Genomic DNA, 65,089 nt, shown 5'->3' with positions numbered 1-65,089 from the left:
TAGGAAAGTTCAGTTTTAACATCTGGGATATCGAAACCTCCTACTATAGTAGAAATTTTTATATACTGTGGAAAAATTCACAGTGTTCTGGAAGAGGATTGTATAGAATTAAATGATGTTAATAGTATCATTCTTGTTCCTTTATGAAAGCTGAAACTGGAAGCCAGGCGTTGCTGGGTTGGAGCACCATCCCCAGGGTTCCAAGTCCCAACCTGTGTCCTCACATCACTGTGCCCTCTTTGAATGCCTGCTGGGTGCCCAGGTAACCAGTGCTGTCATAACAGCTGCTTAGCCCCACAAACATGTTTCTTTCTCCAGGTTTTACCAGCAGTGTATCACTGCTCCTGTCCCGGTTGAAAATGCCAAAGGAAAAATGGCCTGTCTGCCATGCACATTTACACTTCCCCCAGAAGAACAGGGACCACTGGACACTGAGTGGCTGCAGCTGCTGTCATTACCTGATAATCAGAAGGAGGATAAAGTGGTATTTGCCAGGGGTGTAAGCTCTTGCAGATGCTGTCATTTGTCCCTTGCTGTGCTGCTCCTGATGCTGGTGCAGGGAGCCGGGAGCAGAGTGCAACACTGCTCAGGCTGTCTGTAGGGTGCGTGGAGGGAAGTGAGGCCAGGTATATAAAGGAGCAAAATGGATAACAAGTGACCTAAGATTACAGAAGAGGAAGGGGTTACTGTACTTCTTGGAGAAAGCTTCAGGGGAGAAGAGCATCTTGTGGAAGTTCTGAAAATCTGGATTTGAAACTATAGGTAAGGAATCATGGAGGTGTGTGTGGAGCAGGCTGGTAGCGAGAAGGGAGTGTAGTATGTTAGCGTGCAGCAAGTAACTAGACCTTGTTTAAAAAGTTATAATTCCTTCTTTCCTTTCTTTCTCCTGTCCTGCATTCCTCTCTCCCAAAGGGTCTCACTTAGTTGCCCAAGCTGGCCTCAAACACCAGAGCTCAAATAATCAGCCTCCCAAGAATCCACTTCTAGTGGGTACCACCACACTCCGTTCACATAGAATCAAATTTTTAACTTGTGAGGATTCTGTAACAAGTAAAAGGATCATTAGATATAACATGGTAAAAGTGCAAGTACATATTGTTACAGTCTGTTTTCCTTATTTCTTCAGGTTAGATATCCCCTACAATGAAATTCTTAAAAAAGCAAAACGAAATCTTTATAGCATTAAAAAAAAAATCTATAAAGGGGATGTGGTGGAGCACACCTATAATCCCAGCACTGTGGGAGGCAGGAGGATCACAAGCTTGGGCCCAGTCTGGGCAGGTTAGTGAGGTCCTGTCTTCAAAATAAAAGCAAAAACATGAAGGAGAAGGAGGATGAAGAGGAGGAGGAGGAGGAGGAAGAAAAAGAGGAGGCGGGCTGGGGATGTAGCTGTGTTCAATCCCTAGTGCCAAAAATACATGTATGTAAAATATTTGATCTTAAATTTGAAAAATGGTATAAAAATGTTGCCATGTAATTTTTTCTTACCAAAGTAATACGAGCCTAATATAGAAGACTTAAAAAGCCAAAAATAGCACAAAGGAGAAAATTTGACCAATAATATCATCTCCAAATAAATATATCACACTTTGCCTTTTAAATGGTTCTAGAATATTTTACTTTATTTAGGATGTTGCATATTGTATTCATCTGAAACATTTAATTTTAAAAAATCAGTGTTAATTATCTTAGATCAAAGAGAGGAAAACAAGTCTAAACATTTAAGTAAATAGGGTAATTATATACTGTATACATATTTGGAAGAAAAGTTTTATTTTTACATATTATCTTTATAAAAGGAGTTATTTTACAATGGATTTTTTAAAGTAGTGTCAATGTAGTTCAGTAATTCATATTTTTGGCAAGTCTGGTAAGTTTGCCCACGATGCCTTTGCGAAAGAGATAATGACAGTGTTCCCCAGGTTGTGCGTGACTCAGGCCACCTTTCCGAGGATACACTTCCTCCATAATTCTGCTACCAGAACTTCCCACTGTCTCCCAAAGCAAGGTGAATTGAGCTCAACTCATCCTGTCTACTGGGCCCATGAGGCTGTTGCTTCCTATCCCACTCTTTCCCCATTCTCACCTTCCTCTCTCTTTGTGCCATGCTCTCACCCTCGGTATAGGTCCTCCCACCATACCCTTCAGTTCCCTGCTCTCCCTGTCAGGGCAGTTCCCATCCCATCACCATCCAGGACTCTGATCCTGGGGATGAGGTGAGTGAAGTCTCGGGTGGATGTGGACACCTTGGGTCTTTGGTGTTTCGGCCCAAGATGCATGAGATGAGCAAAGCCTGTGACCAGGACACATAGAGACTAAGACCTCAGTGTGCTGAGCCTGCAGTGTGTTGGATAAAGGCAGCAAGATGCCAGTTTTCTGCATTGGGAGGCACAGCTTTGCTGACAATGGAGCTATCAAAATACGAAATGGGACTTGGTTTTGAATTCCCATTTCTGGGTTAAAAACCTAGCCGCTAATCTAAAGTAATAAATCATCCCAAAACAAAGGTAGAAGTGTTGGGGAAAGATTGATGCAGAAGGAGGCTGGCATAGAATTTTAGCTATATTATTTGTTTACTGGGCTCCTATTTTACTATGTTTAAGCTAACAGTATGGATAAGGTCTAAAAATCAGAGAATGGGGCTAGAGACATTTCCATCCTTATTCTTTGTGTGATCTTTTTAGTCAGTAGTTACAATGTGGTATGCACTCACTATATGCTTGGCAGTGTTTATGCACTTTATTTGTATATATTCATTAGAACCTTAAAATAATACCCTAAAGTAGGAGTTATACTTATGAAAAGGAGGAAGCCAAGGCCCAAAGATTTGAGAGAACATGCCCAAGATCATACAACTGGCAGCAGATATGTTTGAGATTTGAATCTAGGTCTCTTGAACTGTCGCACCTGCTCTTCTGTTATCCTTTGCACTATCCTCTACTACCTCCCATGTTTCATAAACCTTTATTTCCTTGTGAGTAAAATGGAAATAAATCTACCTACCCTTACAGGATTATTATGAGAATTCAGTGAAATATTGTATGTGCCAGCATTTTGTCAGCTTATACAAATGAATATTAAATATTCATAGATAGAAATATAGAAATGTTCATCATGTGCTGTGCCAAATGAAATGGGTCTGGTTTGCATCCTAGATGCGTGACTTTGCAGAACTCAATCACTGAGAGCCTCTGTGTCTTAGTTACTTTTCTTGTTGCTAAGACAAAATACCCAATACCCACAAGTTAAAGGAAGGAAGATTTATTTTGGCTCACGGTTTATAGAGATTTCAGTCCATTGTCAGCTGGTTCCAAGCCAGGGAGGCATGGCAGAGGGATATCACAGAGGAGAAACAGTTCATAGTGTGGCAAGCAGAAAGCAGGAAGCAGCAGACAGCAGAAGCAGCAGCAGCAGCAGCAGCAGCAGCCTGCCTTCCATTTTCCCTTTTATATTCCATCCAGACCACAAGCCTATTGATTGGTACCACCCATACCCAGGTTGGGGCTTCCATTATTCACACTCTTAATCCCAGTATCATAACCTTAATCTATATTCATATATCTTTAATTTAGCTACCTTTGGAACTCTCCACCTATGACCACATGAGGCTTTGTGGGGACATGTAGATACAAGCCATAATACTCTGCTTTTCTCTGTGTTAAATGTGGACAATGCCATCATCCATTCAGGGTTATGAGGAAGAACAAATGAAAACATGTAAAATTGAATGTTCATATTCTGGTGAATGTTCATATTCATTCTCTCTCTCTCTCTCTCTCATATTGGGGATTGAACCCATGGCCTTTGCACTGAGCTGTATCCCTAGACATTTTCTTTTCTTTTTTTCAAACAAGGTCTCACTAAGTTGCCCAAAGAGGGCTTGAACTTGTGGTCTTCCTACCTCAGCCTCCCAGAGTGCTAGCATTATAGGCATTTGCCATCACTCATTCATTCTCCATTTCTTAACTACTGTTTATAACATTGTTTTCATGGGAAAATACTAAAAGAGTTTTGAAGATAACTAACAGTGAGGATACATCTATTTCTAGGCCTTCAAAATTAGTAAAGTATATATGTGGTGAAAGGAGCTGTTGAAAGTACAATAGATTGAACTTACAACCTTTCACAACAAGGATGATATAGTTGGCCCTCTCACTTTTTTGCACTGGTGCATCCAACCAGTTACAAATAAAAATATTTGGGAACAATGTTTGGGATCAATTATTCTCCAAACAATACAGTAAAACAATGGTTTACATAGTATTTATTTATTTGTGTAAAGGTTGGGTCTTACTAGGTTGCCCAGGTTGGCCTCCAGCTCCTGGGCTCCAGTGATCCTCCTGCCTCAGCTTCCCAAGTATCTTGGACTACAGAAATGCTCCACTGTGCCCAGATCAGTAGCATTTATAGTGCATGAGTTATTATCAGTAATCTGGAGATGATTTAAAGTATATAGGAAGGAGGGGCTAGGGATGTAGCTCAGTGGTAGAGCATCTACCTAGCATACACGAAACCCTGAGTTCAATCCGAAGTACTAAATAAATAAATAATAAAATTAAGGCAGCTGGGTGTGGTGGGGCACACCAGTAATCCCAGCACTCAGCACTTGGGAGGCTGAGGTAGGATTGCTTTGACTTTGAGGCCAGCCTGCACTACATAGTGAGTTCAAGTCCAGCCTGAACTAATAGACCCTGTCTCAAAAAAAAAAAAAATTAAACCAGGCATGGTGGCACAGACTTGTAATCCCAGCACTCTGGGAAGCTGAGGCAGGAGGACTGTCAGTTCAACCTCAGGCTGAGCAACCTAATGAGCCCATGTCTCAAAACAAAAAAAGGGATGGCGAAATAGCTCAATGCAAAAGTCCCAGACTGAACCCCCAGTATAGAAAAAAACAAAAATAAAATATATAGGAAGAAGACAAGGGGTATAGCTTGGTGGTAGAGCACTTGCCTAACACATGTGGCCCTAGGCTTGATCCCCAGCGCTGCAAAAAAATAGAATAAAGCATGCAGGAAGGTGCATAGGTTATATGTGAATATTATTCCATTTTACGTAAGAGACTTGAGCATCCACAGATTTTGGTGTTCTAATGGAACCTGGAACCAATTCCCCAAGTACAAATACAAAGTTAAATACAAAGTAAGCTGGAGTAGCCCCTTCTGTGGAGTTCTCAGTGTCACTGTTGACAAATGGGTACGGCAAGAAGATGGAACAAATAAAGCAGCGGTTTGTGTTTTCAGAGTCAGCCAGCTGTGGACCTTTCCACTGCTTCTTTTATTTACCTAGGTAACAGATATTGGGTGCATCCTGACTCAGACACAGTGCATAAAAAAGAGATCTTCAGTGGGTGGGGGTGAGGTCATTATGGTCAGGAGACGATAATACAGAAGATAACTTAGGTCCTTCTCAACAAGCTTGTACAATATAATCTCAGAAAAAAGTATCCTTGGATGACATTTATCCTGATTATATGCCAATGATTAGCATCTCAATAAAAATTATTTGAAGGATATTAATGATAATGGTGTTTTGATTATTATATGGCATTACAGCTCTTTTGCTCTTGAGTCTTACATCACCAGAATGATGAGTTTTGTTAACAAATGTGAAAATTTCATTAAATATACTAAATTAATTTTGGAGGTTATAAAAGATAACTGCTACCATTCTCTTCCAAGTCAGATTTAATGCAGATTTTATTTACTCTAAATCTGTCATTCAGTGATTGCCATTAAAACTTATAACTATGGCTCAGAAAACTTAGCGGAATTAGAAAGGAAGGGATCTTTGTGTTAGTTACAGAAGATTCATAGGACAGTCTTGTTAACTTGGTATGCTTATCTTACAAGATTGTTTTATTATTCTTTGTTTTTTTGAGTTAGGGTCTCACTATGTAGTTCAGGTTGTCCTTAAACTCACTGTGCAGCCCTGGCTGGCCTCAAACTTGCAGTGATCCTCCTGCCTCACCCTCCCAAATGCTGTGATTATAGGTATGGGTCACTATACCCAGCCTATTATTTTTTCTGTTGAGTTTTAGAACCCACAAGTGCCTCCAACTTAGCATCAAGATAAAAATATGTTATTTTGTTGGATTTCATAGGTAAAGTACAATAAGTCTTTTGCAGGGGCAGAAGAAGTGGCATGTCTTGATTTTATATACTTGACTGGTATAATGGAGCCTAGGTGCTTGAAAATGGGATGCATCTGAATGAATAATCTGTATTCTTTTTTTTCTTGAAATAGGGTCATGCTATGTAGCTCAGGCTGGCCTTGAACACACTATGTAGTCCAGGCTGGCCAAAAACTCATAGTGATCCTCCTCCCTCAGCCTCCTGAGTGCTGGGACTACAGGTGCACACCACAATGCCTGGCAATAATCTGTATTCTTATCCAATCTCATTAAATCACTCTCTAGTGTTGGGCGGTAATATTTAATCATGTTAGGCTGTAATTTCCCCACTTAAAATGGGAGTATGAGACTATACTTTCCATTTTATCATCCTATAGTTTGAATAATAGGTTTCCTCATAATGCTGCATTTTCCCCCCACCCCCACCCCGCCCCATTCTATAGCAGCATGATGTATCTGGAGCTTCTTAATGAGACAAGTTGGTTGGGATTTTTCCTCCTTTTTGTCTCATTTTTGTTTTTTTTAAATTATTTTATATGTTGGAGGCACAATTTATGATAGCTACTATCAAGATCTGAAAGCATAAGTACATTTTGCAAGTAGGGATCTCAAGTCTGGTCATACATCAATTAATATATACATCAATTAATATAAATGTATGGTTATCAGATATTAGTACCTATCAGTGCAAAGTGAAGAAAGTGTCTGGTGTTTCGAGGAAGAACATTCAGCTTACAGTCACTGATAAGTTATTTTATTTGTATTAATGAGTTAGTAACAATGTGAGAGGTCACAGTACTGTGGAAGCAGCATTTATGTAAGATAATGCTTAATTTTTAGAGTATTTATTTAGTTGGTGCTAGAGATTGAATCCAGGGCATGCTAGGCAAGTACTTTACCACTGAGCTACATCCTCATAATAATTTTAAAAATCTGCAGTACTTCTAATATCCTCAGATAATATCCTCAGATAAACAATGACTGCCTTTTAGAACTTTCAGTGATACAAACAGGCCACTGCAGCACGTGTGCTATAGGTTTGCCACCACTGACTTAAAACATAAAGCTAGCACATTTTGGGAGGTGAGGGGCTAGGAAAAATAACAGTGACTAACTTCTTTGTGAAATTCATAAAGAATTTGAAAATAAATGAAGGAATATTGTTGTGTGGAAAAAGGACTCTAAGCTAGGAGCTGGGAGATTTAAGGGTTTTTTGTTGTTGTTGTTTGCCCTTTCTTCAGAATTTTCCTCAAGTTCCTTGAGATTCTTTGAACCTCAGCCTGCCTTTTTGAAACATAAAAAGGTTTAATTAGCATTAAACCTATCAGATTTCATTCAGTTCAAAACTGTTTATGTGTACTTTAAGCTTTTACTTTTATTGCCCAAAGAATAAATGTGGCTTCTATGGTGAATAATTGGAGTGTTTAGATTTAGAATATGGTGTCAAAAAATATTGAATTGGAGGCCATGAGACATCAGTTGATTATTTAACTTTCCTAGAGTCATTACTTTTCTTCCATAAAATAAAAAGATTAGGGGGTGAGGATGTGACTTCATGGTAAAGTGCTTACTTACCATTCTTGAAACCTTGGGTACTATTCTCAGCATCAAAAACAAATGAACAAGGTCCTACCACTCTCGGCCCAGAGGAAGGGGCTTCTGGTCTGCTGTCCCACCGCTCTCAGCTCAAAGGGGGTGAGCCTTGCAGGCACCAACAGCATCCCCACCCCAAAATGAGAAGATACATAAACAAGTCTCAAAATCAGACTTTCAGATCACCTACAGCAACCCCAAAGGGAAATGAGATAGAACATTCTGATACTCCACCACCTGGCCTCCCTGAACTGGCAACAAAAGAGGATCTGGAAAAAATGAAATCAGAAATAATTTCTCAGATAACAGCAGAGATTGTGCTCATAGTGTAAGACATGATTAATAAATCTAGAGAGGAGCTGAGAAACATGATGGAATCCCAACATAGGAAACAAATGCAATCCATAAAACAGATGCAAATAGATTTCCAGGACATGAAAAACTCCATTGAAAGTCTACACAGCAGAAGGAGCCAATGTGAGGACAGAATTTCAGATATAGAAGATAAGATTGAAATTAATGACCAGGAAAAGAAAACTTGCATCAAAATTATAAGGGAACATGAGAAATCAATCCAGCAGCTGCTAGATGATGCAAAGAAGAATAACATAAGATTGATTGGACTCAATGAAGAAACAAGAGAGACTGCAGATGACATTAAAAATCTCTTCACAGAAATAATGGCAGGAAACTTCCCAAGCAGGGGAAAAGAGCTTGACATACAGATAAGTGAGGCATATAGGACTCCAAATAGCCTGGATCAAAAAAAACCTACACATAGGCATATAATTGTTAAGATTCCAGAAACACAACAGAAGAACAAAGTTCTCCAAGCAGTTAGAGAAAAGAAACAAATCACATACAAAGGAAAGCCCATCAGAATCATGGCAGACTTCTCAACACAAACCATCAAGGCAAGAAGAGCTTGGAGTGACATATTCCAAGCCCTAAAAGAAAACAGCCTCCAATCCAGATTGATGTACGCTGCAAAACTATCTTTCAAAATGGATGGAGAAATAAGATACTATCATGACAAAGAGCACCTTAGGAACTTTGTGAATACCAAACCAGCACTCCAAAATATTTTAGACAATATCCTATGAACAGACGATGAGGATCAAAACCCCAGGAAGCACAGCAGAATGAACCCATCAGGCATGACAAGAAATTAAAAGCAAAGGGGGAGAATCCAACAAAAAGAAAAAGTCATGACAATGATAAGTCAATATGTATCAGTTATAACCATCAATGTTAATGGTCTCAATTCACCAATCGAAAGAAATAGACTGGCAGAATGGGTCAAGAAGCAAAATCCAGCAATATGCTGCATACAAGAAACACAATTCAAAATGAAACTCATAGACTGAAAGTTAAAGGGTGGAAAACAATACTCCATGTGACAGGAACCAAAAAAAAAAGCAGGAGTAGCTATCCTCTTTGCAGATCAAGTGGATTTCAAACCAACACTGATTAAGAGAGACAAAGAAGGACACTATATCCTTGTAAAGGGAATACTCCAATAGGAAGAGATGACAATCATAAATATCTATGCACCAAATACTAGTGTGCCCAACTATATAAAACAAATACTAATGGACATGAAAAGTCATATATGCACTAATACAATAGTGGTGGGGGACCTCAATACCCCACTGTCACAAATAGGTAGATGAACTAGATAAAAAATAAGTAATGAAATACTAGAACTCAATCGAACTCTTGAACAAATTAACAGATGTTTACATCATTAACAGTGTTCCACCCCACAAAGTCAGAATACATTCTTCTCAGCTGCACATGGGTCATTCTCCAAAATACACCACATGCTCATGCATAGAAAATGTTTAAGTGCGAAGGAATTGAAGTTATCCCCTGTATATTATCAGATCATAGCAGGATGAAATTGGAGATCCATAGCAAAAGAAACGAAAAATTTCATAAACACGTGGAAATTGAACAACACGCTTCTGAATAACCAATGGGTCACAGAGGAAATTAAAGAAGAAATCAGACAGTTCCAACAATTAAATGACAATGACAATACAACATATCGGAATCTATGGGACACAATGAAAGCAGTCTTATGAGGGAAATTCATAGCAGTGAATACACATATGAGGAAAACAGAGCGAGCCCAATTAAACAACCTGATGCTGAAGCTCAAGCTTTTAGAAAAAGAAGAACAAGACAAACCCAAAGCTCATACAAGGGAGGAAATTATAAAGATCAGAGCAGAAATCAATGCAATGGAGACTAAGAGAACGATAGAAAAAAATCAATGAAGCCAGTTTTATCCCTCTCTTAAATAACAGAAAAGTGGGCAGCTTCTGAGTTATTCCTACCTAAGATGTGTAACTAAGACTTTGTGGATCTCATGATTCCTCTTCACTTTTAACAAAGCCTGAGTTACTGGGTATGGTGGTGGCACATGTCTGTAATCCCAGCATTTGAAAGGCAGAGATAGGAAGACCTCTGTGAGTTCAAGGCCAGCCTGAGCAAGACCTTGCCTGAAAAAACCAAAAAACAAACAAAAAAGCCTGAGTTAACTCAGAAAATTTGATTGCTCACACCCTCCTTATCTTTCTCTTTTTTACCTTTTCTTTATTGTGAAAAACAGTAAATGGAGCAAAGTGCATAAACCACTACCAACATGAGTGACGTGAACATGATATAGTGTAAACTCCATGTAATCATTACTTAAGCGAGAACAGTGCCAACACTTCAGGAACTCTAGAATTCCCTTTCCAGGTGTGGACCTCCCCCTCTGCCAAGGTAATCCGTATCCCTTGTTTTATGGCAATTATTTATTTTCTTAGAGTTATGCAGCCTACTGTTGGGTCAGGCTTCTTTCATTCAACATTATGTATTCTAGATTCAGCTATATAGTGGCCGGTAGCTGTAGTTCATTTGTTTTAATTGTGTAGTATTCCATTCTATGGATATCCCATAATTTATATGTTTCATGTTTGAGGGTAAATAAGTAATGCTGCTATGACAATTATTATTTAACTCCTGGTTCACATATGTAAATATTTCTTTGTATGTTATTATGGCTTATATATAGATGTCCCCCCAAAGCCTCAGGTGGTCATGGGAAGGGCTTCTCAGAGATAACTGAATCTAGGGTGTGTGCTGCTGGGATCAAGGATGTGACACTGGGATTGATTCATGGTGTGATGTTAGGATTAAAGATGTAAGTGCTACCTGTCCTAAAGGTAAGTTTGGATAAGATATAAGGGACAGAAAGAGTGTCATTGCTTCTTGCTTGTCATTTGGTGCTTGCTACCTTGTGTGTGCCATGAACTGTTTCTCCATTGCAATGCCCCTCTGCCATGAGATCCTGCCTGGAGCCAACCAACCATGATCTGAAACCTCTACAAACTATAAGCCAAATAAATCTTTCCTCCTCTAACTTGAATGCCGGGTATTTTGTCTCAGTGATGAGAAAAGTAACCAAGACTGATGTATATACTCTTTTTTTTCTTCAAAAACATTTTTCGTAATTGAGATTTTATTAGTTGTATTTGGGATCAGTATACAGACATTTCACTTTGTACACATTTTTTAAAAAAATTAATTTTATTGGTACACTTTTGATAAACATGATGATTATATTCATCACAGGGAATTTGTATGTGTACATAATATATCTTGATTCTTCTTTGTATTTTCCCATTCCCCTCCCCTCTCTTCAACTCTTTCTTCCTCTTCCCATTTACAAAAGCTTTGTTTCCTTTTTTCCTTCTATTCTCTTTTTTTCCTTTTCCCTTCCTTCCTTTACCTCTCCCCCTCCCTTGTTCCCCTTCCCATTTGAACATTTTCTTCCTACTTCCCAATATCTATCATAGATTTTTGTACTTATTTACTCTTTGGGTTTCTCACACAAGACAAACAATGCAATATTTGAACATATGCATACAATTTATTTCACTTAAAATTATGTTCTCAAGGTGCATTCATTTACCTAAAAGTGTCTCAAGTTTATCCTTCTTTATGGCAGAGTAGTACTCCATTATATATAAAAACCACATTTTCTTTAGCCATTCATCCATTGATGAGCATAAGGACTGTTTCCAAGATTTAGCTATTACAAACTGTACTGCTATAAACATGGGTGTGCATATATTGCTATGGTAAGATACTTTTAACTCTTTCACAAAGACACTACGAAGGAGGATAGCGGGGTCAAATGGAACCTCTAGTTGTAGTTTTTTGAGGAGACTCCATACTGATTTCCATATTGGTTGTACCAATTTACACTCCCACCAACAGTGGAAAAGGGTTGCTTTTGCCCCACAGCCTTGCAAGCATTTATTATTGGTTGATTTCTTGATGATAGCCATTCTTTCTAGAGATGGGATATCAGTGTTGTTTTAATTTGCATTTCTCAAATGACCAGTGATGTTGAACATTTTTTCACATATTTACTTGCTTATATACTTCTTCTGAGATGTATCTACTCATTTCAGATGCCCATTTTTTGATTGGGTCTTTAAATTTGGAGAGTCTGATTTTTAAAAATTCTTTATATATTTTAGATATTAGTCCTTTGTCTGAGGACTAGGTTGTAAATTTTTTTCCCCATGTTTCTGGTTGTCTCTTCACTCAGTGGTTTCTTTTGCTGTGCAAAAGCTTTTTAATATGATGTGATCCCAGTTGTTGATTCTTTGTAATATTTTCTGTGCAATCAAGGTTTTGTTCTTAAAGTCTCTGCCTACACCTGTACCTTCAAGAGTTCTACCTCTTCTATCTTCCAGCCAATTAAGGGTTTCTGTTTTAATATTTAGATTTTTTTATTCATTTTAATTTTAATTTAGTGCATAGTGAGAGTATGGGTCTAGTTTTAATCTTCAGTATGTGGAAAGCCAGTTTTTCCAGCACCATTTATTATTAAAGAGGCTATCTTTCTTCCAGTGAAGGTGTTTGGCTCCTTTGTAAAAGATCAGGTGGCTGAGTTTGTTTAGAATTATTTCTGCATCTTCTATTCTGTTCAAATGATGCTTGGGTATTTTTTTTTTTTTGGTCAGACCATTTTGGTTTTTTTTTTGGTACTGGGGATCGAACTCAGGACCTTGCACTTGTGAGGCAGGCAACAGAACCACTGAGCTAAATCCCTGGCCCTATTTTTTTTAATCACAATAGCTTTGTAGTATAATTACAAGTTCAGGATGCTGCCTTGCCTTTGTTGCCCAGAATTCCTTTTGCTATTCTAGGGCTCTTCTGGTTCCATATGAATTTTAGGATGGTTTTCTCTAATTCTATGAGGTATTCTATTGGTATTTTGATTGAGAGTGCATTAAACCTGTATAAGTTTTTAAAGTATGGCCATTTTCATTATATTCGTTCTTCCTACCCAAGAACAAGGGATATCTTTCCATTTTCTGACATCCTTTTCCATCTCCTTTTTCAGAGTACAGTAGTTTTTAATGTAAAGGTATTTTACTTCCTTTGTTAGATCGATTACTAAGTATTTCATTTTTTTATGCAGTTGTGCAAGGCATGGCTTCCTTAATTTCTCTCTCAGTGAGTGTGTTGTTTTTGTACAGGAATGCTATTGATTTTAGAGTGTTGACTTTGTATCCTCCTATGCAACTGAATTTGGTTATTAATTCTAGAAGTCATTTAGTGGGGTTTTGGGGTCTTCTATGTAGAGTATCATGTTATCTTCAAATAATAATAATTTAACTTTTTATTTTATCTTATTCTTTTACTTCTTTCTCTTGTCTAATTGCTCTAGCTAATATTTCCAGAACTATATTGAATAGGAGTGGTGATAGTGGACAACCTTGTCTTGTTCCTGATTTTAGAGCTTTCAGTTTTTGACCATTTATTATGATGTTGGCTATTGGTTTGTCATAGATGCTTTTTATCAGAGTGAAATAAAGACCTACTCCAATTTTCTGTAGGGTTTTTGTGTGTGTGAGTTTGTGTGTGTGTTTTTTGGTTTTTTTTGGTACTGGGGATCAAACTTGGGACCTTGCGCTTGCTAAGCAGGTGGTGGAACCACTGAGCTAAATCCCCCACCCTTCTGTAGGGTTTTTATCATGAATGGGTTTTGGACTTTGTCAGATGTTTTTTCTGCATATATTGAGGTGATCATGTGGTTTTTGTCCTTGGTTCCATTAATGTGGTTTATTACATTTATTGACTTGCATATGTTGAACTATCCCTGCATCCCTGGGATGAATCCTACTTGGTCATGATGTATAACCTTTTTTTTGTTGGGTTCTTCTTTGGTTTTGGTATCAGGGTAATGCTTGCCTCTAGGAATGAGTTTGAGAGTATTGCTTCCCTTTCAATTTCATTAAAAAGTTTGAGAAATAGTAGCATTGGATCTTCTCTAAATTTCTGGTAGAATCCATCAGTGGATTGGTCAGGACCTGGGCATTTCTTTGCTGGTAGTTTTAAAATTACTTCTTCAATTTCATTAACTGATATTGGGGTGTTTAGAATTTTTATATCTTCTTGATTTAGCTTTTGTAATTCATATGTTTCTAGGAATCTGTCCATTTCTTCTGCATTTCACATCTTAGGAGAGTACAGGTTCTTTTTTTTTTTAAGTTATAGAAATAAACTTTATTTTTAATTTTCAGAACTATAAAAGTTGTAACACTTTGTATAAATTTTAACAATTTAGTTGATACCTAGTTAATCTCACACAGCATTATTTTTTCCTTCTCTTGAAAACTTATACTTGCAGCCTTTAAAAGACAGACTAACATATATTAGCATTTAGTAAGTTATTTGAAGAACAAAATTCTAGAATATCCATGTTTGTCATGACACTTGAAATATGTTTAATATATTAAATAATGTATCTCAGAAGTAACAATTATAATCATTAGTTCTCGAACCTTTAGGTCTGAATAAAACCTATCACTTTTCACAATGAGAAAGCAGAAAATAATATAATAATCAAATGGAGCTACCCTGAAATCATTTAATTCTCTCAGGCCTTTAAGAGACAGGGCCTGGTGGGATGTCATTATCGAAACCTTCCATTTTCTGGCTTCCTATCTTGCCATGTGATCTTTCCTTCTCTTGTGCCCTCCCACCACTGTGATAACCACGCACCATGACGTGTAGCGGCAAGAGGAGGCCTCACCAGAGCCAGCACTGTGCTGTCTAGACATTCAGCCTCCAAAACCATGAGCTAAATAAACTTTTCTTTATAAGTTATCCAGCCTCTGGTATTTTGTTATAGTAATGAAAAATAGAATATATCTTCAATTTTAGCAACTTAATATAAATGAACTCAACTTTCATTTTTAAATAAAAATTACAATACCATATTTGAAACTGCAAATGTGATTCACATTATGAGAGAGAATGAGTTAAACAGCAAATACTAGATAATTATTTCTCATGAGTAATGAATGTGACTTGAAGTTCTCATATTACTTATTTTCAACTCAAGTAAGGACAATTAGGACACAGGAGTCATTTCTTCATCTGAGTCACCTGATTTGCCTTTTAGTTCCAGTTGCCCTAAATCTTTGTCTATAGTTAAATTCTGAGTTTTCTTCTTGTGCTGCTTAGCAACTGCATCATTCACACAAAGTTTTCTCATTTTAATGTTTGGCAATTTCTTCAGATCCAAATCCCATTCCCGAAAGGTTTTCAGACTACTTGCATGTAAAATGTCAAGGCCGTAGCCTTTGTAGTGCTGTCGTTCAAGCTTCATCGTCTGCTTGATGACCGTCTCCCGGGCTTGGTGGCTCCTTCCCTGCCTGTCCTTGATGCTGTTGTGTAACTCAATCTGCTCCAGCTCACTGCTGAATCAATTTACATACCTTTCAATTAATTCACAAGCATCTTTCTTTGAATATCTCACTTTTGGGGGATCCAGCTCATTTTGAAACCACTGCAGTTTTTCACCAATAAGGTTGAGACATAAAGCCTTTTCATTCTTCAATTTTTCCTTCTTGTCTTGTTTGTGGGCCTCTCTTGTAATTTGAGCAGCTTTTCCACTATATGGATGGATGATGTTTTTTCTGTGCTTTTTCCCTTTGGTGCTTTAGGCATGGTGACATCCTAGAGGCCACAGGGGACCTCCGCACTCCAGACCCCACAGGCTCACAGCCCAGAGCAGTGGCTCTCACGCCTGCTTTCTGGCCCTGACCTAGTACAGGTTTTTGTTTGTTTGTTTGTTTTTTCAGGTTCTGGAAGTAGGTATTGATGATCTTCTGGGTTTCTTCAGGATACATTGTGATTTCTCCTTTTTCATTCCTAATTGCATGGATTTGCGTCTTTTCTTTTTCTTTAATTTTTTTATAAGGTTGGTTCAGGACTTGTCTATTTTATTTAACCATCAATTCATTGATTCTTTGTATTGTTTTCTTAGTCTTAATTGCATTAATTTCTGCTCTGATCTTTATAATTTCCTCCATTGTACATCCTTTGGGTTTAAATTTCTCTTCTTTTTCTAGAAGCTTGTGGTTCAAAATTAGGTTACTTATGTGAGCTTCCTGTTTTTCTAATGTAGGAATTCACCACTCTATATTTCCCTTTTAGGACTGCTTTCATTGCACCCCATGAATTCCAGTATGTTGTATTGGAATTATTGTTTAATTGTGGAAACTGTCTAATTTCCTCTTTAATTTCATCTGTGACCCATTGGTTGCTCAGGAGGGTGTGAATTAATTTTCATTATTTATGCAGCTTTTGTTGTTTTTGTCATTGATTTCAAATTTCATAGCACTATGATCTGATAAGATGTGTGAGATAATTTTAATTCCTTTGCCTTTACTTAAGAAAGTCCTATGAGCTAGTGTGTGGTCTATTTTGGAGAAAGTCCCATGTGCAGCTGAGAAGAATGTGTGTTCTGTTGTTGTGGGGTAGAACACTCTGTATATATCTACTAGGTCCATTTGTTCAAAGGTTTGGTTCAGCTCTGATATTTCTTTGTTGATTTTTTGTCTAGTTTATCTGTCTATTTGTAACAGTGGGGTATTAAGGTCCCCCATTACAGTTTTGTTAGTGCTTATCTGATCTTTCATATCCATTAATGTTTGTTTTATATAGTTGGGTGTGCTGGTATTGGGTGCATATATATTTATGACTGTTATCTCTTCCTCTTGGATTGTTCCTTTAACAAGTATGTAGTCACTTTCTTTGTGTCTTCTGATCAGTCTTGGCTTGAAATCCAATTTGTCTGCAAATAGAATAGCTACCTCTGCTTTTATCCAGGTTCCGGTTGCATGAAGTATCCTTTCACTTTTGGTCTATGAATCTCTTTTTGAGTTAAACATGTTTCTTGTATGCAACATATTGTTGGATCCTGTTTCTTGATCCATTCTGTCAATCTGTTTCTTTTGATTGGTGAATTGAGACCATTAACATTGATGGTTATGACTGACATGTATTGACTTCTCCTTGTTATGTTATTTTCCTGTTGTTTCTCTTTTTTTCTCCTCTATTTCATTGCTTGCCTTGTCTGGTAGATTCATGCTATTGTGATTCATGGAATTGTTTTCATTGTCTTTTTCTAGAACATCCTTCAGAACTTTTTGGAGTGCTTGTTTGGTGGTCATGAATTTCTTCAGGTGTTCTTTGTCATGGAAGTATCTTCTTTCTCAATCAATTTTGGAAGATAATTTTGTGGGGTACATCAATTTAGGTTGGGGTTGTTTTCTTTTAGGGCCTGAAATACTTCACTCCATACTTTCTTTGACTTAAGTGTTTAGGTTGAGAAGTCTGTGTTGATTCCAATGGGTTTTCCTTTATAGGTGGTTTATTTCTTTACCAGCTTTTAATATTTTCTTCTGATGTTGAATTTCTGGAATACTGACTATTTTATGCATTAGTGTAGTTTTTTCTGATCATAGCTAATTGGTGTTCTATTTGCCTCATATTTCTGTATGTTAGATTCTTTTTCCATGCTTGGAAGTTTCCTGCTATTACTTCTGGGAACAAGTTTTTTATGTCCTTTGTACTATCTTCTGATTTTTTATTGATTCCAATTAATCTTATTCTTCTTTGCATCATCTACCAGCTTTGGATTGATTTCCATGGTCCCTTGCTATTTTTAAGAAGTCATTTATTTGATGATGACTATCTGAAAACCTGTCTTCTAGATCTGTTATTCTTTCTTCACATTGATTGATTCTGCTACATATACTTTCAATAGAATTTTTAAATCTCCTGGATAGCTGCTTGAAACTGTTTTAGGGAATCCACTACTTTCCTGTGTTGGGCATTCATACTTTCCATCACTCTCCTAAGCTCCTCTATTGTTTTAATCTGTACCTACTCTAGATTCACTAACCATGTCCTTCATTGTGGTCATCATCTCTTTAGTTAACTGTGCACTTATTTTTGATTTGTTTTTTCCTAGAGACTCATTTATCTGCTTTGTTACTCACTCTGCTACCATTTCAGAAAGTTCAGCTGAGTGGCTTTTGATTTGTCCCACCTCAATGGCCCCTGGATTTGCTTTGAGCAAGCTGGAGGGAGGTCTAGGGTTGTATCTTGCCTCTGTGTTTCCTCATTTTCAATTTTAAAAATTTGTTTCTGCATTGATGGTTGTAAATTATTTATGGTAGGTGCCTTCATTAATAGTATTGAAACCTCATTAGCAAATGTTTACTTTTCAAAGATGTCTTCTAGGTGTAGCTAGCTTTTGGCTTTTAAATGTGTCCCAGAATCTTGCCCCTTTAATTTATTAGGGATGAAGGGTTGCTGACTGTTTGGCTTAGAACCTAGTCCTTTAGTACTGGACTGTAGTATTGTTTATATCCTCCAGACAATCTCAGTATTGGCATACAAGGAAGAAAAATTAATCACAACAACTATGTCACCTTGGCTAAAGTAGTACAATCAGTAATAACAATAGCATCAAGCACAGTCTAGGAAATAACATATGGAGATAACTACCAATGTGCCACCTTGAACCATGGGTACCTTTTTTATAATTATATAACAAAATAAAAAACAAATCAGAAAATTATATACAGTAAATATCCCCTCAATAGAGTGATTTTACCCTCAGGGGAGAAAATTTAAAAGGGATAAGAGGAAAAAATGAGAAATAAAAGAAGAGACAGAGATTAGAATCAAGGCTAAAGGATAAAGGAAAATTACCCAAGCTTTAGAAAATTAGTGAAAAGAACAGGAGGGAATGAAAAAAGAAAAAGAAGAACAGAAGAACAGAACAGGAAAAAAAAATAAAAACATGGACACAGTCATGAAAAAAAAAAAAAAAGGAAAAAAACCCAAAAGCAAAGAAAAAAGAAATTTCTCTGTAAATTCAAGCCTGTGGTTCTCTTTTGGGGTCTATAGTTTTGTGATAGTATCCAGTTCATGGCATGTCTCTCCTGTCACTGGTCAACAAAGGAGGCAGAGCCCAGACCTGTGCTGTATGTTCCCAGCAAGCCTGCAGTAGGATGAGGGCAGGTGCTGATTCTGGTGCTTTCCAGTTCCCAGAAGTTACGGCTGATCCTGGCCCCTGGTTGTGAGCTTAGGTCCTGAGTTGTTCAGCCTACCACACTCTGGGAGTCTTGCCAGCCTAACCCTGACTCCCTGATCCTGGACATCTCCTGAAGTTGTTCATCACCCCATCACTGGAAGCCCTGAGATAAAGCCAATGTCTGGCTGCTCTGAGTCCTGAGTTCATTTGGCCTCTCCCTAAAATGGCATCTGACCAGCCTCCCTTACCAGAGAATATGGAAGTCACTTGGACTACAGTCACTCACCTGCTGTTGTAGTTTATATGCATCTACTGCTCCGTTCCACTTGTGGGTTTCTTCCTGCAGGCTTCTGGAGTCACCTGCCCTCACTGTGTCTCTGTAGATTTGACCCTCCTCTCTCATTCTTTGACTCAGGAGCGGGGAAAAAAGTGCAGTTTGCCGTCTCCTTTTTTTGCATTGAGGTTCGTCTCTTCACTTCTCTGTGGGCTCCAATTTTCCCTTCAGATCCTTCCTGGGTCCTTGGGATCCACCTCCCTCCTTCTTTTCTTCTCCAAATTGTTATTTTTCAGTGTCTGGATTCAGAATCTCAGAGAGGTTGATTTGTTGTTGATTACTGCTCCACCATCTTCCTGGAACTGTACACAATTCTTTTTTTTTTTTGAATTTTTATAACAGCTTTATTGCAATATAATTCACATACCATGCAATTTGTCAGTTTAAAGTGTACAATTCAGTGGGTTTTAGTTATTCAGCTGTGTGACTATTACCACAGATTGATTTTGGAACCTTTTCATCACCTCAGGAAACAACCCTGTACCTTGTAGGTACTATTGCCTCTCTAGTTCCCTGTCCCCTACCACTGAGCAACCTCTGATCTGCTTTCTGTCTCTGTAGATTTACCCTCTCTTGATGTTTCATGTGAATGTAATTGTGCAGTATATGGTCTTCTGTGTTTGCCTTTTGCGTGTGTGTGCGTGTGTGTGTGCATGCGCATGTGTGAACTGCCTATTTTTTTTTGTATTAAATTCTTTTATTGGTACATTGTAGGTATACAACACAATAATATTTCTCATTGGGAATTGTACCTTTATATAATGCATCTTGGTTCTTATTTTTTCCCCATTCCTAGCCCTCCCTTCATGCTCTCCACCCGTCCCTATTTACAAAGACTTTATTTTCATTTTTCCATTTCTCATCATTTTTTCCTTTCCCTTCTTTCCTTTCCCCTGTGCCTCCCACTACCCCTACCCCTTTGGACCTTTTCTTCCTATTTCACATTATCGATTATTCATTCTAATAATTGGTACATTTTAGGTATACAATATAATGACATTCATCATTGGAAATTTGCACCTTTACATAGTTTCTCTTGGTTCTTGTTTTTCACCTTTGCCCAGCCCTCCCTTCAACCCCTCCAGCCCTCCCTATTTACAAAGATTTTGTTCCTATTTTTCCATTTTCTCATATTAATCCCATTCCCTTCTATCCTTTCCCTTAGCCCTCCCACTTCCTTCCCCTTTGCCCCTTTTCTTCCTATTTCACATGACCGATTATACATTTAGTCCTTATTTACACTTTCAGTTTCTCACACCAGAGAAACTATCTGGTATTTACACATCTGTGTCCTATTTATTTCACTTAAGAGTATCACCTCAATGTGCATCCACTTAGCTATAAATGTCTCTAATTTCTCATTTTTTATGGCTGAGTAGTACTCCATTTTATAAAAAAAAACACATTTTCTTTATCCAGTCTCCAGTTGATGGGCATTTGCACTGTTTCCAAGTTTTAGCTATTACAAACTGCGCTGCTATGAACATGGGCACATATATATAATATCACTGTGGTATGATTCTTTTAATTCTTTGGGGAAGATCCCCAGCAGTGGAATAGCGGGGTCAAATGGGATTTCCAGTCCTAGTTCTTTGAGGTATCTCCATACTGATTTCCACAGTGCTTGCACAAGTCTACATTCCCACCAGCAGTGGAGGAGGGTTCCTCTTTCCCCATAGCCCCGCCAGCATTTGTTATTGGTTGATTTCATGATAGCAGCCATTCTTTCTGGAGTGAAGTGGAATCTCAGCATTGTTTTCATTTGCATCTCTCGAATGACCAGTGACATTGAACATTTTTTCATGTATTTATTTGCTATTTCTACTTCTTTGTCTGAGAAATGTCTGTTCATTTCAGATGCCCATTTTTGGATTGGGTCTTTAAATTTGGGAGATCTGATCTTTTTAAGTTCTTTATAGATTTGAGATAGTAGACCTTTGTCTGAGGAAGAGCAGGTGAAGATCTTTTCCCACATTGTGGGTTGTCTCTTCACACTGCTGGTGGTTTCTCTTGCTGTGCAGAAGCCTTTTAATAAGAAGAGATCCCATTTGTTGATTGTTTGTGCTAGTTCACGAGCAACTGAGGTTTTGTTCATAAAATCTTTTCCTACACTGATGTCTTCGAGGGTTCTACCTAACCTCTGTTCCAACTGGTTCAGAGTTTCTATTTTAATATTTAGATCTTTAATCCATTTTGATTTTAGTTTAGTGCATGGTGAGAGATACAGGTCTAGTTCTAATCTTTGGCAAGTTGAAGCCCAATTTTTCCAGCACCATTTATTAAAGAGCTATGTTTCCTCCAGTGAGGGTGTTTGGCTCCTTTGTCGAAGATGAGATGGCTGAGTGTGTCTGGCATTGTTTCTGCATCTACTAATCTGTTCCACTGGTCCTCAAGCCTGTTCCTTTGCCAGTACCATGCTGTTTTTATCACAGTAGCTTTGTAGTATAGTTGCAGGTTGGGGATTGTGATACCCCCTGCCATGTCTCTGTTACCTAGAATTGCTTTTGCTATTCTGGGTCTCTTCTTGCTCCAAATGAATTTTTGGATGTTTTTCTCGAGGTCTATGAAGTATGCTGCTGTGATCTCAATTGGAATTGCATTAAATCTATATAGCAGTTTTGGAAGTATGGCCACTTTCACTATATTAATCCTTCCTACCCAGGAGCAGGGGATGTCTGTCCATTTTCTGATATCATCTTCAATCTCTCTTCAGAGTGCCATAGTTTTCAGAGAAGAGGTCTTTGATTTCTTTCGTTAGGATGATTCCTAGGTATTTCAGTTTTTTGAATGCTATTGTGAAAGGAATTATTTGCCCTATTTCTCTCTCAGTGAGTCTGTCATTCATGTAGAAGAAAGCTATTGATTTTTGTGTGTTGACCTTGTAACCAGCTACTTGACTGAATTTGGTTATTAAGTTTAGAAGACTTTTGGTGGCGTTCTTGGGGTCTTCTATATAGAGTATCATGTCATCTGCAAATAATGACAATTTGACTTCTTCATTTCCTATCTTTATTCCTTTTATTTCTTTCTCTTGTCTAATTGCCGTGGCTAATGTTTCCAGAACTATATTGAACAAGAGTGGTGATAGTGGACATCCTTGTCTTGTTCCTGATTTTAGAGTGAAGGATTTCAGTTTTTGACCATTTAGTAGGATATTGGCTGTTGGTTTTTCATAGATGGCTTCTATCAGTTTGAGGTAGAGACCATCTATTCCAATTTTTTGTAGGGTTTTTATCATAAAAGCATGTTGGATTTTGTCAAATGCTTTTTCTGCGTCTATGGAGATAATCATATGGTTTTTGTCCTTGGCTCTATTGATATAGTGTATTACATTAATTGATTTTCATATATTGAACCATCCCTGCATCCCTGGGATGAATCCCACTTGATCAGGGTGTATGATCTTCTTGATGATCTTCTGCATTCTGTTTGCCAGTATCTTATTAAGGATTTGTGCATCTATGTTCATTAGTGAGATTGGCCTATAGTTCTCCTTTCCGGTTGGGTCTTTCTCTGCTTTGGGGATCAAGGTGATGCTTGCTTCCAGGAATGAATTTGGGAGTATTGCTTCCCTTTCAATTTCATTGAAGAGTTTAAACAGTAGTGGGAGCAGTTCCTCTCTAAATGTCTTGTAGAATTCAGCAGTGAAGCCATCAGGGCCCAGGCTTTTCTTAGTTGATAAGTTTTTAATTACGTTTTCAATTTCATTGGTTGATATTGGGTTGTTCAGAATTTTTAGGTCTTCTTCATTCAACTTCGTTAATTCATATGTATCTAGGAATCTGTCCATTTCTTCTGTGTTGTCCATCTTATTGACATATAGGTTCTGGAAGTAGGTATTGATGATCCTCTGGATTTCTGCTGGGTCTGTTGTAGTTTCACCCTTTTCATTCCTAATTGCATGGATTTGGGCCTTTTCTTTCCTTTTTCTGACAAGGTTGACTAAAGGTTTATCAATTTTGTTGATTCTTTCAAAGAACCAACTTTTGGCTTCATTGATTTTTTTGTATCATTCTCTTAGTCTCCATTGCATTGATTTCTCCTCTCATCTTTATAATTTCTTCCCTTGTATGAGCTTTGGGGTTGTCCTTCTCTTCTTTTTCTAGAAGCTTGAGGTTCAGCATCAGGTTGTTTAATCGGGCTCTTTCTGTTTTCCTCATATGTGTATTCACTGCTATGAATTTCCCTCGTAAGACTGCTTTCATTGTGTCCCATAGATTCTGATATGTTGTACTGTCATTGTCATTTAATTGAAGGAACTGTCTGATTTCTTCTTTAATTTCCTCTGTGACCCATTGGTTATTCAGAAGTGTGTTGTTCAATTTCCACATGTTTATGAAATTTGTTGAGTTTCTTTTGCTATGGATCTCCAATTTCATCGCACTATGGTCTGATAATATACAGGGGATAACTTCAATTCCTTTGCACTTACTTAAACATGTTCTATGTGTGAGTATGTGGTCTATTTTGGAGAATGACCCATGTGCAGCTGAGAAGAATGTGTATTCTGATTTTGTGGGGTGGAAGACTCTGTAAACATCTGTTAAGTTCATTTGTTCAAGAGTTCGATTGAGTTCTAGTATTTCAGTACTTATTTTTAGTCTAGTTGATCTATCTATTTGTGACAGTGGGGTGTTGAGGTCCCCCACTACAATTGTATTAGTGCACATACAGCTTTTCATGTCCATTAGTATTTGTTTTATATAGTTGGGTGCACTAGTGTTTGGTGCATAGATACTTATGATTGTCATCTCTTCCTCTTGGATTTTTCCCTTTACAAGGATGTAGTGTCCTTCTTTGTCTCTCTTAATTAGTGTTGGTTTGACATCTACTTGATCTTCAAAGAGGATAGCTACTCCTGCTTTTTTTCAGCTTCCTGTCACATGGAGTATTGTTTTCCACCCTTTAACTTTCAGTCTATGAGTTTCCTTTTGAATTAAGTGTGTTTCTTGTATGCGGCATATTGTTGGATTTTGCGTCTTGACCCATTCTGCCAGTCTATTTCTTTTGATTGGTGAATTGAGACCATTAATGTTGATGGTTATAACTGAAACGTATTGACTTGTCATTGCCATGACTTTTTCTTTTTGTTGGGTTCTCCCCCTTTACATTTAATTTCTTGTCATACCAGATGGGTTCATTCTGCTTTTCTTCCTGGGGTTGTGATCCTCAATGTCTGTTCCTAGGCTATTGTGTAAAATTCTTTGGAGTGCTGGTTTGGTATTCACGAAGTTCCTAAGGTGCTCTTTGTCATGAAAGTATCTCATTTCTCCATCAGTTTTGAAAGATAGTTTTGCAGGGTACATCAATCTGGGTTGGAGGCTGTTTTCTTTTAGGGCTTGGAATATGTCACTCCAAGCTCTTCTTGCCTTGATGGTTTGTGTTGAGAAGTCTGCTGTGATTCTGATGGGCTTTCCTTTGTATGTGATTTGTTTCTTTTCTCTGACTGCTTAGAGAACTTTGTTCTTCTGTTGTGTTTCTGGAATCTTAACAATTATATGCCTATGTGTAGATTTTTTTGATCAAGGCTATTTGGAGTCCTATATGCCTCACTTATCTGTATGTCAAGCTCTTTTCCCCTGTTTGGGAAGTTTTCTGCCATCATTTCTGTGAAGAGATTTTTTATGTCATCTGCCCTCTGTCCTGTTTCTTCATTGAGCCCAATCAGTCTTATGTTATTCTTCTTTGCATCATCTAGCAGCTGCTGGATTGATTTCTCATGTTCCCTTAGAATTTTGAAGCAATTTTTCTTTTCCTGGTCACTAATTGCAATCTTATCTTCTCTATCTGAAATTCTGTCCTCACATTGGCTCATTCTGCTGTGTAGACTTTCAATGGAGTTTTTCATGTCCTGGAAATCTATTTGCATCTGTTTTATGGATTCCATTTGTTTCTTATGTTGGGATTCCATCATGTTCCTCAGCTCCTCTCTAGATTTATTAATCATGTCTTGCACTAAGGGCACAATTTCTCCTGTTATCTGAGAAATTATTTCTGATTTCCTTTTTTCCAGATACCCTTTTGTTGCCAGTTCATTGTGTCCAGGTGGTTGAGTATCAGAGTGTTCCATCGCATTTCCCTTTGGGGTTGCTGTAGGTGATCTGGAAGTCTGGTTTTGAAACTTATTTACGTGTGTTCTCATTTCAACTGGGGCAGGGGCCTATTAGCGCCTGCACGGATTACCTCCTCTGAGCTGGGTGAGGTGGGACAGGGGCCGATGGTGACCCAAAAGCCCTTTCCTGTGGGCTGGGACCAGCCGGAGGGATGGTGGCCGGGAAACCCCTTCCTCTGGGCCAGGAGCAGCGGGACAGAAGGTGGCCCAAAAGCCCTTTCCTCTGGGCTGGGAGCAGTGGGAGGGATGGTGACCGGGAAGCCCCTTCCTCTGGACCAGGAGCAGTGGGACGACGGCTCAGAAGCCCCTACCTCTGGGCCGGGAACAGTGGGAATCAGTACCTTGGTCTGGTGGTCTGGTGTCCTCTGGGCCTTGGTAATGTGGAATCAGGTGGTTGCCTGTCTGCAGTGGGGTGATTCGGTGTCTTCCGCGTGACTCAGGACCTCGGCAGGGCGTGCACAGACCTGCCTGTCTGCAGCAGGCTGATTCGGCGTCTTCCGCGTGACTCAGGACCTCGACAGGGCGTCCACAATTCTTAACACATATACCAAAGATTGAAAAGCTGCATACTGTGTTTCTTTATAAATAGTTATTCAACTGACTTTCCAGGTTCAAATTTGGAGGCAACGTTTCTTTAAGAGGATATCAAGTACCAATATCTTTATCTTTCTAACTTTTATATTTTATTAGTACATGTTTGCAGTACATAATGATTACATTCCTCATGGGGAGTTAATATATGGACATAACATTTCAATTATTTTTTCAAGCACCAATATCTTTAAATGCTGATAAACTGTTAAGTCCCAGAAATTGATAATTTCTTATCATGTATGTTACATATTCAAATTTTTTTCTTTCACAGCACATTAACAAAACTATTAGGAAAACTGGACTACCAGGTCCACAGATGTTAGAGTGCACAGAATTCTGTCAGAGTAATGATCAAAGAATCATTTTCTTTAGGAAACAGTTCTGCTAAAAGCAACATGGGAATAGAAGTAATATAAAACATTCAAGACATTTAAATGCATGACTGTGACTCTACACTGCCCTTTAGTATGCTTTGTATTGTAGGATATAAGACTGATCCCCCACCTATGGAATGTGAAGCTGACACCTAAGGTCCGAGCTTCCCGTAATTCAGTATCCCATTATTTCTTGGTTGTACCAAACAATAAACAACCAGTGAATGAAATTTTCCTCTGGATTGTAAAGGAAGGAAGACAGGCACCACCAATAAACCATGGTGTGTGATTAATCAGAGTTGCTTTCTTTCTCTTTTGGTTCATCAGGGGCTGGAGTCCCCTAGTTTTTAGATTCTCTGTTTTCTGCAGGTAGGTCTAGCCACTTGGGTTTATTTTCCCTCTGTGCGTCCCCCACCCTCACCCCACACTGGGGATTGAGCCCAGCGCCTTGGCACTGAGCTGCATTCCCAGTCCTTTTTATTTTATTTTTAAATCTTGAGACAGGGTCTCACTAAGCTGCTCAGTTGCTCAGGCTAGACTTGAACTTGCAACCTTCCTGCCTCAGCCCCAGAGTGCTAGAACTACAAGTGTGTGTCACCATGACTGACTACCTTTTCCCTTTTCTTTGCACTTTTTTCTTCCTGTATTTAATCCGTTCCCGCTGCCTTTTTGGGTTATCTAACCCATACCCCTGCCTTTGACTCTTGGGCCTTGCTGGCCTTCCTCCTGGGCCTCTAGTGCAAGGGGTTTAGGCAAGTGCTAGATTCAATTTGTTTTACTCTTTCTTTTCTATCCAATCTCTTCTCTATAAACTTCTTATAATTTTATAAAAGCACCAAATGTAATAATAATTGCTTATTTTTAAAAAGTGAAATCTTACTTTTTCTTTATTTGGTTTCTGCTCCCTACCAGTCTTACTGCTCATTCCTACTAGGTAACTCAACGTTATCTGTTTTAACTTTCTCTCTCTGCCTGTATAGCCACACACAGAAAAAAAGATATATACACAATAGTTAGCATATTGTCTTTTTAAATAAAATCAAAATATATTATATACACTCTTTTGCAACTTTCATGTCTCTCACTCAAAAATACAGCATGGAAACCTTTCTGACTCATTCTTCTAGATGACTGCATTGTAATTCATGATGTATAATAACCTAATGCAATTATTTATCTGTAGATGGACATTCACAACTGCTTCTTTTCTCCACAATGAACAATGCTGCAATACACATCCATATACATAGGTTGTGTTTTTAAAAACTTTGAGTATGTTTTAAAATATTTTTGGGGGTGGAGTGGACCTGGCGATTGAACCTAAGGCTTTATGCATGTTGGGCAAGGACTACTACTGAGTTGTAGCTCCAGCCCCCATTTAAAAATCTTTATTGACTTTAACATTTGTACAAAACATAAAACACTTCACAGAAAGATAAAACTCATATAGGTATACAGCTTAATTTTACAAAGTAATTGTCTTTGTAACCAGTACCCAGATCAAAATAGAAACTTAACATTATACTTGAAGTTTCTTTGGTGCCACCTAGTAGGTCTAGCTAGTAGGTCTCCCCTAAAATGGTTATTAAGTGGACTTCTAAGATTATAACTTATATTAATTTTTGCCTACTTTTGAACTTTATTTATAATGGAATTTTTGAGGGTCCAGGAATTTAGCTCAGTGGTGCCATGCCTGTCTCACAAACGCAAGGTTCTGAGATCGATCCCCAATACTGCAAAAAAAAAAGGAATTTTTGTTTTTTAAAAACTTTTATTAGTATATGTTTGTAGTACACAATGTAGTACATAATGTGTGGAGTTGGTACATGCACATAACACATCCCAATTCTTTTTTTCATCCTCTTTCTCTCCTTAACCTCCTCTCCATCTCAGTTCCCTTCCCATTTGATAAAGATCTTTATCCCTACTTCTTCCTATTATCTTTCATTTTGCTCTTTATTTACAATTGGAATTTTCATTTAATAAATGTTGTCATATTTTCCTTTCCTAAGAACTTGAAACACTTATTTTCACCGTTTAACCATGTGTGTAAGAGAGTATTTTCTCGGATAGTAATATGTCAATGCTCTTTTTTTTGTTCTTGTTGGTTTCCTTGTTAAAATATCTCATTAAATAACTAAAACATCCAAACAAATAATACCACAAATTTGTAAGGTAAGCAAACTGAGTGAGACTCAAGAACTTAACCTACACCAAACTTTAGAGCAAGGCTGTGTTCCTTCAACATTCTCATGCTTTGAATTTTAAAAACCAAAACAAGATTTACCAAGTTAAATGCAAAATGACCTTCCCAGAGTTTTGTCTTCAAGAAGACTGCATCAAACCGTCCCCAAATGTTTCTTTGCTTAGATGCATGACACTGAGGAAAATTATAGGTTTTTACCAAGAGTAACTATGGTTCAAAAAAAAAAAAATGCCATAGTGTTTTGGGACATGGCACAAAACACTTTTTATACCAGATTAATTATGGCCTTTTAAAAAAGCTCTTTACTCAAGAAAAATTAAAACAAACCATGACACCAGTACCCTTGAAAGCAAACCCAAATGAGAGTTCAATAGGCCTCCAACTGTCACTTAGTTTATACCCTGGTTTTCCAGGGTAGTGAAGCAAAGCTGGGGATAGGGGGTAAAGTGGGAAGAGCAGTTTGAAATTATTTTTGTAAACTTTTACTGAGCGGTCAGTTGTGAAGAAATCAAAATAAAAAGACATTAGGGAAAGCAATCAGCAGTCTTAATATCCTCCTTTGGCTACCATGTGTGCTGCCTGCCTGGCCCAGGCTATCAAGTCATGTCTTTTATTGGTGTCCTGCCCTTAGTTCCTCTCCTGGAGTTAGAATCTGGTTCTGCCTCTGTTCTGCCCCCAAATCTCTTGGAGATTATGTTAATGTGCAAAAATAGTTGTAAAGGGCATGGATCTTAGCGCCAGAACAATCTGGGTTTAAATCCTGCCTAGTCTATTACTGAACGATTCACTCGATCTGAGGTAGTGTGTAGATCAGTGTTGTACAGCAGAACTTGTTGTGAGGATGGAAGTGGTCTATAGCTGCCCTGTCCAAGCTGGCAGCCACATGAGACTGTTGAGGACTTGATATGTGGTCAGTGTGACTAGGGAACAGAATTCTAAATTGTAATTTCAATTAACTGAATAGCCATGTAATAATGATGATCGTTCTGGATACAGCAAGTCTAGAAAATGGAGAATTCCCCTCACGGAGGTTAAGCACACGACAATGGATGTGAAATACCCGAATACTGTACAAGCCTCTCCTTCTAAACTAATCCCATTCAGTTCTGAAAGACCTTAAGATTATTGAAACCAACCTTGCTCCAGCACTTGATGTGCTGCTGGTGTTGCTGAGTGTTCAGATGGGGGTCCAACACAGACTTTTAATCCCTGCCTGATGATGCACAGATGCAGTGTGGTGCAAACAAGTCCGCTTCTTTTCCTCATTTGGTCCTCACTGTGTTAGACAACTACATCTTCAGAAACCTACACTTTTAAGTTCTTATACTAAGGGGCTGGGGATATAGTTCTTTCTGAAGGTCCTAGGTTCAATCTCCAATACAGAAAAAAATTATATTAATTATATATTTTTTAATTGTACAAAATTGTGTGTGTGTGTATATATATACTCAAAAACATCCATTTGTAGAAAAAATCAAGCAGCACTGATTTTATTTTATTTTGTAGTGTTCATTATAGTAAAGATTACTATTGTAAAACATTAGTAAATTTGGTCCATATTTTATTTTCTACTTTGCTTTTAAACATTTTACATTATTTAATAAATTGTAACTTTTATGTTGCACATAGTTTGTTTTTCCCTAACTCTTGGAATATTACAGTTTTAAGTAACTGAAAAATAAAAACATTGCAGACTAAGTGTACTGATAAGTACATGCTGAAACATTTAATTACCACAGTAATTAAAAAGATCTGGTCTTTATTTCTTAAGATGAAAATTCATTAACATGAAGTCATTTAAAAATCTCTGGGATTTCTCTGTTATCCACAATGAGAGTATGAATAATCCCTTCTTTCCGCTTCCCGCTACTGACAGCCTTTATGTAACAGTCATGGTTCCCAACACTGAAGTGTGTTTCAGTCCCATCATCTACAAACTCACCCTAAGACAACAGAAGAAGAAAGGATTAGAAATATTCCTCTTTGCCTACAGCATTAACACCACCCAAAAGCAGGGCTAGGGATGTATCTCAGTGGCAGAGCACTTGCTTAACACAGGCAAGGCTCTGATTCCATCCCTAGTTCTGTACGGAAAAAGAAAAAGCACTGTTGGTGTAATATATTAAGTGAAATATCAAGTCAAGTTTAGGTGCTTTTACATTTCTGTTATGAATTGAAAGTTTCTTTTTATGATCCCTACAATCTTTAAGAATCTTAAGGGTTTTTTGGGGAGTGTACACATGACTGTATGTCTATCACATAGACTGTGTTTTCAAAAGTAAAAATGAACATGGTAATAAACATTTCTCAGTTACTTATACCAAGAACAGTGTACATGCATAATCTCACTGCAGCCTTATAGTAACTGCTACAAATTCTGTCCTATTATCATCCCATTTTATAGATGTGGAAATTGAGGAACAGGGTGGTTATTAAGTAATTTTCTGAAGGCTCCAGTCAGGAGGGGATGGAGTGTCCTTACCAATGTGAAAATTTGATTCCTTAAAGTATAAGGTGGTTTACAATAAAATACACACATAGCATAAAACCAGACACCACTAAATCCATTGAGCACTTGAAATGTGACTAGTCTGAAATAAAATATGCTATTTAAGATATACACTGGATTTAAAGACTTAGTATGAAAAAGTAATTAAAATAACTTAATGAGTGCCGGGGATTTAGCTCAGTGGTTCCGCAGCTTGCCTTGCAAGCGCAAGGATCCGAATTTGATCCCAAGTACCAAAATAAATAAACAAACCAACATAAATAAAATAATATAACCTATTGATTATATGTTAAATGATATTTATATATTGACTTATATTGATGAAGTATATTATTTAAATTCACCTTAAATTTTTTTTACTGTGTCTAATGGAAAAAAATTACACGAGGCTCATACCTATGGCTCCTGTTATATTTCTATTGAAAAGCACTAGTATAGAGTAAAGAAGGTAGGAGCAAAATAGCAAAATGAAGGCCAGAGAAGCTTAGAGGCTAAAAATAAATTATGCCAGAAAGCAAACACCTCAACCAGACTTAAAACTTGACCATGAGCATCGTGATGTCCAAAGCAGACAGAGCAAGGCCCCTTCATAACATTATCTAGCTGATAAAAGCACAGGAAACATCAGGGAGAGAAGTTTTTGCTACCTCTGAGAAGTACCGGCCATGGTTCTTTTGGCGTGGTGTGCCAGCACACACATGTTCTTGAGTGCAGCGTGCTTTTACAGTGAGCTTTGGAAAAAAAGGCTTTGGAGGGTAGGGCAGGGTGGAGTTATGCAATCCCTATAAGTCACTTCTTGGCAATTTAGCAAACTCACAGTTTGGATCCTGATGCATTGAGATGGAAAGAAAAAGGGCAAAATAAGCTGTAACTCATAGGCAGCAAGAGCAGTATGGTACACATGTGTACAGACTGGGGAAGGAAAGCTGCCTGAATACAGAGCTGCCCACTCTGCCCCAAAACTAGACTGCAGTTACAGTGAGGGGGCAGTTGGGTTACAAAGAGCTATATTCCAAGCACTGATGTTTCCTGTCAGTGACTAAGGAACACAGACATTGTGCATGGTCTTATTTATTTATTTATTTATTTGTACCAGAAATCAAACTCAGGGCACTGTGCTTGCAAGGCAGGCATGGTGCAGATGATCATTATTTTTACCTTCAAACCATGTTCTTTATTTCTTTTTTTTTCCCCTAGTGCTGAAGATTAAACCCAGAGCCTTGTGCATGTTAGGCTAACATTTTACCATTGAGCTACATCCCCACCCCTAGAACTACATTCTTTACACCATAAAACAACATTATTTTTCCATTTATTCTGGAAAATTCCTTCCAAGTGGGAGAAGATGTGATTTAAAAGTCCTGATTCTCCATCCAGAGAATTCCAGGGTAGGAAAGAAGAGGAAGGACCACTAGATGCAGTACTAGGTGCACAGCTGGAACCACTGTGTTCATCGCGACTGAAGCTGTTCCAAAACAGCCACAACAAGACTCATCTTCTGAGGTTTGTAACAGTGTCCTTTCCTGACATCTGATATTGTATGCATAGAAACCTTGCTTTTAGAAAAGTATATCTGTTTTGGGAATGTGATGCAGGCCTTCCTACTCTATGTACCATCTGTGGGCCAACACCCCTGGCAGCAGTGAGATAAATGCTGTAATTTACATTTTAACAAGATCTCAGGTGATGTCTACACATGCAAATTTGAGAAGAAGTGGTATAAAGCATTACTTCATATGTTCATATGGATAAACACAAAGGATGCCAGCCTTTCAGGAAGGAACTTTTTAATGTGAAGACTCTAAGATAAGAGCCTGAGCCAGGAAAGGCAAGGAAAATGCAAAGGCCAGCTCAGAACACAGGTGGTCTCCAAACTGTCACTGGCCCAGGAACTGTCTGGGCGAGGTTTTCAGAATTTGGCATCAGGAATACTTAATTTCTTTTTGTTTCTACCTAGAGGACTTTAGTTAATTGTAAAAGCTCTGGAATTAGCATTTCAGTGGTAACTTACACATAAGGCACTGAGAATAACCAAAAGGTCAACATACCGCTGTCTCCATCTTTTTACCATTGCACCATACGTCCATAGTGTCTTTTTCTGTAAAAGAAACATAAATTTGTTATAATTCAATGATTTAAAGATAAATTTTCATATTTATTATTTTAGGAAAAGTTTTACAAGCTGGATTACTAAAATTCAATTAATATTCTAAAACTCAATATATGGCTTTTAAACGTCACTAAAATTTGAAACTGCTAGGCCAGGGATTTAGCTCTGCGGCATTGTGCAAGGGCCTGAGTTCAATCCCCTGTACCAAAAAACCGCTCCCCCAAAACCAAAAAAAATTGAAACTGCTCATTGTTTGCTTGTTTTTCCAGTACTGGGGGGTTGAACGCAGGACTTTGGGCTTGCCAGGCAGGCACAGTGCCAGAGGTAAATCCCTGGCCCTATGAAACTGCTCATTTTTAATTCAAAGAGGAAAATTAAAATGAAACAAAATAATCTTTTAAGAGAAAATCATCCAGGAGTGTAGCCGAGCAGCATAGCTTACTTCAGGCTACAGCAGTGATGGCAAACCTTTTAGAGCTTTCAATGATAACAAACAGCTGGCTGTGGCACATGTGCCATAGATTTGCCAACACTGGGCTATATGAACCCCCCCCCCCCCCCAGGAGCCCTCCTCTGCAAGTGTTAGAGGCTAGGGCAGTGGCAAGAGAGAAGATTGCACTTATCAAGCTGCCAAAAGAGGGGAAAAAAAGAGTATATTTGTGACCTGCATGTGCACAAGGACTCTAAGCTAAAAGCTAGCTTGAGGTCAAGTCTTAATCACTAGTGAAGGGTTTGACTCTGGAAGGCCATTTGCTCCAGCAGCATGGTCTAAATCAGCTTTTCTGCCCACACTTTCAGATGGGTGCCTCATTTACAGTGGAGAAAAGGTTTTGAGATGGCTAAATGAAACAAGAGAAAAAGGAAGGCAGAAGATACGGGCAAGGGTTACCCTAAAGATAGTGGGAATCATCTATGGTCACAGCTGTAGGGGAAGCTCAGCTTGTCCCAACACAGGTCAGAGCACATAGTACTGAGATAAACTACAGTGGTGATGAAAGCTGGCATTTTATTTATTGTACCTACTGAACATATGTACATACTCAGATTTCTATAATAGCTTACTGGAATGCTTCTGAGGAACCCTGTTAGTCTAGAAGCCAAAAAAGAAAAATGAAAAGTTTGACTTCATAACAGGAAAAAAATCCACAAGATTGAAAATATTATGCACACACACAAGCAAAGTCAAACAATAAGTAACGAACTGGAGAAAAAAGTATTTGAATCAGAACAGTTTTACTAAAATAAAGACTCCTAGAAAGGAGAAAAGGATCAACAATCCAAAGAAAACGGGAGCAAAGGACATGAAAAGAAATACAAAAACTTCATATGAAAAAAAATGCCTCACTTAATTTTGAACAAGGAAAATAAAAACAACACTGAAATATCATTTTTCACCTAAAATATGTCAAAAAAATTCAAGTCTATCAACATGCTCTGTTGGAGAACTTAAGTGGAAATAAGTACCACAGGGGAACGGGGAATAAGGCAAAAGCAAGCTAATGTGACAAAGGCAATTATTCTTTGACCCCAAATAACACTTCCCACTTCTAGGAATTTGTACTAAAATAAGAAGTGCACTAAATTCCTAGAGATATATGAACAAAGCTATTTACTTAGTTCTGCTTCTAAAAGCAATAGATTAGAAACAGCCCAAGTGTCCATTATTTGAGGTTGACTTAAATATACTATTTACTACTGAAATTTATTATGGAGCTATTAAAAAAGAATGAAAAAGTTCTTTATGTACCAATATAAAAAGATCTTCAGAATATATTAAGTGAATAAAGTGAGATGTGCTTGTGTAATGAGATAGTAATAAAAATTTTTATTTTATTGAATCTGAATAAGGAATGCTAGAATGGCACACTATTAAAAATGGTTATCTTCAGGAGGTCAAGGCAGCAGTATCATTTAAGCCCAGGAGTTTGAGGCCAACCTGGGCTCAAAGAGGCTCTTTTTTAAAAGGCTAGGGTGCTTTTGTGGGTTTTATTTGTTTGTTTGTTTTGGTACCAGGGATCGAACTCAGGACCTTGCACTTGTAAGGCAGGGTGGCACCACTGAGCTAAAACCCCAGCCCTAAAAAGGTGTTTTTATGGAGGTAGAGGAAGCAGAGGGAATGAGGACAAGGACAGACCCAAGATTTCTCAATGTACCTTTTTATACTATTGTGATTTCTGAATCACATGACCATATCACCTATTGAAAATGATAAAGGAGCTCATGTATCTGACAAAATATCAGCTCCCTTACAGCTTAGAAGTGCACTGGATAAATGATGGGAGGCCCTGCAGCACGTTCATGTGGGAGCCTCTCTTCTACTTGCCTGCACATTCCCTGGGCCCCAAGACCCACAAGGGATTCCACAGGTGAGTGCTAAGCAGGGATGTTCTATAAATGTTTCCAGAGAAAGAACAGAAAGAGAATTTCTTCCTAACAAGAAATTTCTTCATATATTACTGTCCCCTCGCTGTCTTACTTTCCTCACCATGTATCTACTACCAGACCTAAGGATTCTAGCCAATGTTATCTTCAGTCCTCTTAGATACCTTACACTTTGGGAATGCTAAAAAAGAATACACATCATATTTGGAGTCAGATTCCAACTTTATTCTTTTTTGTACTGGGGATCAAACTCAGGTCCTGTGCTTTAGGGGCAGTTGGCAGAACCACTGAGCTAAATCCCCAGCCCTCCAGCTTTATTTTTTACCAGCACTATCACTTTGGCCTCAATTTCTTCATAGGTAAATGAAAATATGTTTCTTATTGGCTGGGAATAATAATGGTCTGGACTAATCTATGTAAAGTCTCTAGAATAGTAGTTGGCACAAAATATGACCTCAGTAATTTATGATGGTATCAAAAGCTTTTTGTGGGGTGTGTGTGTGTGTGTGTGTGTGTGTGTGTGTGTGTTACCATAAGATTCTAGGGAAGCCCATTCTTTGTCCATGAATAATAGAGCCTGCACTCTTCTTCACTAAACTCAAATGTCAGCCTTAGAACACTGTAGTTTGTGGATTAGTGAAACTTAGAACTGGAAGCCCAGACAATGTAAATACCCCAGACAGTTTTGCCTTCACCTCAGTAAACAACTCTGTCCCGTCTTCTTACCAGGTCCCTTTCAGCCAGGCAGCAAAAGGGACAAGTTTGGTCTGAACTCTGTCTCCCTTCCAGACTCATCATGAGGAACAGAGGAGTAAAGGCAGACAAGGAACAGAAGGAGATAAAAATAGATTTTAAAGGCCTGAGTGGTACAGGCCCCTGAAAATTTAAAAAAGAACTAATTATAAGCTAGGCTTATAATTACCTTAGATAGTCTCCTCCATCTCCCCTAGGAAAACTTAGTAACAATTATTTTATAATGTTAGCAATATAGTTGGTTAAGTTAGTTGATTAAGTGCTTAAAATTATTGTAAAGGCTTGTTTTCATCATCTGTAAAAGCCCCATATGTTCAGATGTGTTAACACTAATTCTAACCCTTTCAAAATTAAAGTTTCCATTAGTAATGAGATACAGTGGTTCTAAAACTTTACTGTAGTTAAGTCACCACATTCCTAACAACATCAGTGTGACACTCAGAAAGATAATGGGAAAGATGAGCTCCTAAAATCTCCAGAAAAAAACCTAAATAATGAGATTCAGATGGGCATAAAATGTCATTTAAACCAATGAAGAATAGAAGATATTGGAATGAGGTTTTCATAAATTCTAGAAGAAAATGATTTTGAAGTTAAAATTCTGTACTCAGCACAAATATCTATTTAACCTGAGCACCAAGTAATGTTCATCTCCCAGAGAGTAGGAGAAATTATTTAAGAATAAATTTCAGTAAACAAAGATGAAACTGGGATCCACAAGGTTCAATAAGAGGAAAAACTAAAGAATTCCTGAAAAACATTGACTTTGAACTCAGCATAACTTCTTATGAGTGGCACAGAAGATTCAATAGAAAAACAGAGAGGAAGAGTGTAATCACAATCCACTATATAGAAATAATTACATAGTCATAATTGTAAGTGTTATTTATTGGCTTTTAATTTTAGAACCAACCTAGAAAAACACATAACTTAATAGTGACTGCAGAATAAAATACAAATATTAACTACTTGGACAAGGTAGAGGAGACAGAGGTTTCAAGATGGAGAAAGGAGAAGGAGTGGGAAGTTGGGAGTATTTATAGTCAAATCTTATGCAATGGGAATGAAGTAAATTTATAAATTGATGAGGAAAATGGTGGTAGTGGTAGTAGTAGCATGATTTTTTAGTTTCTCCAAATTCCTCCCAGTAAAACAGAGAAAGGCTGGGGATTTAGCTCAGTGGTTCTGCTGCCTGCCCCACAAGGCAAGGACCCGAGTTCGATCCCCAGTAAAAAACAACAACAACAACAAAAAAAACCACAGAGAAAGCAAAAAAACAAAACTAAAAACCCATGGACAGACTCTCCTTTGAGTACATGAGGCTTTTGGGGGACATCCAGATATAAACCCTCATAATGATATTATTATATTAATATTATCCTCCACCTAGATCCCCTCAACCATGCAGCTGACCCCACAAGGACTGAAACTTCTAAAACAGGAGCTAAAATAAACCTCTCCTTCTTTAAGTTGTGGGTGTCAGGTACTAAGCCAATCATTATTGATTAAGACAATCATTATTGGAATTAGCTGAGACAGAATTTAAACCTGCTGTTCTAAAAATGACTGAACAACTGCAAACACTCCTACAACAAATGTTAGGCTAAAAATATCAGCAAAGTAATAAAAGATAAAGAAGAAACATAAAATTATGGAACTGAAAAGTACAATAAAATCTAGTAAACTCATTGGGGGACTCAGTAAGAGAATAAAGATGAAAGAGGAATTAGTGAACCTGAAGATAGCTCAGTAGAAGTTTTCTAATCTGGACAATAAAATGGGGGTGGGGTGGGTTGTGCATGCAGGCAAGTGAGCCTGTGCTTTAAAGAATGAGGGCCAGGGTGAGGACACCCCCCCCACCCCACCCCCCCAGGCACACCATCTGCCAGTTTGGCCATGTGGTCAGAAGCAGCTGCACCCTGCTCCATCCAGCTTGCCCCACCCACTTGCATCCAGGAGACCGTGAGGACCCCACCCCCACCCCACAGGCCCGCCAGCCGCAGGGTGCCTATAACAACAGCTGCACCCCCCCCCATGCCCCCCGCCTCTTGGCCATGCAGCTACCTGGTTCCATGCTACAGAGGCACAGGGGGACACAAAGGTCATTGTCCTGAGTTGCAGAGGTGAACAGCAGAAAGATGGCCTCTCTCAGGCTCCCTGATGAAAACTGAAGCCCACTGGAAAAGTGAAGATAATCTCTGCAATATAGGCACACCAGACTGCTGTACTTGGTAAGTTGGAGGGATCATCACCCCCCATTTGATCCTGGACTATTTTCACGGGAAAGACAGCTGGAACCTGTAGTAGAGCCTTGTGGAGTTCGGCCCTGGGGGAGGGCAGGGAGCTCAATGTGGGACTTGCAGTCCTAAGTCTGTCTGAATCTCAAGGGTCTGTGACTGGCTTACTGGGACTCATTGACTTATAACTGACAGTACCAAAAACAAAAATGAGAAGACATTTAAGCAAGTCACAAACTCAGGCTTCCACCCCACAAAAGGAAATTTCTGGGGGAAATGAGGTGGAAAAGTCTAATAATCAACCACCTGGACACCCTGAACTGATAGCATAGGAAGTAACAAAACAGATGAATGAGGCTCTAGAAAAATTCAAAGCAGAAATAATCTCCCAGGTAACTATAGAGATGGTGAGCTGAGTGAAAGACATAATTAGAGGCTGTAGAACAGAAATAGATAAAAAAAATAGATGAGCTCAGGAATATGCTGGAAGCCATGAATGCCCAGCATAAGAAAGAAATAGAAACTATGATCACCCAACATAAGAAATAGAATCCATGAAACAGATTCAAATAGATATTCAGGAGATTAAAAACTCCAGTGAAAGCATGCATAGCAGATTGAAGGAATCTGAAGATAGAATATCAGATATAGAAGACAGGATTGCGGTGAAGGACCACAAAAACAGATTTCTTAAAAATAGTAAGGGACCACAAGAAATCAATACAGCAGCTGCTAGATTTCTTAAAAATAGTAAGGTACCACGAGAAATCAATCCAGTAGCTGCTAGATGATGCAAGGAAGAATAACATAAGACTGATAGGCATCCACAAAAAAACAGGAGAAAGTACAACTGACATAAAAGAACTGTTCACAGAAGTAATAATAGAAAACTTCCCAGAGGTGGAGAATTGGACATACGGATAAGTGAGTCATATAGAACTCCAACTAGCCATGATCAAAAAAAATCTACACCTAGACATATAATAGTCAAGATCCCAGAAACCCAACAGAAGAACAAAATCCTACAGACAGTCAGAGAAAAGAAACAAATCACCTACAAAGAAAAGCCCATCAGAATCACAGTAGACAACAGAAACCCTTAAATCAAGGAGAGTCTGGAGTGAAGTATTTCAAGCCCTTAAAGAAAATAACTTCCAACCTAGACTGTTGTATCCTGCAAAATTATCTTTCAAAATCAATGGGGAAATTAGATACTTTCATGACAAAGAACACCTGAGAAATTTCATGAATACCAAACCAGCACTCCAAACAATCCTAAGCAATATCTTAGAAAATGACAATGAAGATCACAACTCCATGAGGCCCAACAGAGAGAAGCCACCAGGCAAGGTAAGAAACTAAAGCAAAAAGGGAAAAAAAAACCCCAAAAAACAAAAAACAAGAAATAAAAGAACCACCAATAGTAAAACATCATGACAAGGGTGAGTCAATATCTATCAATTATAACTATCAGTGTTAATGGTCTCAATTCACCAATCAAAAGAAATAGACTGGCAGAATGGATTAAGAAGCAAAATCCAACAATATGGTGTATACAAGAAACACACCTAACTCAAAAAGAAATACATAGACTGAAAGTAAAAGGATGGAAAACAGTTCTCCATGCCACAGGAACCCAGAAAAAAGCAGGGGTAGCAATTCTATTTGCAGACAAACTAGATTTCAAATCAAAATTAATTAAGAGAGACAGAGGTGGTCACTACATCCTTGTGAAGGGAACAGTCCAAGAGGAAGAGATGACAATCATAAATATATATGCACCAAATATGAATGCCCCCAACTATATAAAACAAATATTAATGGACATGAAAAACCAAATAAGCTCTAACACAACTGTAGTGGGGGATCTCAATACCTCTTTATCACAATTAGAACATCCAGACAAAAAAATTAACAATGAAATTCTAGAATTGAACCAAGCTATAGAACAAATGGACTTAATAGATGTTTTCAGAGTGTTTCACCCCATAAAATCAGAATACACATTCTTTTCAGCTGCACATGGGTCATTCTCTAAAATAGACCACATGCCAGCTCATAGGACATGTCTAACTAAATGTAAAAGAACTGAGGTTACCCCCTGTATATTACCAGACCATAGCGCAATAAAATTGGAGATCAATGACATAAGAAACTGCAAAACTCCCACAAACACATGGAAATTAAATAACACCCTCCTGAACAACCAATGGGTCACAGAGGAAATTAAAGGAGAAATTAAGATAGGTTCTACAAGTAAATGATAATGCCACTACTACATACAGGAATCTATGAAACACAATGAAAGCAGTTCTAGGCAGGAAATTCATAGCAGTCAATGCCCATATTAGGAAAACAGAGAGAACTCAACCTAATGCAGAACTTCAAGCTCCTAGAAAAAGAGCATAACAAACCAAAAGCTTGTGTAAGAGAGGAAATTATAAAGATCCAAGCAGAAATCAATGCAATGGAGACTAAGAGAACAATACAAAAAATTAATGAATCAAAGAGTTGGTTTTTTGAAAAAATAAATAAAATCGATAAACCCTTAGCCAACTTTATCAAAAAAAGGAAAAGGCCCAAATCCATGCAATCAAGAATGAAAAAGGTGAAGTCACAACAGATCCAGGAGAAATCCAAAGCATCATCAATACCTACTTCGAGAACCTGTACTCTAATAAAATGGAAAACACAGAAGCAATGGACAGATTCCTAGATACATACAATTATCAAAGTTAAATGAAGAAGATATAGAAATTCTAAACACCCCAATTACAATGAGTGAAATTGAAAATGTAATTAAAAATTTACCAACAAAGAAAAGCCCAGGTCCTGATGGCTTTACTGCTGAATTCTACAAGACATTTAAAGAAGAACTATTGGCATTACTCTTTAAACTCATCAAGGAAATTGAAAGGGAAGCAAAGTTTCCAAATTCATTCCTGGAAGCAAGTGTTATTTTGATTCCAAAACCAGGGAAAGATACAACTCAAAAAGAGAATTACAGGCCAATCTCCCTAATGAATATTGATGCAAAAATCCTCAACAAGATACTGGCAAATAGAATACAAAGGGTCATCAAGAAGATCATACACCCTGACCAAGTTGGATTTATCCCAGGGATGCAAGGATGGTTCAACATTCGTAAATGAATAAATGTAATACACTATATTAACAAAGTCAAGGACAAAAACCATATGATCATCTCAATAGATACAGAAAAGGCATTTGACAAAATCCAACACCCATTCATGATAAAAATGCTACAGAAAATTGGAATAGAGGGGTTTTTTTTTGGTATTAAATTCTTTTATTGGTACATTGTAGGTATACAACACAATTACATTTCTCATTGGGAATTGTACCTTTATATAATGCATCTTGGTTCTTATTTTTTCCCAATTCCTAGCCCTCCCTTCATGCCCTCCACCTTTCCCTATTTACAAAGACTTTATTTCCATTTTTTCCATTTCTCAGAATTTTTTCCTTTCCCTTCTTTCCTTTCCCTTGTGCCTCCCACTACCCCTACCCCTTTGGACCTTTTCGTCCTATTTCACATTATTGATTATTCATTCTAATAATTGGTACATTTTAGGTATACAATATAATGATATTCATCATTGGAAATTTGCACCTTTACATAGTCTCTCTTGGTTCTTGTTTTTTCACCCTTGCCCAGCCCTCCCTTCAACCCCTCCAGCCCTCCCTATTTACAAAGTTTGTTCCTATTTTTCCATTTTCTCATATTAATCCCATTCCTTTCTATCCTTTCCCTTAGCCCTCCCACTTCCTTCCCCTTTGCCCCTTTTCTTCCTATTTCGCATGACCGATTATACATTTAGTCCTTATTTACACTTTCAGTTTCTCACACCAGAGAAACTATCTGGTATTTACACATCTGTGTCCTATTTATTTCACTTAAGAGTATTGCCTCAATGTGCATCCACTTAGCTATAAATGTCTCTAATTTCTCATTTTTTATGGCTGAGTAGTACTCCATTTTATAAAAAAACCACATTTTCTTTATCCAGTCTCCAGTTGATAGGCATTTGGGCTGTTTCCAAGTTTTAGCTATTACAAACTGCACTGCTATGAACATGGGTGCACATTTATCACTGTGGTATGATTCTTTTAATTCTTCGGGGAAGATCCCCAGCAGTGGAATAGCGGGGTCAAATGGGATTTCCAGTCCTAGTTCTTTGAGGTATCTCCATACTGATTTCCAGAGTGCCTGCACCAGTCTACACTCCCACCAGCAGTGGAGCAGGGTCTCTCTTTCCCCACAGCCATGCCAGCATTTGTTATTGGTTGATTTCACGATAGGAGCCATTCTTTCTGGAGTGAAGTGGAATCTCAGCGTTGTTTTCATTTGCATTTCTCGAATGACCAGTGCTGTTGAACATTTTTTCATGTATTTATTTGCTATTTCTACTTCTTTGTCTGAGAAATGTCTGTTCATTTCAGATGCCCATTTTGGATTGGGTCTTTAAATTTGGGAGGTCTGATCTTTTTATGTTCTTTATAGATTGGAGACAGTAGACCTTTGTCTGAGGAAGAGCAGGTGAAGATTTTTTCCCACATTATGGATTGTCTCTTCACACTGCTGGTGGTTTCTCTTGCTGTGCAGAAGCTTTTTAATAAGAAGAGATCCCATTTGTTGATTGTTTGTGCTAGTTCACGGGCAACTGAGGTTTTGTTCATAAAATCTTTTCCTACACCGATGTCTTCAAGGGTTCTACCTAACCTCTGTTCCAACTGGTTCAGAGTTTCTATTTTAATATTTAGATCTTTAACCCATTTTGATTTTAGTTTAGTGCATGGTGAGAGATACAGGTCTAGTTTTAATCTTTGGCAAGTTGAAGCCCAATTTTTCCAGCACCATTTATTAAAGAGGCTATGTTTCCTCCAGTGAGGGTGTTTGGCTCCTTTGTCGAAGATGAGATGGCTGAGTGTGTCTGGCGTTGTTTCTGCATCTACTAATCTGTTCCACTGGTCCTCAAGCCTGTTTCTTTGCCAGTACCATGCTGTTTTTATCACAGTAGCTTTGTAGTAAAGTTGCAGGTTGGGGATTGTGATACCCCCTGCCATGTCTCTGTTACCTAGAATTGCTTTTGCTATTCTGGGTCTCTTCTTGCTCCAAATGAATTTTTGGATGTTTTTCTCGAGGTCTATGAAGTATGCTGCTGTGATCTCAATTGGAATTGCATTAAATCTATATAGCAGTTTTGGAAGTATGGCCACTTTCACTATATTAATCCTTCCTACCCAGGAGCAGGGGATGTCTGTCCATTTTCTCATATCATCTTCAATCTCTCTTCAGAGTGCCATAGTTTTCAGAGAAGAGGTCTTTGATTTCTTTCGTTAGTATGATTCCTAGGTATTTCAGTTTTTTGAATGCTATTGTGAAAGGAATTATTTGCCCTATTTCTCTCTCAGTGAGTCTGTCATTCATGTAGAAGAAAGCCATTGATTTTTGTGTGTTGACCTTGTAACCAGCTACTTGACTGAATTTGGTTATTAAGTTTAGAAGACTTTTGGTGGAGTTCTTGGGGTCTTCTATATAGAGTATCATGTCATCTGCAAATAATGACAATTTGACTTCTTCATTTCCTATCTTTATTCCTTTTATTTCTTTCTCTTGTCTAATTGCCGTGGCTAATGTTTCCAGAACTATATTGAACAAGAGTGGTGATAGTGGACATCCTTGTCTTGTTCCTGATTTTAGTGTGAAGGATTTCAGTTTTTGACCATTTAGTAGGATATTGGCTGTTGGTTTTTCATAGATGGCTTCTATCAGTTTGAGGTAGAGACCATCTATTCCAATTTTTTGTAGGGTTTTTATCATAAATGCATGTTGGATTTTGTCAAATGCTTTTTCTGCGTCTATGGAGATAATTGTATGGTTTTTGTCCTTGGCTCTATTGATATAGTGTATTACATTAATTGATTTTCGTATATTGAACCATCCCTGCATCCCTGGGATGAATCCCACTTGATCAGGGTGTATGATCTTCTTGATGATCTTCTGCATTCTGTTTGCCAGTATCTTATTAAGGATTTGTGCATCTATGTTCATTAGTGAGATTGGCCTATAGTTCTCTTTTTCAGTTGGGTCTTTCTCTGCTTTGGGGATCAAGGTGATGCTTGCTTCCAGGAATGAATCTGGGAGTATTGCTTCCCTTTCAATTTCATTGAAAAGTTTAAACAGTAGCGGCAGCAGTTCCTCTCTAAATGTCTTGTAGAATTCAGCAGTGAAGCCATCAGGGCCCAGGCTTTTCTTAGTTGATAAGTTTTTAATTACGTTTTCAATTTCATTGGTTGATATTGGGTTGTTCAGAATTTTTAGGTCTTCTTCATTCAACTTCGTTAATTCATATGTATCTAGGAATCTGTCCATTTCTTCTGTGTTGTCCATCTTATTGACATATAGGTTCTGGAAGTAGGTATTGATGATCCTCTGGATTTCTGCTGGGTCTGTTGTAGTTTCACCCTTTTCATTCCTAATTGCATGGATTTGGGCCTTTTCTTTCCTTTTTCTGACAAGGTTGACTAAAGGTTTATCAATTTTGTTGATTCTTTCAAAGAACCAACTTTTGGCTTCATTGATTTTTTTGTATCATTCTCTTAGTCTCCATTGCATTGATTTCTCCTCTCATCTTTATAATTTCTTCCCTTGTATGAGCTTTGGGGTTGTCCTTCTCTTCTTTTTCTAGAAGCTTGAGGTTCAGCATCAGGTTGTTTAATTGGGCTCTTTCTGTTTTCCTCATATGTGTATTCACTGCTATGAATTTCCCTCGTAAGACTGCTTTCATTGTGTCCCATAGATTCTGATATGTTGTACTGTCATTGTCATTTAATTGAAGGAACTGTCTGATTTCTTCTTTAATTTCCTCTGTGACCCATTGGTTATTCAGAAGTGTGTTGTTCAATTTCCACATGTTTATGAAATTTGTTGAGTTTCTTTTGCTATGGATCTCCAATTTCATCGCACTATGGTCTGATAATATACAGGGGATAACTTCAATTCCTTTGCACTTACTTAAACATGTTCTATGTGTGAGTATGTGGTCTATTTTGGAGAATGACCCATGTGCAGCTGAGAAGAATGTGTATTCTGATTTTGTGGGGTGGAAGACTCTGTAAACATCTGTTAAGTTCATTTGTTCAAGAGTTCGATTGAGTTCTAGTATTTCAGTACTTATTTTTAGTCTAGTTGATCTATCTATTTGTGACAGTGGGGTGTTGAGGTCCCCCACTACAATTGTATTAGTGCATATATGGCTTTTCATGTCTGTTAGTATTTGTTTTATATAGTTGGGTGCACTAGTGTTTGGTGCATAGATATTTATGATTGTCATCTCTTCCTCTTGGATTTTTCCCTTTACAAGGATGTAGTGTCCTTCTTTGTCTCTCTTAATTAGTGTTGGTTTGACATCTACTTGATCTTCAAAGAGGATAGCTACTCCTGCTTTTTTTCAGGTTCCTGTCGCATGGAGTATTGTTTTCCACCCTTTAACTTTCAGTCTATGAGTTTCCTTTTGAATTAAGTGTGTTTCTTGTATGCGGCATATTGTTGGATTTTGCGTCTTGACCCATTCTGCCAGTCTATTTCTTTTGATTGGTGAATTGAGACCATTAATGTTGATGGTTATAACTGAAACGTATTGACTTGTCATTGCCATGACTTTTTCTTTTTGTTGGGTTCTCCCCCTTTACATTTAATTTCTTGTCATGCCAGATGAGTTCATTCTGCTTTGCTTCCTGGGTTGCGATCCTCAATGTCTTCCTAGGCTATTGTGTAAAATTCTTTGGAGTGCTGGTTTGGTATTCACAAAGTTCCTAAGGTGCTCTTTGTCATGAAAGTATCTTATTTCTCCATCCATTTTGAAAGATAGTTTTGCAGGGTACATCAATCTGGGTTGGAGGCTGTTTTCTTTTAGGGCTTGGAATATGTCACTCCAAGCTCTTCTTGCCTTGATGGTTTGTGTTGAGAAGTCTGCTGTGATTCTGATGGGCTTTCCTTTGTATGTGATTTGTTTCTTTTCTCTGACTGCTTGGAGAACTTTGTTCTTCTGTTGTGTTTCTGGAATCTTAACAATTATATGCCTATGTGTAGATTTTTTTTGATCAAGGCTATGTGGAGTCCTATATGCCTCACTTATCTGTATGTCAAGCTCTTTTCCCCTGCTTGGGAAGTTTTCTGCCATTATTTCTGTGAAGAGATTTTTTTATGTCATCTGCACTCTCTCCTGTTTCTTCATTGAGCCCAATCAGTCTTATGATATTCTTTTTTGCATCATCTAGCAGCTGCTGGATTGATTTCTCATGTTCCCTTAGAATTTTGAAGCAATTTTTCTTTTCCTGGTCACTAATTGCAATCTTATCTTCTATATCTGAAATTCTGTCCTCACACTGGCTCATTCTGCTGTGTAGATTTTCAATGGAGTTTTTCATGTCCTGGAAATCTATTTGCATCTGTTTTATGGATTCCATTTGTTTCTTATGTTGGGATTCCATCATGTTCCTCAGCTCCTCTCTAGATTTATTAATCATGTCTTGCACTAAGGGCACAATTTCTCCTGTTATCTGAGAAATTATTTCTGATTTCCTTTTTTCCAGATACCCTTTTGTTGCCAGTTCATTGTGTCCAGGTGGTTGAGTATCAGAGGGTTCCATCTCATTTCCCTTTGGGGTTGCTGTAGGTGATCTGGAAGTCTGGTTTTGAGACTTATTTATGTGTTTTCTCATTTCGACTGGGGCAGGGGGCTGTTAGTGCCTGCACGGATTACCTCCAGAATAGAGGGTTTTTAATCTCAACTTGACTAAAGCTATCTATGAAAAACCAACAGCCAACATCACACTAAATGGTCAAAAACCGAAAACTTTCACACTAAAATCAGGAAGAAGACAAGGATGCCCACTATCACCACTCCTGTTTAATATTGTTCTTGAACCAGCCACAGCACTTAGAAAAGTGAAAGAAATAAAAGGAATAAAAACAGGAAAGGAAGACGTTAAACTGTCATTATTTGCTGATGATATGATACTTTACATAGAAGACCCAAAATACTCTGCCAAAAGACTTCTAGACTTAATTGACAGATTCAGTAGAGTAGCTGGATACAAGGTCAACACTCAAAAGATAATAGCCTTTTTATATACAAATAATACTCACTGAGAGAGTAAGTAGGGAAACAATTCCTTTTACAATAGGATCCAAAAAAAAGAAATATCTAGGAATCAATCTCACAAAGGAAGCAAAAGACCTCTACACTGAAAACTACAGCACTTTGAAAAAGGAGATTGAGGAGGATTTAAGAAAATGGAAAGACACCCCTTGTTCCTCGATAGGAAGAACCAATATAGTGAAAATGGCCATACTTCCAAAACTATTATATAGGTTTAATTTAATCCCGATTAAAATTCCATCAATATATTTCACAGAACTAGAGAAAAAAATCCAAAAATTCATTTGGAACCAGAAGAGACCTAGAATAGCCAAAGCAATTCTAGGCAACAAAGACAAGGTAGGAGGTAACACAATTCCCAACTTGAAACTATACTACAAAGCTACTGTGATAAAAACAGCATGGTACTGGCAAAGAAACAGACCCAAGGATCAGTGGACTAGATCAGAAGATGCAGAAACAACTCCAAACATACTCACCCACCTCATCTTTGATAAAGGAGCAAACCACCCTCATCGGAGGAAAGATAGCCTATTTAATAAATGGTGTTGGAAAAACTGGATTTCAACCTGCCAGAGATTAAAATTAGACCCATACCTATCACCATGCACTAAATTAAGATCAAGGTGGATTAAAGATTTAAATATTAGGATAGAAACACTAAATTTGCTTGAAGATAAGTTAGGTAGAACTCTTGAAGATATTGGTATAGGAAAAGACTATGAACAAAACCTCAGTGGCACGGGAACTTGCATAAAGAATCAACAACTGGGTTCTTATTTTATTCAAAAGCTTCTGCACTGCAAGAGAAACCACCAACAGAGCTAAGAGACAATCTACAGTGCGGGAAAAAATTTTCAGCAACTGTAGCTTAGACAAAGGACTACTATCTAGAATATATAAAGAACTGAAAAAAATCAGACCCCCCAAATTCAAAGACCCAATTCAAAAATGGGCATCTGAAATGAACAGACATTTCTCTGACAAAGAAGTAAAAGCAGCAAATAAACACATGAAAAAATGTTCAACATCACTGGTCATTCAAGAGATGCAGATGAAAACAACAGTGAGATTCCACCTCACCCTAGAATGAATGGCTGCTATTAAGAAATCATCCAATAACAAATGCTGGCTGGGGTGTGGGGAGAAAGGAACCCTTCTCCATTGTTGGTGGGAGGGCAGACTGGTGCAACCACTGTGGAAATCAGTATGGAGATACCTCAAAGAACTAGGAATAGAGGTCCCATTCGACCCAGCTATCCCCTTTCTGGGTATCTTCCCAAAAGAATTAAAAGAATCATATCACAGCGATATATGTGCACCCATGTTTATAGTGACACAGTTCGTAATAGTGAAAGCTTGGAAACAGCCCAAGTGCCCATTGACTGGAAAGTGGATAAAGAAGATGTGGGTTTTATATAAAATGGAGTACTACTCAGCCATAAAGAATGAGAAACTAGAGACATTTATAGCTAAATGGATACATATTGAGGCCATCCTCTTAAGTGAAATAAATAGGACACGTGTAAATACCGAAGTTTCTCTGGTGTGAGAAACTGAAAGTGTAAATAAGGATACTCATGGATGAAATTGCCCAATAACATATTTCTCAGATTGTGTTTCTATCGCGTGTCATATGACTGGATCGAAATTTGAATTAGGGAGAAGTTTGGCTTATGTGGAGTCTGCTAACTAACTGGAGTTTTTTTCCAGATCATTATTTGTTCAGTTTTGGTTTTGGGGATCATTCTGAAACAAATCACATCCTCTGGTGTCTTGTTGGTGCTTGAGATGCTTTTCTAAGTTATATGGAAAAATGTTTAAGTGCTTTTCAGTTTTGTTTTGGTTGAGTTCCACTGCATTTAAATATTATTGTAGTTTTTTCCCCCTTCCATTGTTTTTCTTTTAATGGTTTTTTTGTATGTGTGTGTGATAATAAAGTTATTAAAAAAAAAAGAATGAGGGCCAAGAGTGCAAGGTCTAACTTTTGTATCATATGATTTCTAGAAGATGAGGAAAAATAATGTGATATAGGAAAAAATATTTGAAGAAATAATAGATGAAAATTGTGATTGTGCTAAAATTCACAAGACTATACTAACACTGAAGAAAGTTTTATTGTAAATAAGTTTTTAAAATATTTAATAGGTACTGTAAAGTGGTAACATGGAATTTTTATTTCATAGTAGTAAGTCCTAGACTTCTTTAACCTTGGGAATTATTTTCATAGTTAGTAGGTAATGTTTTAGTCTTTTCCCATATTATTACCTGTACTAAATGATTAATTCATTATGAATAATGGTGGGAAGATGTTTGTTTGTTTGTTCTTTGAACAAAATTACAGGTTTTTTTGTTTTTGTTTTTGTGTTTTTGAGACAGGTTTCATTACGTAGTTCAGGCTGGCCTTGAACTTGTGGTGGCCTGGCTGGCCTTGAACTTGTGATATTCCTGCCTCAGCCTCCCAAGTGCTAGTATTACAGGCCATGTATCACACCTGGCAAAACTACAGTTTAAAAGAAAGCTTTCCAAAAAAATTGACAATACATATTGGAAAGATTATCCATTTATTTAGGAAAATTAACTGAAAATGACCATTACTACAACATGGGATTTTACTAGTTGTACTAAAACTATTAGGCTTCAAGGAAAAAAACAAAATGTTTTTGAGTATCTAGGCAGAATATATATTTTTAAGGGAAAGAAAATCAAATTGCCATCAGACTTTTTGACAGTAACACCTTATGCCAGTAGAAGGTAGAGTAACACATTTCCACTTCAATGGAAAGAAAATGTAAACCAAAAACATTATATCTAGTCAAACTGACTTTCAAATATAAGACACAAAGGTCATCAATATGCAGAAACTCAATATTGTTCCCATGAGCTCTTCCTAAGAAATGTTAATGGAGAAAAACTTTGTCAACCCAAGTGATCAGAAAGAAGCAGAAACATAAGGACTTGAAAACAATAAATAAGTATTTACTTATAGAACTTAAATGTAGACTAGAGAGAGCTCAGCATATAATGGCTATATACTCTGACAATGTTAATGCAGTATTTACATTATAAATACAGTAAGTGGAAAATGTTATGCAAAAACAATTTTAAAATATTTTTGGTAATCATATTAATGGTGGTAGTACTAGTAGTATTACCTTAGGTTTTTATGTATGTAATGTGGCATGAAGCAAATGAGTAATTACGTGACATTCTAATTCCATTATCTTCTGTGTCCTTGAGAAGAGCCTTCTCAGTGTGGAAAAATGGAGTTACAGATGTTTCTAAGGTTGAGTAAAATCCTTGCACTCCTGAACTTGAATTACAAGTATCAGTATAAACCTATAAGATACTTTATCTAAAAATAAATAAATTTAAAAGTCTCTCCCCCATTTGTCTCCCTTGCTCCCTTCACCCACCCAGTCACCTACCTACCTGTCTACCTATTTATCTGTATATGTATTTAATTCTCTTGTTCTGTCCACTAAAAACATAGAAATAATGAATGTCCATTTTTAGCACATGATCAGATTATGCTCTTGAAATAACATTTTCCTTTACTAGAAACCAGGGCGTCCTGGAGAAATGGTTATTCCGGGTCTGGGCAGAAAATGTTCAAAATGAGCCTGGACCATATTGTCACACTAAACAGAAAGTACACCATCAAAGTTTACTGAGGAGATGTCAAAAGGATTCAGGTGCCAACTAAAGGGCCCCACATTAGTCAAAAATGACAACTTGAGTATCAGTAGGAATAATAACTGCAATGTATTAAAACATAAAATTGTTTAAGTCCAATTAATTAAGGATTTTAAAAAGAACAGCCTGCATGATCACCTATAGAGGAGGATAAGGAGATAATTCAGTATTTTGAAAGCTGGAGAATTAAAATAAGCAGCTATTTTGGATTTCCTACACAAAAGTGCCACTTTGTAACCAAGTACATAATACATGACAGGAAATTTCTAACTATAGAAATATTCCAGCTAAGAAACAAGGAATGAGAAAACCAGAATATCACTAGCAAACACTACTGGGTCCTGGTATAGACATTAATGGTTATCAAAAAAAAAAAAAGTGACAAATAAATACCATGACATAGCGAGCTATAAGGTAGTCTCACCAGAAAAAAAAAAATCAAACCTAAATTTGACCAATTCTTCAGTCAGCTACCACATGGCAGGAAATACAGCAAAGAGGAATATCACATGTGTGTAATGAGCAAAATCTAGATAGTAGGAAACTCAAGACAATAAAGTAATAAAAAAAATTTTGAAAACAGTATTGATCTAGTTTCTTCAATAAATAAGCTATGCAGGGAGGAGTTTTTAGTTTCTTTGCTTTTTCTTCAGCAATGTGTATTTATTACCTGATAAATATTTTGCCATTTTAAAGAGTATCTGCTAGCATCGGACTAAACTATGGACTCTCTGAAGGTAAGGACAAAGTTTTCATCTATAGATCCTCGCTCAGTCCCCGCTATACTAATGGGAATTTTATAGGTGTTTAATATATATTATCTAAATAAATCAGTGAATTAATAAGATGATCAAACAGTCTTTACTTAGTGATATGAGAAGGAAAAAATACTAGGAGTTAGCAAAAGAGAGAAAAGGTAACTTTTTTTTTACAAATCTACTTTATCTGGTCTTTGACAATATTAAGCTGATGCAGTCCTACTCCTATTGTGACCTGCAGAAAATTCTTGTTCTACTGATTAATCTTAAATTACTAACTTCTTTTAAGACATATTTATAAAGAGAAATACCAAATTATTGTGTCTATATCAATATTACTTTTTTAAACCCAAGTTTATAATCCTCAAATCCATCCCTATCAAACCTGGCTCCAAGATACATATTATATACAGAACAGTGGATTAAATGAATATTTGTTCACATAGGACACATGAGAAATACAGCTGAGCTTACATTCCCTCTCCTACTCAAAGCTTCCAGAAGTCTGGAGAGTTAGAGTAACTAATTAAATGGCCATCATAAAAAGCCAATAAATTCTGCAGAAACAGCACTAACTTACCCAAAACAACTCTAAAGTCCTCGCCATCCAAGTTCATTACCCATGTATTGGTAGTTTTTGATCTATTCTCCATATACTTCTTGAGGCTTTTCCCATTAATTTCCAGAGTATATTCATAAGCAAAACCACTGACAGCATCTATATTTATGGTTGCTTTTGTCTTTGCAGCTCCAACACAGAAGGTTTCTTTGCCCACTAATTTGAACATCCATTCTTTTCTTATCTCTTCCTAGGTAGTAAAACACAAAAGTTTAAAACATGCAAATGGAAGAAATATTAATATTTAATATTAGTAATGATATAAAATGTCCAAGTAACAAGGTTTTGAAAATATACTTTTACTAATTCATAATGCTGAGATTTTAGAAAATAAGGCCATTTTAAGTTTATATTTATGAATTCTATAACTATTTTTAGTTTGCTTTATACAGTGAAGTTGATACAAGACAAAAACATAAAGATAACCAATGTTGGAAAAAAGCCCTAACTTCACATATGAAGGCACAAAATCAAGCTTCTCTGTAACCATATTTTACAAAGTGACGTGTTCTCTTACCTTTCCATCTACATATACTACTCGTTTGCCTGATGTGGTCCCATGTTCAAATTCAATCTTGTGGACTCCATCACTCAAAGCAACATCCCATACAGCTACAAAATCTGTCATTTTTTCCAGGCTATAAGGAGGACTAAAGGAATAAAATAAAGCCATTATAATGGACCCCAAGCAATAATACAGTAATCTTCTTAAGATGAAAATATCAGATTTTTAAAAGCTCTAAAATTACAAAGTATGAAAGTGACATTTCCTAAGAAATTCTACTCACAGAACATACAACTATTTTCTTCCTCTTATTCGCTCTTCCTTTAAGACAAAACTGCTATGTATGGGCATACAGTCTGATAATTCCAAACAAAGTCACCTTAATACTAATAGGATTAAGAATCTATCAGTTTATCCTGGATAGTATTCTAGACTAGGCTACAGTTTCTTACATGAAAAGGTTAGTAAAAGTTCCTTCCCTTACCCAATCTGCATTTTAAAAGCATAATATTAAATGTTTTTTCTTTTCCAGATCTGAATACTCTAAAGCAAGAACTCTCCAAACTTTTCACATAATGACTAGGAATTTGTTTTTAACAAAAAGGGTACTAATTTATTATACTGAAACAGAAAGAAATCAGCTATGGAATAAAAATCCTGTAATAAAGATTAAAATAATACAAAATATTTTGAAAAGTTATTCTTGAATTATTATGGGAAAGCTAATTAAAAAAAGGCTTTTCAAAAACTTGTGGCACAAATTAAACATATTTTATATTAATATTTTAATATAAAATACATGTGTCAATGTAAGTGATATTCTACATAATATATAATTAATATTTTGATATTGATATAATTATGTAGATTATTATTAAGGGAAATAAGCAGTAATAATGATGGTAGCTAACAACAGCTGTTAATGTGCTTTTTGTATGCCAGGCCTAGTCTGAGCTTTATATGTATTAACTCATAGAAGCTGCCAGGTGCTATTAGTGCACTTACTTTACAGATAAGGTTCAGAGAGGCTAAGAGTTGGTCTAAAGTCACAATGACATTAAATGGCAGAGATAGGATTTAAACCTACGACTCTGGCTCCAGAGTCCGTTCTCTTGATATTTTCCTCTTTGTTCATTTTTTCTTTGTTTTCTTTTTTTGAGACAGGGCCCCACTGTGTAGTTCAGGCTGGCCTTAAACTCACTGTGTCACTCAGGCTGGCCTCGAACTTGCAGTGATCTTCCTACCTCTGCCTCTAGAGTGCTGTGATTACAGACAAGCAGCACCACATGTGGCTGTTCGTTCTTATTTTCTCCTTTGCATGCTTTGAATCAGAGATAGTAATTTATTTTTTAAACAGTTATTTTATTTTTTGTTTGTTTGTTTTGGTACCAGGGATCAAACTCAGGACCTTGCGCTTGCGAGGCAGGCAGTGGCACCACTGAACTACATCCCTGGCCCAGAGATAGTAATTTCATTTTGAAGTGTTTGCCAAAATTTTTTGCTGAGAACTTCACATCCTGGATCTGTGGAGAGGATGGCATGGTCATGGTGACCATGTCCATGCAGGTATTTGCTACTCTTGCTCTACATCCTAAAGCAAAACCATGCATTCTTAAATGTTACAAATATTTCCTTAACAGAATAGCTTGGATAAATAACTGTTCTGAACGATCATAACAATCGACGGTTTCAAAGCCTAGTTTTATTGCAATGCAAGACATTTACCTTTCATCATCTTCAAAGATAGGACTGTCATCTCCAGATGCCATGGTTGGCTAAACAGTCTTTAATCCAATTAGCAGCCAGGAAAGAAAAAGCAGAATTGCAGCAAAGCAAGATTGACAGCAACAAAGACGACATCTACAAAGCGTTTTTCTAACTCTGCAATGCATTTTTTAAATTGCAAGCAGTTTCTGATGAAACAACTTTAATTTTCAGAGAAAGAAGATAAATGATATTTTTTCCTATTATGGATTTACAATTTCTTAAAAGTATAATTTTTAAAAAGTAGAGAATAAACTCTAGTTTATTTCAAGTATTAACAGGATATCAGAACTGCAAGAGCCCTGTAAGATCCTTTGGGTCCCATTCTTCTTAAATTGAAGCTCTAGAGGCTCCAAGGGTTTTAGGGAGTAGATGAGAGAATACATAAAATTTTGATAAATATGATCCTTTTACTAGAAGTGGTAAGGCTACAGGGTAGTAACTAATTCATAATGCAATCTTCACAGGGCATTTTACACTTTTAAAAATTTCCTGAAATAAATGGTGAACTTACAGGAAGTAACCATGGATATACTGATTCACTTTCTAAAAGCAAACAGTTACCCACTTAAGCCCATTTAATTTATTAGTGCCAATAATACATCCACAAAAGTTATGGGACTCACCTGGTAACTAGCGGGGTCTATGCTAGAACTAGAACCCAAATAAAGTAAATAACTGGGAAGCAGCACTAATTTTTACTAAAATCTGATACACACATAAACTCACATGAATAGGAAACCCTCCACGTTAGAAGATTTGGGGTTAACAGACCCCTGCCAAACTATCATAAATTTCATTATTTTTATTCCCAAGATCTACTGTAGCTTCAGCCCTCTCCTTAATAAATGCCTTTTCCCTATCAATGCCTTAAGTGTACTATCTCCTTGCTAAAAATGAGAGATTGCCAAACCTCTCTGGTTGGAAAAAGCCAAATGTCACAAATTTGTTAAAATAATGTTAAATTAGAAGATATTAGCTACCCATAGAAACAATCCAGTGGGAAACAGGCAAAGAAATGCTAAGAATTTTAGAATGAAAACTAGGTAAAGATCTGTACCTAATAAATCCTTCTCTAAAAAAAATTAGCACCATACAAATTTGGGAAATTTTCTAGTCTTAAGAAGCCCTAGGATATTTCCTTCAAAACTGGAGGGTATCTTGTTACTCTGAAAACAAAAACATATATATGTAGCAACAGAATAAGCCAAATAATGTAATTTAAAAACTTAATAAGCATCCTTTGTAATCTGAGAGGATTTAAGGATGTCAGATTTTGCTCTACAAAGTTTAGAGATTCTAGAAAGTTCAGTAATACAAGCATTGAAACCTGAATTGCCCTTTTTTATTATAAAAAACTTCAATTCTTAGTAACACTAAGATAAAGCATTGAACTTTCTTAATTATAATACCCTTTCATAATGAGTATAAAAGACAACATAATGAGTTGTAAGGAAAGTTAGAAACCAGGGTTTGTTTTATTTTTTTTTAAATTAAACTACCAACATTCACTCATGCATTCAACAATTGTTTATTGAGTACCTAAAATTAGCAATTTTTCATTTTTCAATAATTGATAGTATACATTGTAGTTAGGAGATAATTACATACAATGCTTAGAATAAGCACCAAAGCAACTATCTGGGAAATCTGAAGCACTCTGATTCTACTTACAACTGTTTATCAAAATTGATATTTCTTCTTAAGCACAAGTTCATAGATCAATATAAAATTATGTTTCTTTATTGGTTTTTCTAAGACATAACTGAATAAGAAAAAGGCTTTAATACAAAGTTAGTAGTATTTCAATTTTTTCTTGTCCATGTTATTCTCAAGTAAGAATGGGGGTCAGGGATATTTCCTGGAGAGGCTGGGTTAAGACCTTGACCCAGGTGATTGATACTTATTTAGAATATCAATCACTGCCATTTATCCCCAGGGGAAGCACAAGGGTGTGTAGTTTCTCCTTTTACAATGCTGCCCTTCAGTGAGTGTGTCTTGATTGTCCTCCTTGTTGGCTCCTTGCTGTGTTGGCTCCTGGAGGGCTGGTCCTGTCTAACTGCGCACAAGATATCTAAGGCATCTATCTACAATATTCCCCCCTCTGAAGAAGTACCTCTAACTGCAGGGAGGGGGCAAGGGGCGAAGACCGTTCTGGCTACTTCCAGTTGAAGAGGGTCATAGTTGTGGTCAGTAGTTAGTTGCTCTACATAGTCTTCTCTGAAAGTCCTTGTATGCTTGCTATGTGACTTGCTCCCTCATTTGACCCCCATTTAATCAATATTACCATTTAATCAATATGACTGTACTTTTAATCTTATAGATTGGTCATGGTTTTGTCCCAACTCATGCCCACCTTGTAAATTTCCATTGGGTCTTATAGTTTTGTCCCACTTTGTACCTGCCTCACCACATGGCTTTGCTGTATAAAACATCTTTGAAAAGTGGGGTGAGCAGGCAACCCACCTTCCGGTCCCCCTTCTGTCCCTCTTAGGCAGAAGCTTTCTTTCTCCCAATAAATTTTTCCTACTCTTAAAACAAAACAAAACAAAACACTAATAGGGCTCAATTAACTGCCTTTTGTAACAGCTAAAAACTGAAAACCACCGGCATGTTTGCCATCAGGGAGGGACTCCATTAAGCAAATCACAGTACTGGGGTGGATGTGGTGGTCAGTGTTGGGCAATTTATTAGATATTAACGGCCAGAGGGGCAACGGGGGAGTCCAAAATATCATGTGTTGCCAACTATAGTTAGGTAAAGAAACAAAGACTTCAGTGTATAATATATTTATAATTATTTATTTGACCTCAGTGTCAAAGACACAGGGTCTCTATTTCTAGAACAAGGCATACAGTACTCCTGGTTGCCACAGATTGTGGGCCAATGATATCAGGAAAGGATACTTTCTTTAAAGACCCTCCACCTTAGGCTAGGACCTGGCTTAAATAAAGAACTTTCTTTCGTAAATTTCTTTTTTTTTTTCTTTTGTAAATTTCTTTCATAAGTTTCTTACATGAATAAGGCCCCTAAGAGAACATCGACAATCTGAAAAGCACATGAAGACATTTTACAATTCCAAAGTAACGTCTAAAAAAACGTTGATAAGCATCCTAATTACCCTGGTTCCTCTAACCCCAGGAGTAAGTCTGTGTGCATAAAAAGACACCCAAACTCGATGCCCTTTATAGTGCTGCCTGCCTTCTCACTCACTTGCAAGTGTCATGCTCTCAATATCTACTTTACAATAAATTCTATCTATACTTCGGCATAGCTGCCTAAGTGTCTTGACTGAATTCTTCCACCAAGCGCACAAAAGGATCAGAGAGGTGTGCAAGAACTGTTCCTCCCAGAGACTGGTCCCGAGACAGCCCCTGGGGAGGCAGCGCGGTGCAGCCAATAAAGGACGAGGAGACCCACGGGGACAGGCGCGCGATGCACAAGTGAAGAAAGAGCCAAGGTCATAAGGCTTTATGAACCAGGTTCTGCACAAATAAACCCAACTCGCGCTTACAGGGAAAAGCAGACTGGAAGGAAATTCAGCGGAGCGTTAACTGGGCCGGTTTCCGGGCCGTGCCGTCCCACGTTTTCCTCAGCGACAGGGACTCTGTTTACGGCGCGCGCTGGCCTCAGGAGACGCAGCAGGACCGCCCCCACCCCGCAGTGGCCGCCTCCCCCTCCCTCCTCCGCCACCGCCTCCCCCTCCGCCCTCCCTGAGGCTCTAGGGCCCGAACTCACCCGCGCTGGCCCTCGCCTCTCACCGCCGGGCCTCCCCGCCCGAGTAGACGCCGCTCGCCGTCGCCCTGCACCCGGAACCTCAGCGACCAGGCGCGGGGGCGCCTAAAACTGCGCGCAGGGGCTTAGGGTGGGGGCGGGGAGGCCGAGCGCGGCGGAGGGGAGCCCGGAGCCCGGAGCCCGGGGCCCGCCCCCACCTGGGCCGCGGACTCACCTGCGCGCTGGGGGCCGCGGAACGGCCGCGTCAAGCACCAGTGGGGCCCGACTGGACCTACTGACCGCAGCCTGGGTCGCTTCGCCTAGAACGGCACTGTCGGCTTGGTGGTTGGACGATCTGCAGGCGCGAGTACCGAACGCTCTGACTGTGTGGCGCCTCGGGTCCCCTGGGGCGCTGAGCGCCGGCCTCCTCCCCTCCAGAGACCCAACCCCCGCCGCGGCCGCTGCTGTGGCGGCCTCGCGCTCTCCTCACTGGCCTTCAGCCGCCGTCGAAATGTGAGCCCCTAACGCACCGAGTGCAGTCACTAAACCAGCAAGTGCTAAGAGCCGGTCCTATTTCGCCGCCAGGCTGGACGCTGGAATCAACCTGTTGGGCAGAGGCAGCCCCTGTGCTGCTCTGAAGCCACAGGGAGCTTCGCTCTTCCTAAATCCGCTTTAGGGAGCCCTTTTAATTTTTATAAGGATCGCTCTCCCTGTCATCCCCATTGCTCTGTCCTCTCTGGAGTTTCCCGAGGTGGGGCGTGGGGGGTGTTTTAATGCTTATGATACATATTGATCACACCTATTCTCCCTATTATCGGCCCTTACGCCCTATTCCCTTCTTTTTTGTCTAATAATAATCTCTCATCTACGTTCTTGTCATCTGTTTTAGATGCCACATACTAGTGAGACCATGTGATGTTTGTCTTTCTGAGTCAGGCTTATTTCGCTTCACGTGATCTCCAGATCCATCCATTTTCCTGCTAATGACAAAGTTTCATTCTTTATGGCTGAATAATACTCCATTGTGTATATATATTACATTTTCTTTGTCCATTCTTTTGTCAGTGGGCACCTACGCTGGTTGTATATGTTGGCTATTGTGAATTGTGGCACAATAAACATGGGTAGGCAGGTATCCCTATAGAATGCTAATTCCTTCAGATATGTACCAAGAAATGGTATAGTTGGATCAAATAGTGCCCCTATTTTTAGTTTTTTGAGAAACTTCCGTACCAGCAGTGTAGAAGGGGTTCTTTTCCCTTTACATCTTTGCCACTATTTGTTGTTTTTTGTATTCTTTATGATAGCTGTTCTGACTAGAGATGGAATCTCAACATAGTTTTGATTTGCATTTCCCTAATGGCTAAAGATGTTGAATATTGTGAAGGCCCTGGGTTCAATCCCCACTGTTGATGGGATAAAAGTATTTCTTCAGTTCATTTGCCCATTTGTTGATTGGGCCATTGATTTTTTTTTACTGTTAAGTTTTTTAGTTCTTTATATATTCTCAGTTTTAATCCTCTGTGTGAAGAGTGGCTGGCAAAAATAGTCTCCTATTTTATAGGATGTCTCTTCATTGTTATTTTTTCTCTTGCTTTACAGAATTTTAAAAATTTGTAGTGCCATTTGTAGGTTCTTGTTATTATTTCCAGTGCTATTAAGGTCCTACTCAGGAAGTCTTTGCCTGTGCCTGTGGTTTCAAGTGTTTTACCTATGTTTTCTTTTAGAAATTTCAAAGCTTCAGGTGTTAGGTCTTTGATCCATTTTGAATTGACTTTTGTACAACATGAGAGGGATCTAGTTTCAATCTTCTGTAAGTAGATACCCAGTTTCCACAGCACCATTTTTTAAAGAGGTCGTTCTTTCTCCAATACAGTATATATTTTTGGCTTAAGATTCAGATGACTGGGCTGGGGATTTAGCTCAGTGGTTCCGCCGCCTGCTTTGCAAGCACAAGGTCCCAAGTTCAAGCCCCAGTACAAAAAAAAAAAGATTCAGATGACTGTAGCTGTGTGAGTTTATTCCTGTGTCCTCTATTCTGTTCATTGGTCTCTATGTCTATTGTTTTTGTGCCAGCACCACACTGATTTTGTTACTATAGCTTTGTAGTTTAATTTGAAATTGGGTATTGTGATGCCTCCAGGATTGCTTTTTTTAAACATAGGATTGCTTTAGCTATTCTGGGTCTTTTGTGTTTCTGTATAAATTTTAGGATTGCTTTTTCTAGTTCTGTGAAAAATGGTACTGGTATTTTGATGAGGATTGCATTGAATTTGTAGATAATTTTTGGTAATATGGCCATTTTAGCAGTATTATTTCTGCCAATCCATGAACACGGGAGGTCTTTCCATCCTCTAATGTCTTCATTTCTTCAATGTCCATCTGAGGAAATCATTGTGTGGTCCCTGGAGAATAGGATCAGCAACAAAATAGGGATAGCTGAAGATTCTGGAGGGATTCTGGAGGGCTTCTGGAGGCCTAGTAAATTTCTGGGCTGCTGTGGTCTGGAGACTGTTATCTTTCCTCCAAAAATTCATACTGAAGCCCAACCTCTAACACAAATATAAGAGGTGGGGCCTTTTGGATGTGATTAAGACATAAGTGGGTGGGAACAGTGCCTTTATTAAATAAGGTTTGAGAGAGCCTATTTGCCCTTTCCACCATGTGAGTGTGATATGGCCAGGCCCATTTTACCTGCGGTAATATGCCAATCACTAAGACAAGAAGTTTTGCAAAAGAGAGAGTTTATCTACAAGGCCACTATTTGTGAATACTGGAGATCAAGTTTCAAGTTTGTCTCCTAGAGGAAAGGTTGGGGATATTTATGGGTTGAGGCATGTGGAAAGGTGACTGGATGTTAGGATGTAATTGGTGGCTTGTACATGTGTGATCAAACTTCAACAATTATCATCATGACCCATGTGTCAGAGATGTTATAGCCTCAAAAGAGGTAATTTTTAAAGCAAGTGACTAGGAGCAAGTGAAGGGGGTTAGATCTAGAAAAGCAAATAACTAACAACAGGTAAAGCAGGTTAAGTCTAGAGAATTTATTAAGGTTGTACCTTGGTTTCATAAGGATGCAGCAGTAAGGCACTATCTTTGAAACAGAAAAACAAGCCCTCCCTGGACTCTGAATCTGCTAGTACCTTGGCCTTGGCCTTCCCTGACAGAAATGTAAGCAATAAACTTCTGTTGTTTAGAAATACCTGAGTCTAAGGTATTTGTTAGCAGCCTGAACAGACTGAAATAGGGGTGCAGGGACATCCAGACCTTATTGCATCATTTCTTTCTGCAGCTTGCTGTTAATGGAAAGGATTGTTCCATCTTTGAGGTTGGGAGAGTGGAGGCAGTTTTCTAGGTGCTAAGCAAGTATAGTCTATGAAAGAAGGCAGAGTTGAAAGACAACAGGGAACAACCTACTGATTATGCTAACTGATCTTCAAAGTTGTATGACCAGATTCTTATGTAACAGGGATTCTGCTTAGAGAGCACTGATTTGTTTGCTACCTTGCACTGAAATCTCCCTGAAGACAAAAGACTTAATATTTGTATTTTCTTAGTTATTTGCTTTTTTTGTAGAACAGAAAACTTGCAGTAAATTATTATTGAATGAATTAAGGTGGGGAGGAGGTGTTTAAAAAGGTCAAGATTTGGAGTTAGGCCTATGGGATAAGAAAAGTTTATATTAACAAGGTCTGTTATTAGTAAAGTATTGTGCTGAAGAAAAAATATGGAATACTGTCAGAGGCTGTTATGGTTTATATCTGGCTGCCCCTCTCAAGCCTCTTGGACTCATAAGTGGAACAGTTGAAAGGTGATTGAATCAAGGGGGTGCTATAGCTAAATGTAATGTTAGGAAGTCGGCCCAGGAAGGTGGATCACTACAGTGTGATCTGAAAAAGTGTATCTCCCTCCCTGACTTCCTGCCACTCTACTTCCTGGCTGCCATGACATAAGCATCTTTTCTTCTGCTATGCCCTTTTGCCATGATGTCCTCCTGCCTTGGAGCCAGCCAACTATTGACTAAGAACATATAAACCTCTAAGTTGTAGGTGGCAGGTATTATGTCCCAGTGATAAGAAAGCACCTAAGAGCCTTGGGGTGCCCTCTTTCCAGGGGTCCCATAGTACAGAGTTTGGCCCACTTCTGTGGTACACTCATGTCTGTACCCAGATTAGGGAAGGTGGCCCATGAGTCCTCAGCTGCCTAGTTCTATGCTGCTATTTCTCCTCTGGGGATAGTTTCTGGGATAACTGGAATTGAGGAACATACTAGTTTCAGCTGAATTTTCTACCTATCTGTTCTACAGGCCCAGGACATCTGAGGTAGCAATAGTCACATGTTACCCGGAAAAACCGTGTGGAAAGAAATCACATCTGATCAAAACACTGTGAAAAGTATTGAACTTAAGTATGAAACATGCTCCTGCAGGTCCAGCAAACTTTTGACTTTTTTACTCTTGACTTGTTTCCATTTTTCCCCAGGAAATACTTAGATGTTGTTCAACTTCATAAACTGCCTCTCACAAATTTGTCCATAGACACCATTGATTTAAGAGAGCAGCTAAACACACCTGCATCATAATAGTCTGTGTTTTCACTGGACCTCTGTTAGAAAAGGAGGTTGACCGATTTTTTTTAACTTATTTTTTGAATAGCAAGAATGGAGACAAAAATAAAATGAATTACAGATATTGGCTAGAGCTTTAAAATTGCCAGTATTGGTCTAGAATAACTATTGGACGATTGGCTATGTGGTCCTTTAGAAGCCAGTTCCAGTTATCCACCCCATCCTTTATGGAACTCAGCCTTAAGCCATCTGTGATTTCCCAGGCAGTTACTGACCAAAGAGCAGTGTGCCTATGTGGTTGACCTAACTAGCTCAAAAAAATCGGAAGGAAAAAGTGTTCATGAAAAAAAAAGTTGTTATCCTGGTTGTTCTTTGTATAAAGCTGAAAAGTCACTCTAGCATGAATTTGAAGCTTATCATGTTTAAAGTAGAGCAGAGAGACTAATAGCAACTGGGTCCTTGGTAACTTGTTGAACCACCAAATAAAGCAATACCAAAGTTTACCTGTCTCTGGGCTTTCTCTTATTATGAGATCATCAATTTCTTTATTGTTTAAGAAGACAGTTTGAATTAGGTTTTCTTTTACTTGATTCTGACATAATCCTAACTCACCCAAAGATGTTTGGCCTCGTGGCCACAATGATGGTAGCCACACTCAGAAGAGTGGGCAAGTCACCCTATTGTCCTGGAAAAGGCAAGCAGAGATTGTATTTTGAGAGTCAAAAATAATAGTTTGCCAGTGTTATGGCTTGTGTCCAGATGTCCCCCCAAAAGCCTCATGTGGTCATAGGTGGAGCTTTTCAGAGTTGGCTGGATCTAGGGTATATGATGCTGGGATTAAGCTGTGTGATTACTAAATTAGTCCACTGATTGGTCTGACATAGTTCTGGGTGTGGATAATGGGAAGGTCCACACTGAGTGTGGGTGGAACCACCCAAATGGCGGGTAGCCTGGATGAATATAAAGGGACAGAAAGAAGGCAGAATGGCTGCTGGTTCTTTGCTACTTTGCTGCTTTGCTGCCTTCTGCTCACCATAAACAGTTTCTCCTCTGTGATGGCCCTTTACCATGCTACCCTGCCTTGGAGCCAGCCAACTGTGAAGTGAAACCTCTACAAACTGAGCTACAATGAACATTTCCTCCTTTAACTTTGGGTTTTGGGTATTTTGTCTCAGCAACAAGTGAGAAAAGTAACTAAGACAGTCAGTTATTAGGCCTGGCATGGTGGCACATCCCTGTAATCCCAGCTCTGAGGAAGCTGAGGCAGGAGGACTGCCCTGAGTTTGAGGCCAGCCTGCACTACAAAGCAAGACCCTACCTCAAAAATAAAAACGTTTGCCAGCCTTTGTTAATGTGAATACTCAGCTATGGAAAAGGAAAGAGATGAGAGTGGGCTGGGGCAGACACTGAGATCAAACTTACAGTGGCCTCATCTGCTTTGGAAGGAGGCTGAGTATGGGCTTGAAGTACAAAGGCCTCAGAATTGTCTCCTAGTGAGAGCCACCTTGACCCATTCTTTCCGTGGTAGATCCCTG

The 65,089-nt window shown here is 38.1% G+C and overlaps 1 protein-coding gene and 1 pseudogene across 4 annotated transcripts; both read right to left on the bottom strand.

Annotated features, from left to right (window-relative positions):
- Positions 1–15,149: 15,149 nt before the first annotated feature.
- Positions 15,150–17,541, bottom strand: LOC101714534 (translation machinery-associated protein 16 pseudogene; annotated as a pseudogene).
- Positions 17,542–30,492: 12,951 nt separating this feature from the next.
- Faim (Fas apoptotic inhibitory molecule) lies at positions 30,493–59,592 on the bottom strand. Of its 4 annotated transcripts, none has more exons than XM_087186221.1 (6): positions 59,221–59,592; positions 55,233–55,291; positions 53,520–53,652; positions 52,964–53,192; positions 33,308–33,357; positions 30,493–30,693 (listed from the first exon to the last, which is right to left on the bottom strand). In XM_087186221.1, the coding sequence occupies exons 2-6, from the start codon at positions 55,274–55,276 to the stop codon at positions 30,544–30,546; spliced, it is 606 nt and encodes a 201-aa protein (XP_087042347.1). In that variant the 5' UTR covers positions 55,277–55,291; positions 59,221–59,592; the 3' UTR covers positions 30,493–30,543. The 4 variants fall into 4 exon arrangements, with proteins under 4 accessions (XP_087042347.1, XP_087042348.1, XP_087042349.1 ...); XM_087186222.1 differs by lacking the exon at positions 59,221–59,592 and adding an exon at positions 59,010–59,103; XM_087186223.1 differs by lacking the exon at positions 55,233–55,291 and having other exon boundaries at positions 59,221–59,571.
- Positions 59,593–65,089: the final 5,497 nt, after the last annotated feature.

This window comes from Heterocephalus glaber, unplaced genomic scaffold (genome assembly GCF_053883595.1).
Source record: "Heterocephalus glaber isolate CG9 unplaced genomic scaffold, H.glaber_assembly_v1.0 deba00001504, whole genome shotgun sequence".
Lineage (NCBI taxonomy): Eukaryota > Metazoa > Chordata > Mammalia > Rodentia > Bathyergidae > Heterocephalus > Heterocephalus glaber.
The sequence above is the reverse complement of the archived record's forward strand: the minus strand, read 5'-3'. Positions and strand labels throughout refer to the sequence as shown.

Coding starts and splice junctions, on each gene's coding strand:
- Faim (XM_087186221.1), bottom strand. CDS start 55,276: ATGGCATCTGGAGATGACAGTCCTATCTTTGAAGATGATGAAAG. Junction 53,193..53,519: donor TAGTATATGTAGATGGAAAG/GTAAGAGAACAC, acceptor TTTACTACCTAG/GAAGAGATAAGAAAAGAATG. Junction 33,358..52,963: donor GGACTTTAGAGTTGTTTTGG/GTAAGTTAGTGC, acceptor TTTCTTTTACAG/AAAAAGACACTATGGACGTA.